At 43.9% G+C, this 55,577-nt stretch overlaps 1 protein-coding gene across 1 annotated transcript; it reads left to right on the forward strand.

The window, feature by feature from the left end:
- The first annotated feature begins 690 nt into the window (after window positions 1-690).
- On the forward strand, window positions 691-46,211 carry ppp1r37 (protein phosphatase 1, regulatory subunit 37). The gene is made up of 13 exons (XM_010872635.5): window positions 691-2,617; window positions 24,871-24,968; window positions 32,467-32,512; window positions 33,091-33,191; window positions 36,214-36,333; window positions 37,209-37,359; window positions 37,442-37,597; window positions 37,903-38,015; window positions 40,095-40,236; window positions 40,372-40,538; window positions 40,725-42,618; window positions 43,210-43,302; window positions 43,653-46,211. The coding sequence occupies exons 1-12, from the start codon at window positions 1,930-1,932 to the stop codon at window positions 43,290-43,292; spliced, it is 3,759 nt and encodes a 1,252-aa protein (XP_010870937.2). The 5' UTR covers window positions 691-1,929; the 3' UTR covers window positions 43,293-43,302; window positions 43,653-46,211.
- Window positions 46,212-55,577: the final 9,366 nt, after the last annotated feature.

The following is a 55,577-nucleotide window of genomic DNA, read 5'->3' on the forward strand; positions in this document are numbered from 1 at the left end:
GCCTAAGTACTGAATTAGCAGCGCGGCCAATATGTCAGAAACAGATTAGTTGATGCATGCGACGTCTGAGCAAGGGAACGCGACCTCAGGTCTGTTTTGTTTGCAACGAGTTGGGATTTGAGGGATGACTGTAGTTATCACTGTTATCCCCTTGATAGTTAATAATGTCAATGATGGAAAGATGACACTATTTGAATAAAGTGAACAACTTATTAAGTAATGACAGTATACTCTGTCATATATTTTTAAGGATTTCTGTTGTCCACATGTCACTATAGGGCAACGTTAATTAAGCATTGGTATTGTCAAGAAGCTATAATTCGTCAATGTGCATAACATTTTCTTATCAGATAAGTATATATAAAATATATTATGCGACGCAAGAACCGTATTTCAGCTTACTGTATTTTCTAAATAAATCTAAGTAGAATAATGTAACATATGTATTTGTTTTTAATTTGTAAGTTGTATTTTAGGCGAAACTACGTACACCAAATGTTTGTGTAGAAATATAATCATTTCCCGCAACATCACAAAACGCTGCAAGTAGAACTAGTATTTATGAAATAGATGTTATATGTCTCAATTTTATAAGAATTACATTATGGTTCTATATAACACATTTCTATCTGCAGTGTTCTGACACGTTGTGTCCACTCAACATGCCCCATTTGCGATGACGTATGGAGGTGTGGACATTAGCTTCAACAAACAGTTGTTGGACTTGAGTAAGCTGACGTTAGGAGAGACAACATAATCTTTACGTTTGAGATACTTGAGGAACATATTATAAGAAGCGGTATTTCTTTGTTTTTAAATAATCAAGCAAGAGATTGTTGCTCGACAATGAAAATATTTGATCACGAATGAAACAAGGTCCGGATGACGCCTGTTTTTTTCCTTGGCTAGTCGGATGGTTGTGATGCGAAGTGTTCACCGCAAACGACAGATTCGGAAACTACTTTTCTTAAAATAGAATGATTGACTCCGGAAAACACATACTTTGGGTAAACAGAAAGGTGCATGCAATAACAGTGGCCTAGATGTCATTGTTGAGCAACTATTTTAGCTAGCTAGCTTGTTTCATGCAAATGAAATGGTATCGGCTTGTGCTAGCTAGTTCACTTTTGCTAACGTAATGGAGGCACCGTAAACGACTTGTACAGTTTTAGCTAGCTATCAAGGTAGCTGGTCCCCTTAACTAGCTATATTTTCACATCCACCTTTAAGTGGTGTTGATCTGACAAAGAAACGTTATTAGACTTTAATTAAACACATGCATCTATGCACTTTATCGATAGCTATCTTGGTAAGCTAGTGTTACGTTAACTAGCTAGCCCAACAAGTAGCTAGCCGATAGTATTATTGGATTGAGAGACCTAGCCATCGTTAGCTGGAGACTAACATAACACAACACATTGTTTATTGGTTAGGATAATGTGTTTGTCAAAATCATTGAGGGGACTATTGCCTTCATATACAGTTCTGATCATTTGACATATATTTAGCTACCATTCAAGTTCTCGAACAGGTGATTGCTGTTACATTTGTTTGAGTGTTTTTTTGTCCATCTCAGGCTATACATATTCCAAAATGCAGGCATAGTTTATCATCAAACCAACTTGCTTGGACGTTTTCAGTAACATGCGAAATTATATCTTGAAATAGTTGTTTGTCTCTGTCTGAGCACATCAGCATTTTTGTCAGGAATCAGGTTAATACTCAATTTTGCACATTATCAAAACAAAGTTCTAAGCATTTAAAACATTTATATTCGGATTTGAAAAATGAAAGACGCCCATCGCATTCAACGGCTAGACTGAACTCAAGGAAAAAATCGGAACATATTTAGGGTTAGTTCTTGAATCCCGGGAAATTGATAGATTTTTAATACAGTAAACTGACCACCATCTTCCTTGAAATGAAAATATGAATATCGAGGATCAAGTTCTAGATTTGTGCAATGTTAAAACTAAGAATAATGTCGTTGACAATGTCACCAATAACTCGGACGAGATTATTCCCCGCATCTCGGAATTGATGGATGGAGACTTGGGTAAACAAGTCATTGGCACGGAGGCCGCGGACACTTCTCTTGGCAGGCTCACTGACAACCCGCGGGGAGGAGAGGACAACCACCGGTCAATCGAGACTTTTGAAATCGACGAAGTAAATGGAAATAAGAACAACAGTGTCCCAGATAGCCGTGCAATAGTCAGTTCGGTTTTGGATATTTCCACTGACGACCAACCGTCGGTCCCCGCGTTTGCTTTTGGGGAAGGGGACTATGGTGGGGATATGGACATTGGTGTAGACCTAAGCCTGGATGAAAGTGGCATGTTAGAATCGGAACCTGTAGTCCAGAGGCTGTCCCTAGCAGAGGAACCACCTTTCAGCAGTACCAATTCAGATTCATCAACCCCTGGAGTTGTGACGGACAAGCAACCGGAGAAACCCTCTGAGCAGGACTCCTCACCTGTCTCTGCCGGAGAAGAGTCCCTTACTCCAGCTCCAGATGAGGAGGATGATAAACACAAGCATGGCAAGCGGGTGACTTTCCCATCTGATGAGGATATTGTCTCTGGAGCAGTGGAGCCCAAGGACCCTTGGAGACATGGTAATTTATCACACAATTATCATGGCTATATCTGCTTTGTATGACTTGTGTATTTATAGGCCTTGTTTGTGTAATAGCCTAGGTTTTGTGATCAACCTGGGCATGACATATAGAACAGTAACTCGTCCTCTTGAACATCCTAATTGGTTTGGAGAAACATCTAATTTATATTTTTTCCCCCAAGGGTTTTACTCTCAGTAGACTTGTCTTTGGGTTTTCGGGTATCCTTATGCCTTACTTGGCAGTTCCCAGCTTCAGCTCTGGCTTCCATAGGACCTCCGGGCTCCAGTGTAGCCACAGCAGTATCACTTTAATCCCTATGCAGTACATGAATCTGTCAGACCCCCTTGTCCAGATGAAGAATGTCAACACCAATCTTTTTCACTAATGTCTTCAGGCCTTAAAATAAGCCTACTCTACACCTCATCACTTTTTGGTTTTTGAATAAATATATATGTCTATTTTTGTGAGTATGTGTACGTACATACCTTTAAACCCATTAAGTCTATATTAGCCTAAGCTTTGTGGTCTTCAGCTTGTGTAGCCGAAATCCAATGTTAAAAAGACATTGTAGAGTATTCAGTTAAACTAGAGCGGTAATTCCGAACCCTTTTCAATAACTTTACCACCCAGTTAATTTTCACTTACACTGAGCACCACTGAAGCACCCCCTTGTGTGAACTTCACCAGTAAGCCTATGGTCTACTGGTCTTCTCAGGTACCCCCTCATGGATAGACCAAGTTCCCCAGGGCTCTTGCCACCCTTGGTTGGGAACCACTGAACGAGAGGGGATGTGGTAATCAAAACACTCTTTGTGTCAGGCTCATGAGCCAGCCCCTGCTTAAAGGCGTGCTGTTTTTGTAGTTTGTTCATTTAGGGATCTCACTTCAGTATAAGCGTGTGTCCAGTAGTCCCAAGACAAAACACTCCAGACTGCAGCCTCCAATGAAGCTTAATGGGATGACATTTATTATGTAATGTAATTTAGTAACTACTCAACCCAGCTAGGCCTAGATATTTTGTTTACATATTTGTTTTCCGGTAAGGTATTACTATTTAAGTTCTCTTTATTTGTGCAATTTAATATAGTGGTTCAAACTGGAATTTTCTTTAACTTTTCTCACATCATGGGTTAGAACAGTTGTGGAAGGGATATGTAAAATGTCACCATGGGATTGGGTAGAATGACCGCAAAAAAGATTTGTAGTCTGTTTTGGTATCCTCACAGATCTCAGGATTTGATTCAATTTCGATCCCATGTGATCAGAAGGCCAACAATCACTGCAGGGTGCATCCACCTTTAAAGTTTGCAGTGGCCAAAAACACTATTATTTTGCTCCCTTCTTTCGTTCTCTTAAGTGTGTCTGTGTTCTTATTTATACTTGTTATCGTGTTTCAACAAAGACAAATCTCTGAAGGACATCTTTTAAGTTTCAAAGGTTGTACTTTCAGCCAGAGTGGGAGAGATTACATTAGTCAAGATAACGTTCTGCTGTTTGGGTCAGATATGACTGATCTCTTCACAATTGGCTGCATTACTGTAATTATGTAGGCACTGTCAGTCATGTTGATCCTCTGCTCAGTAAATAGGACTAAATGGTAGATAAACCTCAGGTCACTGGTAAATTGGCTTATTTAATGATAATGAGGATCCATCATCTATGGTAAACGAATCAAAGTTACACTCCAGTCTGAGGTTGTGTAGTGATGTTGTCACATGATTTTTATTTCACCATTGGAAACATCCAATTCTAGACAACCAAGAAAGTTTGTGGCTTATGTCTGGTATTTCTAACAAGTATGCAGTGTTCTTCACTTTTCGTCCAGTTCAGTATTATACATAGCTATGGTATAGTTTAAATCTCACAATTGTTTATGTATTTGGATTCGAAATTAGGATTTTGTCTTGATTCAGTTCTCCAGACCTATTGCTGAATGTGTCTGCTACAGAGAGTTGGGGACCGTTATGGAATTTAGTCCATAAACAAGGTGCCGATTTTAGATAAAGTGTCTCTACACCCCTAAATCCATGTTTCCCGGATCTTTCCTAGACCTGAAAAGTGGTCTTCTGACATGTTTTAAGGATTGTTATGGACTTGAAACAATGATTATGAGCCTAAGTGTATTTTAAATCTTTTGCCGGGGGGGGTGTAATGACAAAAAGCAAAGTAATGTCATACTGGTGTAATATGGGGTGTCTGAATTGCAGGTTGTTATTTTCATAATGGTTCAAGACTATAATTGTTGCATGAAATTATATAATCTAGTATGTCCTCGCTTTTGACATGCTCTCCTCACTGACTAAGAAAGTTGGAGAAGCATGCTGGCATATCGTATTTCCTGTTTCTTTCCCATGCAGAAATGTTCAGTGGTTCCCAGCCTTTTTTGGTTACTGTACCACCAGCTGAATTTTACTCTTTCTGGACTGCCCCCTCATGTTACTTTTACCAGTAGGCCTATGGATTAATGAATCTGAAGTTCCACCTGGTTCCTTAGCACCCCTGGTTGGGAACCACTGGCCTAGCTCATTCTGATTACGCATTGGTAGTAACAACTCCAAGCGTATTTGAACAGTAAAATATTTAGACTTTTTTGGCAACATTTTTCAGCTCTGTGGATGGTGCTATAATATGCAAGTTTTTTCAGTCATATTGGATGAAGCATTTAGAAATTACAACATGGGGTTGCACATTTTTGGGAGTATTCAGAGGTGGATACACTGTGGGAATGTATGGGAATTTATGGAAATTGATTAAAAAAAAACACACAAACCATTTAGTATGCAGTGGGCATATTTGTAAATAATGAAATTCTTCCAATATAAATAACAAACTATTTAGTTCCAAGTTGTACTTTATTTAAAATTAGTTGGCTCATCACATGGGATGATTTCTCTGAACAACAAAAGAAAGGAAATATTGAATGATGTGTTCATCTTCACTGTCACTTTCCAACTTTGTTGAGGATGGCTCATTGTCAGGCTCAAAAAGCCTCAAATCTGCCCGGGTGGTCTCCAGTTTCTTTAACCCTTCTATTGGTCAGCCGGTTGTGTACTTTGGTGTCTGTGTTCCAACACAGGGACCAGTTTGGCTCTGAGGTGGCTGATATTGGAGGTATATGGAGGCAACAGGGGAAAGAGCCTAAGTCCCTTCCACCAGGTGGCTGATGAGATATGTTGGCACGACTGCCATATTGCATCTCCATCGCAAAGCCCGTGCTTGGAAGTGTACTCCACCAGACTGCCAAGAGCCTTACCTTCATCCAGGCCAGGGTGGTGCGACACGGTAGTGAAGACACCACAGGCCTAATTGATCTCTCCAGCAGACCGGATGCTCTTGCCAGCATACTTGGGGTATGCTAGCAAAAAAAGTAATGACGTTATAAGCTATATTGTTTTTTGAGGAATTTTAGCAAAAGTCCCCAAATTCCCGGGCTTAACCTCCCATTTAAATTAGTGAACATTTTCCGGAAAGGTTTCGACCATTTGCAACCCCCTTTGTACATAGTCCCCCAATTTTAGGGTACCTAAACTATTTGGACAGGTTAACATTATTATAGTGATGTCACGAGAAACAATAGCTTGGTGCCACGTTGATGCCAAAATTCTGAAAACATGACGGTCCTCGTTTTTGTACAGTACCGGTACCAGGGATCCAACATGTGACACATGGCAGCAAGAGCAGTTGCAGCTCCGCCTCAAAAAGGAAAACAATAAGAGGCGTGAAGTTTGCGTTCGAAGCGGATGTTCAGGGAGTAACTCATTCGCAAAAAACACCTTGCAAACAGTGCCTTCAAACTTTTCGAGACTGAAGGAGGGAACGCGTCCAACTTAGCGAAGTGCCTGAAAAACAGATATGCAGATTTATTCAAAGAATTCAAGGTCAGTGAGTTTCAATTCATGTTACACTAAGAGCGTATCGAAAATATACATGTCATTATCCTGAAATTCAAGGTACCATTATTTTTGTTTGAGACAGCTGGCATTGCTGTGTAGCCTGGCCAACTATGTTCCATACGAAGTTTCCAACAGCTTAACCTCTTAAACCAGGCCTAGAATGTTGCTAGGAGGCCAGACAAGATTGGAGGTGTGGCCTTGCGAGACTAGCAATGGCTAAAGGCTACCGCGATGTAACCATAGCTCGTAGTATGAGGCCACGGTCCTTACCGTTCAGTCTGTCATCAAAATATAAACGTTAGCGGTTTAAATATTTCCGGACTCATGGTCTGTCACCATGTCAGTAAATCTGAACTTCTGTTGTCCTCTGAGTAGAGGTGTGTGTGTTAGCATCTGCTGTTTTCTTAAGTGCATGGGATTTATTGTTATTGAGTTTTTTTTTTTTACAGTTGTATTGAATTGGGTGTTGAGAATCTAGGAATTTTGCTGGTTTTGGTATTGACTACTACATTTCTGGTATCATGACATCCTTAATTTACAATGTAGTGGTCATATTTTAAACTAGGTTGCATATCTGTGTCATGCTATAATTTCCTGAAGTCTGAGACCCATAGATATCACCATATGCTGGGTATCTTTCCTGCTGTTTCTCTGCCAGGCCTGTACTGCCGCTATCTTCAGTTCTTGCTTGTTTCCAGGCCTTTTTTTACTTCAGTCCTGTCTTCAGCATATAAATGTTGTGCAGAGTTAGATTCAAAATCGGTGGCATTGGCTTGACCAGTCAAGATGTTTACGTTTGTTTCGCTTGAAACAGCATCCATGTCTACTGATCTGATTAAATAAATCGCTTATTATTCTTGTCAATCCATAGCTTTCTTGAACTATTTAAACTGTGATTACTGTGGCCGTCCACCCCTAGACTTAGAGCACAAACACCTTTTGACTGTAATTCTTCAAAACTCGTTTCCTCAGTCAAGTTCATGATTTTGTATGCGGCCTTGTAAAAAGCAGGACATGGTGGGCCAAACTCCTGTTTGTTGAGCCTAAGCAGACACTTACTTGGCTGGTGTTTTCAGTTTGAGTGTGTGTGTGTGTGTGTGCGTGCGTGCATCGTGTTTGTGTGCTCTGCTCTTGAATTGTGTCGTGACCTCTGCCCTGCCCTTGAACTGCGCCGCCGGTCGGAATTTCACTCGTGACCTGGGAACTGCAGTCCGAGCCGCCATGTGGACCACAGTGTTTACAGGAGGAAGGGACCATGCCGTCTTAGGATGCAGATGAAAACACCCGGATTTGATCCATGTTTAGTTTAGGATGCCCACGTCCAGAATTTTTTTAATTCTTCTCCCACCTCCATTGTTTTGACCTTTTGGGAACGGTAAACATTCAGTGGTCAGTCGCTGCTCAGTATTGTCTTCTGTCAGCAAGCCGCCCACATACAACCCTTATCTCGCCTCGTAACGATGCAGGCTGACACTCGTAGCGACAAGCCCGCCGACCTATAAATAGGCCCGACCCTCTGGAGACCCCGTTAGGTCGTGCTGCCCCACTGCGACTGTGCCTGACGCGGTTTTGCAGCATCACTCTTACGATGAGGTTTTCTTGGATATTTAACCGTTGCTTGCCGTCGTCACAGTTCATGACTGATTAACACATCACTGATTAACATGTCACTGACATCACATCGCTGAGATGGAAGAGCTTGGGCTTCTCCTGCTTCCTCCCCTCTTCTGGGGCCTTGTTTGGTGACACTCCTGCCCCAGGTGACGGACCCAACACAAATCACAGCGTACCTTTTCCAGCACTTCTGACCCGTAGGGGTCATCTAAAGGTACGTGTCCCCGATACGGGAACCGTCTTGCTCTAGCAATGTGCGAGACACCGAAGTGATTCAATTTCCGCAGTGTTTTTCTCTGCTGAGTGCCCAGTGTTAATTATTGACCAGCGGACTAGCTGTAAATTTGCTTTGAATCGTTTCATAATCACATTCCACTCTGTCTCTGGAGCACTTGATTCCCTGCGGTTGGCTCAGTCCACATCAACAGATCCAACTTTTGATAGCAGCAGTGCTGCTGACTTAAGCCTCTGCTGCAGAGCAACAGGCTTATGAGGAGGAGAGGGGAAGGTCATGGGCCTTTGTGGTTCTATTGGTTTCTTCTAGACAGCCCAGTCAGGACATGGTGTGTTTGCCTCTAACAGTCGTGTACTCTGACTGGCTGACTCTGTGGCTGGCCGGCTTGCTGACTCTCTGGCCGGCTGACTCTGACTGGCCAGCTTTCTGACTGATTGACTCTGTGGCTGGCCGGCTGAGGCTAGAGAGGATCCAAGGGGGGAAAGACGTGCACAGTCAGTCTCACCTAGTCAGCTGCAAGGCCTGTCCTTGTCCCTGGGGCTTTGCGGCAGGTCACAGTGCCGTCTTCCTGCTGTGTGAAATTCAGGGCTGCCTCCGCAGAGGTTTCAGGTGTCTCCCTGACTCCTCCACTAGGCACCATGCCTGGCCCCTGTCAGGAGAGCGCTGACCCAAAAGCGGAGGCCAGTATCTGGCATGGGCCACTTGTTCCTCGGCCCTCTGTGACCAGCGTCATAAGTAATGTGTGAATGACGCTGCTGTCACCCTGCGCAGCGTGGTGGTGTGAAATGGCAGGAACTAGGACAGGGGGAGGGGGCCTGGGCCTATTTCAGACTCTCACACTCCGTTGTTAAGTAAGCGGATACCGGCCGGTGCAGTGCCCCCCCCCCCCTTGAAGTCTGGTGTCCGGGGCTCCCCTCCTCATTCCACATACTCAGTAGCCTGTGACTGTTGGCGGACAGCGCCACCAAGCCCATTCCAGTCCCTTTGCCCAGAACCCTCAGCTTAGTTCTGGTTCTTAGTTCTGGTTCCAGTGTTTTCTCAACCCTACAAAATGGCTGCCTTGCCTTTTCTCCCCGCGTCCACTCAGTGTGGGTGACTCAGAATGGACTTAAGGATCAAAATATAGTTACAATTTAGCCCAGTATCTGAGAACCTGTGATGTTCCAAGCCGATAGTGTTGCAACACTCCGCCCTCCTCTTTCAGTGTTTTTACGACCCTGGTCAGAAAAGGCCACTGTGGTGGTCGGAACCCATGGTTCAGTGGTGAGTAAGTCTTTTTCCAAACAAATCTTGTTCTGGAGGAAGATCTGCCCCCGAAGGCAGAAACTGTGATTTGTTTACTCTGTGGTTGAGAGCAGGACTGGCGAACTAACTGAAGTCACCAGTCTGTGTTGAAAATGAAAGTGGTGGTTATGGAACGGTTTGAAGTTTGGTTAAGGCAGGGGTTGATCTTAGGGTTAATGGTTAGGGAGGGGACAAGCACTGACCCTTGGGAAATATCTTCTTTGAGCATACGGCTGATTTGAAATGGAGACTTGTGCCTTGGACGGTGACTCAGTCCATCAGGTCATTTCTGCCTCAGGCGAGCTGCCTCAAGATAGACATTCATGACAGCCTACTGCCACTCCGTTTCACCCTGTCATCAACACCTTTAGTCACAGTCAGCCGTGTTCATCTGTCACCCACACACAGCATGTAATCAGGTTTGAATTTTCAACTAGTTATTCAAGCCTTTATTCTTTATCCCTGCTAGAGCTCTAATCTTGTGTTGCAAGATTCAATCATGCCTCTTTCGGTCCTCATTCTCCCTTCCTCTTTTAACCCCACCCCACCCCCCCCCCCCAACCGATGACTGCAGGCTCTGGCTACTGCAGACAGGCTATTTATCTGTAACAGCTTGGCCAAGTCGGGGGTCCCTGGAGCTGCTCCCAGCCTCTTCACAGACACTGTGCCCTGCCCTCAATAGAAGAAGGCCGTGTAGAATAGTCGTTGCTGTGAAACGTACTGGCTCTTTCACCGTTCACCCAGCTGAGCGGCACATAAGAAAGGCTTTGCCCCAGGCTTAGAACTCTTGAGATTCATCCCATAATTTACTCTCTTGATTTAATTTCTCTCCTTCACTCTCTGCCCAAGAGGCCCCTGCTTCTCGGCACTGGTAAGTGTCCGCGCACTCTGCTCGACGCTCTTTCCCAAGCGCTGTGATGTGGGCAGAAGGCACAGCGCTGATGGCTGGGTTGTTTGCACTTTGATCCCTGCCAGTGAGAGCATGAAACTCGGAGAGGAGTAGAAAGATGTGGAGGGATTGACACAGTGAGATATTGGGTTAGTCATGAGATATTGGGCTAGTCTGCATTTTATTGGCTATAAATGGTGCACCTTTTAAACAAACATCTGGGTTTATAAACCATTTGTAAACGGAAGATCTAAAATTACACAGCTTACCGTTTAGTTAGTCACAAAAACCGGGGTGTTCGGTCTTCAGTCTGTTATCCTGTAGAGAATCCGAGTCTGTTGATCGAAAGCCCTGCTTTAATGAAGTCAGAGTCATTACAGGCCAATAAACCGTGAGATGCAGCATTCCATTGCAAGTTCAGATTTTGATTACTGACCGGTAGGCCTGTGGAGCACAATGTTGACTCAGTCTACCTCGTGGGTGTCTACTGAAGCCCGATATCTACCTAAAACCCCAGAGTTTCCTTTATTACTATCATGAACTGGTTACAATCACAGTTACAACAGTAAAGAAATCGTACCTTTTTTCTTTGCTATTGGTGTACCTTCTTGGGTTTGAGCTGATCAGCCTTCAGGTTTGGAACTGTCCGTTCTTTAATTAATGGTGAATAACGCCCACGTAGACCGTCTCCTTCCCTGTTGCCCTGCCCGATCAGTAAAACAACAGGGCCTGTTCCTCTACAGCCTGGCGCCAGGAGCATCAAGCGGGTTCTGCCTGTTTCACCAGAGCTCACTTTAACGGCCTGCAATTGTTTTGCGTCCTCTTTCTATTTCCAGTGTAAACCATTGCAGTGGGGGTTGTGTGTGTGTCTGTTTGAGAGCTGGCTGGCTCGTTGGGTAGCCCTTAGTGTGAAATGGTGGTGAGGTGAAGGCTGATGTTTGTTGATTGGATTTTACACTGTGTCCCGTAGGAGAGATTTCAAACCAGTGCAATGATTTGGGGGGGACTTCAGAGTCTTATCCATAGAACGGACCTTTTGGCGAAAAACTGTTGTATCTGAAAGCATAATTTGGAATACATTTCTTAACGGTGCCATGTGTTTGACATTTTGGGCTGATACAATAATGTTCCATGTAGACAAGCAATGCATAGCAATAGTTGGCGCATCTGCCTAGTGTCCAAGGGCTTGTGTGCATTATGAGAGAGAATAAAATGCTATATAGAATTATTTTAGTTTGCATTATCATCCATTGCGTTGGAATTAAAACCGGCTTGTTCGAGGCCTGCCGCCGCGCAGGACTGTGAGCGTCAGTCCAGGGAAAGTCGAGCGATGTGTGTGTGCACTGCACCCACATGTTGTTTTACACCTGCAAATCTCTGTGGTGGCTCAATCGAAAATGTGGAGCATGCTACCTTGGGTGGTGGCATCTCGAGCTATCAGTATCTGCAAGTGTACGAAAACAAAATAAAATAGTGTCTCAAGTCTCCAGCTAGTTAGTAAACCTGATTTTAAATTGCCGTCTGCTGATAAAACCGTAATCAAATTAAATATTTCGGAGGAAGGGAACATGTCAGTCTCATTATCTTCATAAATCACAGTGTAGACAGTTGCAAAAGAAATCTGCAAGAACGGGTTCTTTAGTCAAACACCAATTGCTGCAAATCAATCCAGTGAATGCAGGAGATATTGGATGGGTGTTATCTACATTTAGAGAAAGTTTATAAATTGTCTGTTGGGCTTTAAAGCATCAGAATTGCATTGATAAATGAAACTGGAGCTTAGGAGGCATTAGCTTGGGTTTTGTGGGGATTGTGGTGAATAACACCCCGTTATTATTCAATCTGAATCCAGGATTTGTCTTATTCTCTTTGTTGTTATTTGTTGATTGTTTTTATAATTAGCAAATTATAACATTGTTTTATATTGCTGAAGAGTTTTTTATTAAGTGAGTGTTAGTGTCATAAACATGATCACAGACTGGTGCCCAATAACAACAGAACAGGTTTCAGATGATGGCGGTGTGTTTTTATATGGAGGATAAAATGTTTTTGTTCCTAAACGTATGTCAACGGTTTTAAGATGCAAAGGGGCATAACCCACATTGCATCTTTGCCGGACCGTGTAAGCGGAGCCGGCCAAGAAGTGCAAATGTCACTGACTGAGCGAGAGACTGAGCGCAGTACAAGAGGGGTTCCCTCGATTCTCTCGTCTTTTCACTTGACGAAAAAGTAATTAATCGTCTCCTATATTGATTGATTGTTATTGTACAAACCCGATTCCAAAAAAGTTGGGACACTGTACAATTGTGAATAAAAACAGAATGCAATCATGTGGAAGTTTTCAAATTTCAGTATTTTATTCAGCATACATCATAGATGACATATCAAATGTTTAAACTGAGAAACTGTATCACTTCAAGGGAATAATAAGTTGTTTTTAAATTTCATAGCATCAACACATCTCAAAAAAGTTGTGACAAGGCCATGTTTACCACTGTTTGGCATCCCCTCTTCTTTTTTATAACAGACTGCAAACGTCTGGGGACTGAGGAGACAAGTTGCTCAAGTTTATGAATAAACTTGCTCAAGTTTATGAATCCTCTTTATGATGCGCCAAATGTTTTCTGTGGGTGAAAGATCTGGACTGCAGGCTGGCCATTTCCGTACCCGGATACTTCTTCTATGCAGCCATGACATTGTAATTGATGCAGTATGTGGTCTGGCATTGTCATGTTGGAAAATGCAAGGTCTTTCCTGAAAGAGACGACGTCTGGATGGGAGCATGTGTTGTTCTAGAACTTGGATATAACTGTCAGCATTGATGGTGCCTTTCCAGATGTGTAGGCTGCCCATGCCACACGCACTCATGCATCCCCATACCATCAGAGATGCAGGCTTCTGAACTGAGCGCTGATAACAACTTGGGTTGTCCTTGTCCTCTTTAGTCCGGATGACATGGCGTCCCAGTTTTTCAAAATGAACTTCAAATTTTGATTCGTCTGACCACAGAACACTTTTCCACTTTGCCACAGTCCATTTTAAATTATCCTTGGCCCAGAGAAAACGCCTGCGCTTCTGGATCCTGTTTAGATACGACTTATTTTTTGACCTATAGTGTTTTAGCCGGCAACGGCGAATGGCACGGTGGATTGTGTTCACGACAATGTTTTCTGGAAGTATTCCTGAGCCCATGTTGTGATTTCCATTACAGTATCATTCCTGTATGTGAAGCAGTGCCGTCTGAGGGCCCGAAGATCACGGGCATCCAGTATGGTTTTCCGGCCTTGACCCTTACGCACAGAGATTGTTCCAGATTCTCTGAATCTTTGGATGATATTATGCACTGTAGATGATGATGATAACTTCAAACTCTTTGTAATTTTTATCTGAGAAACTCCTTCCTGATATTGCTCCGCTATTTTTCGCCGCAGCATTGGGGGAATTGGTGATCCTCTGCCCATCTTGACTTCTGAGAGACACTGCCACTCTGAGAGGCTCTTTTTATACCCAATCATGTTGCCATTTGACATGATAAGTTGCAAATTGGTCCTCCAGCTGTTCGTTATCTGTACATTTAACTTTTCCGGCCTCTTATTGCTACCTGTCCCAACTTTTTTGGAATGTTGAGCTCTCATGAAATCCAAAATGAGGCAATATTTGGCATGACATTACAAAATGTCTCACTTTCAACATTCGATATGTTATCTATATTCTATTGTGAATTAAATATAAGTTTGAGATTTGTTAATTATTCCATTCCTTTTTTATTCACAATTTGTACAGTGTCCCAACTTTTTTGGAATCGGGTTTGTATAATTTGTATGTCATTCATGAATGAAAGAAAACCAAACGTTTTATGTGCCATGAAATGAAATAACTTTGGCAGTGTAAATTTCATCTTCAGTCTTGCTAGCAATTGCTCAATTTCTATGACAATTCCAAGTAGGAAGTTAGTGGATATGCCTACTAGTGAGCCTATTACTGGTTAATAAGTTGTTAAAACGGCCAGTTTCAAATGCAATCAATTCATGCGTGTTATTTGTAAGTGGAAGTAAACCTAATAAGAAATGTTAGTCAGTTTAACACAATGCTTAATGGTGTCTAGCGAAACATTCAAACTTGACACTCCGCATGCATCCTAGTGGCGTAGTAGTTAAAGACACCGTCTCTCACGTGGGAGACCCCGGTTTGAATCCAGTCAGGGCAACAACATTCATCCCTTCTAATCGTGGGCCTGCTGAACTAGACTTGCCTGGTTCCTTTTTCTTGTTTTAAAAGCAGGGTTTTTGCAAGTTTTTGTTTTTCGTCAAATTACTCGATAAATCACCAGAATTATCAATAGAATATTCAATTACCAAAATAGTCATTGTTGACTGCTCTAATAGTGAATGTTAATGAAAAGTTAAGTAGTAATGCAGTAAGAGTCATCTGTGCCCGTTATTAATTGCTTTTGTTGTCTTCAAAAGTTATGTTTTGAAAGCATTATCTGCTCTTGTTGAAGCCTGATCCTTTACTTTGCTCGTAATCTTCTGAGTTATCACGTGAAGTCTCCTTGGCACGCCGCCCTTTGGATTTTTCCCGAAGTTGTATAATCCTGTCTATCCAGTGCAAAGACGGCAGGACCAGGTGTCTAATCTTTACATGGGTAAATCTGGGCAGCACCCTCAGGGCCACTGCTCTCCATCTTTCCCATTGGTGTTCTTTCTTCCAGAGTCATGTTCTGTGCATGGACACTTTGGTCTGTCTATATGAAGTTCAGTGAGCATCACGTTGCACTTGATAGCCATTGTTGTGTGATTATTCAAGCTTCTGGCCCTGTGCTGTTTATTTCACATTATTCTCTTAAAAACCCCAATTTCCAGCGAATGCACTGCGGCAGGTGGCAGTGGTGAAACAATCTTACTTATTAGGATATTAGGTTCAAAAGCAGCAGTGAGATTAGCTATCCTTATAATCACGCAAGGTGGCAGCAACAAAATGCGCGCACTGCAGCTTACCATAGTAAAGTGTTGTTTGATTCCTCCTCTGTCTAAGACATTTTTTTTTTTTACTGGACATCATCTTGCAGTGTTTCTTGTATGTTTTTTTTTTTTTTGGTTGTTTGGTTCACATGCTTGGTACTTTAAACTACATCTTCTGAACTAGGCATGTGATTACATCACACCTCAGTCATTTGTTTGCGTTGTTGCCATGGGTCACTAAAATTGTCAAGACGCAGCCATATTGTAGAGTAAAATTTAACCGGGCTAATGACTTTAAACATGGAGTGAAGGCCAATGGAAGGTTTAGCTGTTAATTTCTTGCATTCTTTAGAGATGGTATCTGTTTTGAGCCTTAGTGATGCACTTTAAAGAAAGTCTTAATCAGCTCCCATTGAGGAAGCATAAAGTGGAATTGTTAAATGGAACATTAAAAACAGTATTGTGGAAGCACATGAGATCTTTGAACAGTCAGATTCATGTTAGCAAGTGTGCCCCTTAAAGGGTCAGGTGGAACATTTGTTTCATCTGTCATATTTTTGGATTGAACTCAACATTTATTTTTAAAGGAATAAGTCTTATTATTTAATTTTTTTTAATTACACTGCATCTTCATTTGTTATTGGTGTTTCATGGTGTAATTATTGGAAAAGATTTCTTGGGTGACTGGGCAACTAAAATGTTAATTTGTATCTAACTACAATGTGGTGTATAACTAAAAAGCAACAGTTCTTAAGGCAACAGTTTATTACTGTAAAAACCACGACATGAAGAAGAGAAATACATTTTCCTCTTTGTCGGCCTAGGCGCCCCCCGCTGGTAATATAGAATTCTGTAAGAAATACCGTTAGATAAACACTTACTCTAATTACTAACGCTGCTGCTGGCAGCTCAGTTGTCCTTGTTTACCGTGGGTCATATGGAATGGCCCGAGGCACTCTTGTGTTCTTATATATTTCCGGATTAATTGCGCGAACTGGGTGGCCGTTTTAAACTCTTAATGTAAGTCTCTGCTCAAATCGAGAAGGATCTACGAAAGCCCTCTTTGCGACTAAGTATGTCACAAAATACTTATGTAGCCACCCTGTCTAAAACCCCAAAAATCATGGAGCGACGCTTGTCAACAGGGTGTGGGAAAAACTCCCCGACAGGGTCGGACCCAGGAGGAGACGTTGATCTATTCCTCCTCACTTGCACACATCTGCCTGTCCTCTCTGTTCTTCTTTCATCTCTCTTTTTATTTTCCTGCACTGTCAATGCCAGTTATTTAATAGCTTTGGTTTTGTCCCTGGTAGGTTGTTAGACCCAGTGGAACAGCCACGCTCAGTCTGTGTGTTTCATGTATTAGCATGTGTCCTGTCGCACTGGACATGCCCTTATCTGTTTCACTGTTCTTGTGAAACTGAAGTAGGTTGCATCATGACGCGGTCTAGCTAATCAGCCTTGCCACTGGTCAGCATAAAAGTTATGGACTGGAAGCAGAACAGACATACAATCGCAAACGTGGATGTTCTGATTAGGTGGGAGCAATGGCAAAAAAAAACTTTTAGACGTAATCCCCATTTTATCAGTCGACCCATTTAACGGCGCTTGCCCACAGCTGTCAACACGCAGCAATAAACGGTTAAACAATGAGAAAGGGCATTGTAGGAGAGTAGTCGCTCACTAATGTGATTAGACTCTCATTCCATTAACGAATCAATTCTTGAAAAGGTCTTATTCTTGGGTTATATACTCTGCCCTTTGCATGCAGGTGGGCAAAGAATATAAATCTTGGTATCAGACAGATCACAGCTTGGCAGTGCTGGACGGGCCTCAGACTGCAGGGGAAACTCATTGTTCTGGACTGGCCTCAGACTGCAGGGGAAACTCATTGTTCTGGACTGGCCTCAGACTGCAGGGGAAACTCATTGTTCTGGACTGGCCTCAGACTGCAGGGGAAACAGCTGACTGCTGTTTTACCACTGCATGTATCAGAAAGTATGAGATTAGCAAGGAATTTTTACCTTTAGTGGCAAAGTAACCGTTTCTGCCAACAAAGTATGATCCAGTGCTCTGGTACTCCCCTAATCATCATGACATGTGCACACAGACCTGTAAAGAGCTAGGCAAGACTGGCATGCCACTCTGATACCCAGTGATCGAAGACCGGTAGTCTCGTTGACAGCACACATCCATAAATATTCTTGTGTGTAAGAAAGCTGGATTGGGGTTGATGACTTGGTCTCTGGTGTCCAAAATACGCCTCATGGTGTTTTTCTTTGGAGAGGCCAGGGGGGAGTTGTTAAATATTTGAAGCGGGGTGGTCGTTTCCATACTGCATGTAGGTGGCCTACGCTGACAAGCTGCTGAATTCTCGGCCCCCCATTTCATAACCAATCTTACTTGGTGCAATCATCTCAGTGCAATCGCTTGCAGTCTGTGTCCAGATATCTCTGGCCTTAAATGTGTGTGCTTTGCACTGGACAGTGTATTGATTTGTACCTCCTTCCCTTTGGCGATGTATCACAGTGAGTTGTGGCCAGTGCTGAGCCACAGTAAGAAAGTAGGTTAATCGATGCAGGGCAGAGTCCATTTGGGCCAGAGCCAGGGCCTTGAGCATCTGTCCATACCTAGCTTAGTATTGAAAGCTCCAGTAAGGCTATGGTGGGTCCCTGGCGGCCCTTTGAAGCTCTGATACCAAAGGGCTCTTAATATGTCACAGTAGTCTCTCCAGTTCCTTATTCCTGTTCTGGCATTGGTGTATGTGGTGTTGCAGGGTCCAACGCTAACTTTCTCGCTGGCACTATCGGGCCAGTTGGTCTGAAATCTACTGGCCGGGACTGTATTTCTACTGGGCCAAATTGAATAAAAAAAATATCTAAGTGTGTGTGTGTGTGTGTGTGTAAATATCATATCATTTGAATATTGGTTTATACCACAGTTTTGCATGTGATATAAGCTGATATCATTGATTGTGGTTTACATAAATATGATGCAACGCACGTCATTACTTTTTAATAAATGTTATCAAAATATTATGGAGGAAGCCGTGTATGGAGGAAACCGTGTGGTTGACATGCAAAACTACAGAACTAGAAGACAGTATTAATCAACACACAACATTGAGATTATTGGACGGAAGAGTCTAGAGAAGCCAGTTAGCTAGGCTAGCCAGCCATATGCTACAGTGGATATAAAAACTTTTTCCACCTTTAATGTGACCTATAACGTGAACAATTCAATTGAAAAACAAACTGAAATCTTTGAGGGGGAAAAACAAATCAGTATTGGTACGACCTATGTCATGGGTGTAGTCGTGAATGGTTTATCCCTCTTCACAACATGATAGACGGCCATAATTAGTTTTTCAACCTCTTTCATTCGGAGCAGGCAGACGTTCAATGGTGCAGCCGCGGAGTTGTCTTACCGCCCGTTTGGACGCAGTACATGCGACATGCTGAAGCTTAAGAGCAGGTTTTCGGTCGTTGTTCGTTACCATAATAAATGGCCCTGCCATATCGAACTCGCAACACAAACGGCAGTACGTGTGTCCCTTGCCATTACCGTTTTCGAACTATGGAACCTGTTCTTTCCACGAGAACAAAAATGATCGCATTTTCTTTGCCTCGTTCGATATATCTGGGTCCTGCTCTAGAATGCACTATGAACTATGACTGGTCAAAAAGACATACTGTACCACACCGAGGGGGGGAGAAGTGCCACGGACGCATTTATTGCGAGAACAAGCCAGAAACGGGAAGCGGGGCAAAGATGAAAAGCAAACGTTTTAATACGATACTATGAATTTAAATGGGTAAATTTAGTGCTGGCCATATGGGTCAGTTACTGTTTTTGTCCAGTGCCCCGGCGTTAGGCCTTACTGGCCCCAGGCCAGCGGGCCATCGTTAATGTGGAACCCTGGTTGTTGAACCGGAGTGGAGGAGCTGGTTCAACATGTGGCTCCACGCCGGCTGGTAGGGAGGTGGGACAGTTACTACAGTAGTGTTGTCATAGCAGCCTCTGAGTCAGGCTACTGGTTCTCTCAGGTGATTTGTTAACGCCTCACCTGGCCAACGCCCTGTCGCTGAGGCGAGGGCCATCCCTGTGTCTGACGTGGAGCCTGTTCCGGAAGCCTCCGCTGTAGGATGTTTGCTTGAGTTCGCGCAGCGTGGTTCAGTCCACAAAGAAGGCGAGGGGAGATCCTTGTTTACGTGGCAGTTGTAGCCAGTTGCCTGTAGGTAAAATGTAATCCTACTCATATCACATTCTGGTTGTGTCTGCTGCCTGCTAATTGTTTGACTGTGAGCGGGAGTGAAATGTGCTTGGCTTCTCCTCCAAGCCCACATTTAGAGCTTCTCCCCTTCAAACTGTCCAGTTTAGATCCATGGATTAAGAAATCCGCAACCCCGCCCCTCCCACTCCAGACCAGGATCTGGTGTTTACCTCACTCTACTGCAGGCCAGGGAGGGTTATGACACTGTGTACTTCTGGCTTCTCAATAGAACACACACTCCATTTACTTGTCTGCTGAGATCTAGGTCTGAATACTGTTTTGTCTACTAACTAATGATGAACTCTTTAGACTGCTCCTATGTACAGTGTTATCCATATTATTACTTTATCTTCTTGCTATATTTTCGCTGTGTGTAAAGTTTTATTCTTAAATTCTCACTACATAGTTGTAGTGTGCTATGCCACCATTCATAAACACTCATGTATCTATAATATTCTTTAATGCTACCAATTTGCTGCTAGTTCACACTGATATGTACAGTGGGGAGAACACGCATTTGATACACTGCCGATATTGCAGATTTTCCCACTTACAAAGCATGTAGAAGTCTGTCATTTTTATCATAGGTGACGGAATCTAAAATAAAAATCACATTGTATGATTTTTAAATGATTAATTTCCATTTTCTTGCATGACATAAGTATTTGATACGGCAAAAAAGCAGAACTTAATATTTGGTAACGGAACCTTTGTTTGCAATTACAGAGATCATACGTTTCCTTTAGTTCTTGACCAGGTTTGCACACATTGCAGCAGGGATTTTGGCCCACTAGTCCATACAGACCTCTAGATCCTTCAGGTTTCGGGGCTGTCGCTGGGCAATACGGACTTTCAGCTCCCTCCAAAGATTTTCTATTGGGTTCAGGTCACTCCAGGCCACTCCAGGACCTTGAGATGCTTCTTACGGAGCCACTCCATAGTTGCCCTGGCTGTGGGTTTCGGGTCGTTGTCATGCTGGAAGACCCAGCCACGACCCATCTTCAATGCTTTTATTGAGGGATGGAGGTTGTTGGCCAAGATCTCACAATACATGGCCCCATCCATCCTCCCCTCAATACGGTGCAGTCATCCTGTCTCCTTTGCAGAAAAGCATCCCCAAAGAATGATGTTTCCACCTCCATGCTTCACGGTTGTGATGGTGTTCTTGGGGTTGTACCCATCCTTCTTCTTCCTCCAAACACGGCGAGTGGAGTTTAGACCAAAAAGTTCTATTTCTGTCTCATCAGACCACATGACCTTCTCCCATTCCTCCTCTGGATCATCCAGATGGTCATTGGCAAACTTCAGACGGGCCTGGACATGCGCTGGCTTGAGCAGGGGGACCTTGCGTGCGCTGCAGGATTTTAATCCATGACGGCGTAGTGTGTTACTAATGGTTTTCTTTGAGACTGTGGTCCCAGCTCTCTTCAGGTCATTGACCAGGTCCTGCCGTGTAGTTCTGGGCTGATCCCTCACTTTTCTCATGATCATTGATGCCCCACGAGGTGAGATCTTGCATGGAGCCCCAGACCGAGGGAGATTGAGTGCCATCTTGGACAGCATGTCCATTTTCTAATAACTGCGCCAACAGTAGTTGCCTTCTCACCAAGCTGCTTGCCTATTGTCCTGTAGCCCATCCCAGCCTTGTGCAGGTCTACAATTTTATCCCTGATGTCCTTACACAGCTGTCTCGTCTTGGCCATGGTGGAGAGGTTGGAGTCTGTTTGATTGAGTGTGTGGACTCAAAGTGTCTTTTATATAGGTAACAAGTTCAAACATGGTGCAGTAATGAGTGGAATTCCTACTGGTTGGTAGGTGATCAAATACTTATGTCATGCAATAAAATGCAAATTAATTATTTAAAAATCATACAATGTGATTTTCTGGATTTTTGTTATAGATTCCGTCTCTCACAGTTGAAGAGTATCTATGATAAAAATTACAGACCTCTACATGGTTTGTAAGTAGGAAAACCTGCAAAGTCGGCAGTGTATGAAATACTTGTTCTCCCCACTGTATATTACAGCCACACTTGTCATATCATAATGTTCAGTAATACTTCCCAGATTGCTGCTAGTTTACAGTACTATTTGAACTGCTGCTAGTGTACAGTATTATGTATATTGTTGCTTTATTATAATTTTTTGTCTGGCTATATTTTTGCTTGTATTTTCTTAACTCTGGTGCCATGTCACAAGAATTTCATTGTGGATGATGACGCTTTGTTGTTCGGTGCATTTGACAAATAAACCTTGAAACTTGAAACCTTCTGAATACCATGTTGTGTAATAAGAGATGATGGTCTTTCTGAATACCATGTTGTGTAATAAGAGATGATGGTCTTTCTGAATACCGTGTTGTGTAATAAGAGATGATGGTCTTTCTGAATACCGTGTTGTGTAATAAGAGATGATGGTCTTTCTGAATACCGTGTTGTGTAATAAGAGATGATGGTCTTTCTGAATACCGTGTTGTGTAATAAGAGATGATGGTCTTTCTGAATACCGTGTTGTGTAATAAGAGATGGTCTTTCTGAATACCGTGTTGTGTAATAAGAGATGATGGTCTTTCTGAATACCGTGTTGTGTAATAAGAGATGGTCTTTCTGAATACCGTGTTGTGTAATAAGACATGATGGTCTTTCTGAATACCGTGTTGTGTACCTGCGTGCTCTCGAGAACCTCTCCCTGGCTGCTTCTCCTCTGGGAGTGTTTGCATTCTGTCTTGCGCTACAACAACACTGTCTCAAACTCATTCCATGGATAAGCATGTGTGAGGATGTAGTTGCACAACGTTAACAGGAGCCCACGTACAGACATCAGTTCCCAGGCCTGTTGCTACGGGAGTGATAGGTTGAAGTGTCCAGAGAGTTTAATGTGCCGACCGGGGAGTGATATGGATGGATGACCTGAATAATATAAACCATATGCAGTAGCAGTACTTATCGTGTAATGAGGTCACCCACAGAGCTACACATACCTGGACTGAATGCATTTGATTTTGGGTGTGTTCTGTTTATTGGTGGAGCAGGAACGTTCTGAATATGAGGGGTAGGGAGGAGTCGGGGAGATTACTTCACAGTCCGATTCGATACTAGAAGAGATGCCCAGGCTCTGTTTTTTGTATTTTGGTTGGCAAAGTAACATGGACTGTGTTATACGTGGAGGAACATGAGGATTTAAAGTGCCGGATCATTGGGATCTTCAGTCTCTCATACTCACCCTCTTCAGACTGTGGTTGAGGGCCCGTCTGGCTGCTGTGTGCTCTGCCATGTTCCCAACCGGGCTGTTCCCCAGAACTGTGTGTGTTGGTACGTGGACATGAGCTGCCCTGCTATGGTTCTGTTGGTGGAGCCCCCTGCCTTCCCAGGCTCTTTCAGTCTGGGTCCGGAGGCAGAACGCTACTTTAGAGCTTCAGTTCTGCTGCCAGGACTTAGTTTCCCTATATTCCGAGGTAATTGGAAGTGACTCTGGAAGAGCAGGACTCTGCGGGATATGTTTAAAGATGTACCTTATCTGAATTGATTATGTGCGTTAGAGGGATGACTTAGCACCCACCTACTACTAGATAGAGGACAAACACACACACACACAGTTTCCACAATGTCTCTGGGCAAAGTCATGCAGTAACAGTCTCACTCCCACCATTATAATAACCATATCCACCATATCCTTGTTACAAAAAATACTTGTGGAATTATGCTAATGAAGGTACCACTCAGCCAATTAATTAAATCCATTAATTAATAAGTAATATCCAATTGTTAATGTTTCTAATTTACCAACTGTCCAATTACCGTTGAAAAAAATAGGTCAACTTGGCACAGTCATGCTTGATGTGTTATTCAATGTATGTAATGCATAAAGTCATCGTAACATTTGACAGGATCCAATTACAAACTGGGAAGTCGCAGAAAAGTGGTTTCACACTGTACAGTTAAATTTTCTGATGTAGGGGATAAACATGGTGTGGCTCCGCTCCTCTGTCTTTCAGCGTTGTTACCTGAGGGTGCTCCCTGGTTGAGCGTTACATTCAGGCCGGGATTGGAATGGGTGGTCTCACATTGCTGTGTGTGTTGCGGACAACTGGCCGCAGTCTGTAACTCCCGCAAGCGCGCACACACTAAACACGTGTTCTTACACCTCCGTGTTCTCTTTGATTATGGGATGTCCCACGGCAACTCCTTGCTGTCATTCAGTCATCACTTGGCCGTGAATTGAATTGGAAAGGTTTCTTTCCCCGTGGCTTCTAAGGACACAGTGCTGTCTGCGTTGTAGGCCCACATCAAAGGGCTGGATAATCATGAGATTCCTCCGCTGTGACAGATGACCCCCGCCGGCGCTGGAACGTCTGCGGCTGAACCAGACGGTGTGGGGTGAGACCACTCACAGGCTCCCCATTGGCCGGTGTCATTGTCAGGGTTCGCGCTGCATAGGTGCCGCTGACAGCCAGGTCACAGAGACGCTCAGGGCCGGACGGGAGAGGTGGACGTTAGACGGTTGTTAGGGAAGAGGGAATGAGAGAGGGAAGGGAAGGTCATCTTTTTCCTCTCCTTGGTATCAGTAGCCAAACCGCCCATGGTAAAGTAGAATATCCGACATTTACACATTGTGTACACACACACACACAGAGTACATGCATACACTCGAGACAGAACGTGTACTAACACCCCTGAAGTAACTGGCCTCCCCGTCATACGAGCAGTTAGTCCTGAGGGAGGAGGTCTGGGACGGCCATGAGACAAGGGTCTCTTAGAAAGCTGAAGTATGGACGCCTGGGGGAGGGGGGGGGGCTGTGTTGTTCCCCTCTCTGACTGGCCATTTGTAGGCAGGGATTCGGTTAGTTCCATTCCTGTCCGTTGGTTAGGGAGATCGTTAAAAAAAAAACTATTTTGTTTCTCAAAATACTGAATGCCCCTCCTTCAGCCGCCAAGGATGTTTTTAATTTGTTAAAGCAGTGCATGTGTAGTGGCTGTTCACGTTTGGCGTGGTCTTAAAGATGTGGTAACATAGCCAGGTAATGTGAGAATGTCACTGTGTCAGTGCGCCGTGTGTGGATTTCCCGTGTTTGGCTTACCTTGTGGCTCTCTCTCGTTTTCCAGCCCAGAATGTGACTGTGGATGAGATCATAACGGCATACCGACAGGCCTGCGTGAAGCTCAACTGTAAACCCATCCCCAAGGTTCTCAAACAGATGCAGGTAAGTTGTGGTTTTATGCTATCCACACAAGTTGAACGTTATCCAAGGAACTCTGAAGAAACTGGTGAACCACACATTTGACACCCATTTGAATAGTTCATGTGGATTCACACACCCATTCTCCTCTCAGCTTCTTCTTCTCGTTGCCTAACAGCAGACCTGAAACACAGAACTCATTCAGGCCTCATTGAGTCTTGTGGTAGAGCTGGATTAGGCCTCCGTCGCCACCATCTTATCATAATCTGGTACCAGGGGAACTCTCATCTCCCCTGGCAACACATGAAACACCTCCTGGCATCACGCCAACCTGCTTGGGCTGTTCACTCTCAGCCAGCATGGGGATAATCATGTGACTAAATGGGCTTTGCTGACTGCATTAGAGGGGCTTCACGTGTCTAGGTAGGTTTACTGACTGTTTTAGAGGGGCTTCACGTGTCTAGGTAGGTTTACTGACTGTTTTAGAGGGGCTTCACTTGTCTAGGTGGGTTTACTGAGTGCAGTAGAGGGGGTTCATGTATCTAGGTAGGTATACTGAGTGCAGTAGAGGGGGTTCATGTATCTAGGTAGGTATACTGAGTGCAGTAGAGGGGCTTCATGTATCTAGGTAGGGATACTGAGTGCAGTAGAGGGGCTTCATGTATCTAGGTAGGGATACTGAGTGCAGTAGAGGGGCTTCATGTATCTAGGTAGGTTTACTGAGTGCAGTAGAGTGGCTTCATGTATCTAGGTAGGTTTACTGAGTGCAGTAGAGGGGCTTCATGTATCTAGGTAGGTTTACTGAGTGCAGTAGAGGGGCTTCATGTATCTAGGTAGGTTTACTGAGTGCAGTAGAGTGGCTTCATGTATCTAGGTAGGTTTACTGAGTGCAGTAGAGTGGCTTCATGTATCTAGGTAGGTTTACTGAGTGCAGTAGAGTGGCTTCATGTATCTAGGTAGGTTTACTGAGTGCAGTAGAGTGGCTTCATGTATCTAGCTGGGCTTTGCTGACTGCATTGGGGGTGTGGGGGCGTCATGCTATGTCTGCCTTATTAGTTGTTGTTTTCCGTATGTTTTTGTCATGTTCTCTAATCCCTAAGAAAACAAATCTCCTCACATCTGATAGACAATGCATCTAGAAAACTAATCAGTAATATCGGGTACCGTCAGCTACAGTTAGCTAGTGCTAGCTAGCTACATGAGATTAGGTGCTGCTGTCACTACTCATTAATGTGACCAGGCTTACGGTACTTGCTAGTAACGTAAGAGCAGAGCCAATCAATACCCTTCCCATAGTTGTTAGTGCTCTTTAGCCTAGCCGGACGGTACGACGACCTGTTAGCACTGCGCATTTAACCTAGGTCACCTGGCAACCCCAAATGTCTTTAAACTCATACCGGACATTCGCACTTCAGACAAAAAATATATTTGTGCCATGGCACTGTGGATTCTGCTGCGGCATATACCCCCTGCAGTAAACCGGTGTTAGAAATACTGGTGTGTGTGTTCATTTTATATTTTATATTACCATTATACAGGGAATCACACTAGTCCTGGGTCTCTTTTGCAATTTAACTCTACCAAAAAACATCTTTGCTTATATTTAGCCAGTATTGATAAAAGTCACCTTGTCCTGTAGATATTTGCACAGTTATTAACACACCTAGGTGGTATAAGCCTGCACCTCTTTTCTGTAAGTTTGTTTTTGTAACTTAAAAATTGTCAATTTGATTTCATATCTAGGGCTACATGGTGGTTAAAAGGCTTTCACTTCCATTTTATTCTACTCCTACTTTGTAGCCAGTAGTAAACAATCTGTCATTTCAAACTTTACATTTTTGTGATATAGGATAGGCAGGAATTGCAGGAATAATTGGTTAATGGTCAGTGGCAATCCTTTTCAATTCATCATCGCGGCTTTAAAACCATGGCTGATTATTCTCGGCTGAAGGTGTCCTTCAGTAGCTTTTTTCCCCTAATTTCTTTCTGTATTTTAATTTCAGAAGTCCAGTATTGATCCCATCATATTAATGAAGGGAGCGACGGTTGTTGGTGTGTCATTGGAAAATTTTGTATTTACAGAAATGCTTGCTCTATACCCCCCCGCCAACCCCCCCTCCCCCCCCACCCGAACACTGGCCGCCCACCCTACATCAACACAATCGCGTGTACATTCAAACCCAAATGCACACAGACAAACTGAAACCCACTCAACAAACAGATACGCTAAAGCAGCCTTCTGTAAAAAAAATTAAAATAATGTGGGTCACCAACATTGATTGTAAGGACACACCCCCTGGCCTGTGTATAGACCACGAAAGGGTAAGGTCTTCATAACATCCGGAGCATTCTTAAATCTCCTAAGTTGTTTTGTCTTTCTCTGTTGTCTAATCTTAGCAATACAATGGGCTGTAGGGTTGGGCAGATGGCGTTATTTAGTTATTGCATCAGAAAAGAATACTATCCCATTTATCTCCAGACCTTGAGATTAGTGATCTCATCCGTAGACACTTCAACCTATATTGCCCGAGAACTGGCTGAAACAGCCCCTCTAACTTGGCTTTCATCAGCCACCAAGAAAGTTTTGAGAAATTCCTGGCGCGATAGTCATTGGCCTAATCGGTTTGTTATACCCACCAATCATCGCTGACACCTTCCCTTATGCGTCTCGTGCACCTAAGCATCTATCACTCCATTGTCTCATTGTTGTGGAACAGCTGAGAATACAGAGCTGCTGAGCTGTTTTGTTAGATGCTGCACTGACTCGGGCTGAAAAAGACATGTATTGTAGACTAGTTTCGCCTGTTTGTGCAGTGGGCTGAATAAGTGTTTCTGTACCCTGGTGTGATTATTCAGAAATACCCTATAGTCCCCTATAGAGATTGTCCAATCAATCAATCAAATGTATTTATAAAGCCCATTTTACAACAGCAGTTGTCACAAAGTGCTTTACAGAGACACCCGGCCTTAAACCCCAAGGAGCAAACAACAGTAGTGTTGGATTTCAGTGGCTAGGAAAAACTCCAACATCTTGTCAACGTGTAAACAAATAAAGACGCAGATCTCTTACGCCAATCTGCCTTTAGACAAATTCACATTAAACACAATTGTTTTTACTTTCTGAATAGTTACACCAGGGTACTGGGAAAACTCTCTTTGACAGCCCACGGCAGTGACATGTTGAAACTGGTACATTGTGACAAAACGGTTACCACTGTAGCTAGCTATGTAACTGAAGGTACATTGCATTCACTGTTGTACGCTTTTAGCTGGTTAGCTTTTCTTTTGTATTATGAATTGACTGGGTAAAACTACTGTAATGAACAACTGTTAGTTTACGTGATCAAATATTAAAAATGCCTTTCCCTTTGGAGCCACGCTTTCAAGTATTGGAGCCAACACTCAGTAAGGTCACTCACATTGGAAAAACATGGCGGCTCTCTGAAGGCTTAGAAATGGGGCTCTTTTAGAAGAGCGGCCTGTAAAATATGAGCAGCTTATAAGCTTTTAGGGACGTGTGTGTGTGTGTGTGTGTGAGATGGCGATATGAATCTGCTATGTCATGGAGAGTGTGAGGGACAGTGGGGCTGGCAGCCTAGCAGCAGGACAGACCGTGCCGGAACAGTGTCACTGTCGGGTGTTTGCATTTTACACACCCTGTACTGTGAATATGCACACATTCTTAGTGGACGGGAAACTCGTCCCCACCCCCCATCTTTCTCATCTCTTGTTCGCTACTGTCCATCCCTCTCTGCATCTCTTTCTACGTCGTGCTTGAGACGGGAGTTACTTCTCTGCCACATGAGTTCTCCGGAAATCTCCACATCACCCCACCCTGATGGTGTTCATCCATTGGGGGCGAGGGGCTGACATCACAAACTCTCATGGAAAGACACATCCCTGCGTTGAGCTGGCCGTCTGCTCGGGGGCCTAAAATAAAGCCTGGGTAACTTTCCACTGCAAGTGAATACACCCTCGTCAGTGTGTGTTGGCGGCCGGTCAGGTCTCGTCCACTACTGACCTTTTTTCTGCTTAGTCATTCCTGGAGAAACTGCATAAACAAGCCTGTCAAAACAGAATTGCTGCCCAAAAAAGGTGTTTTTTAAAAAACACATTCCTCCTTACCTGTAATTGCTCTAGTTTTCTGTACTGTACACGTGGCTTCCACTGGCTCAACGTTTATATAGATTAAGTCTGTGTGTGTGTGTGTCAGAGTTTCCATTTATTCCTGGCTTTTGGCCGTAACAATTATTAAATTGCATGCGCCCGCCGCTGAGAAAAGAGTATGAGAGTGGAGCTGCTGATTGCAAAATTAGAAAAACGTTGTAGTGAAAAGCCTACAGGCAGAATAGGAAATCATTTTTTTTAACCCTTTGTGGAATTTGCCTGAAATGGCAACAACAATTCAAACCACCTTTCCCCTGCTAGTACACCGGTGATGGGAAGTTTTACTTTCACTTTTGGTCGACAGGCTTAGAAAAGCTGTAAAACCATTATTTTGTAATTTTTTAAAAAATGTTTCCTTAATGCAGTGTTTGTTTTATGTCATGAACAGAAAAACGCTAGGTTATTTTGTTACGTGGACTTGCAGACATGGACAGCTCAAGCCTCCACCTTCCACAGTTTAAACCGTGCCCACCACGCAGTTTTCAAGGTTAGACAATTACAAGTAAAATTCCTTGCGGCCACTGGGACAATTTTTCAAAGACTATAAATATATAGTCTTTGAAAAATCATAACCCTTCAAGTCATTAGAAATTGTTGTTCACCCTTAAGTGGTTGGAGTTCCTGCAGTAAAGCCCGCTGAAGAGAGAACGCACACCTGTTGTCTTGAAGAAGAAGAAACATGATAACTGAAGAGGCGTTACTAAAGAGTCTGGGTGAAAACATTGTTCTGATTTATTTTACATTTATTCTATATTATAAATTGACAGACAAATTCCCATATTCTAAATGTGATGACCGAATACATTTCTCAAATTTCCGGTGAATTAAAACGCTACCTGTCGAATGTCTGGCGCCACGTTTTCTTAACGGAAACCCTGGTGTGTGTGTGAGTGTTTTCAAGGGGCTGCCGCTTATTCGGCAGCTGTGTGTGGAATGGCTGAGCCTCGGTGGCCCCAGATGAAGCCCCAGGGCCTGGGTGGACTCTTGACAGCCCCGTGGCACATTTCTGGCCAAGCTGCGCCCTATCTGCACAGGGACACTGAGTTTCCCCTCTCTCTTACACAATCTCTCACACGCACTCACGACTGAAGACAGTGCCTGGGGATCTTTTGAAAAGCATTATTCTGACTCTTGGGCTTTATAATGCTGTTTACAGATGTTGTTGTTTAGGGGTGTTGTTACCGCTGCAAAAAATAATGTCATACATACTGGAAATGTGCTTAAGGTCATCAAGATAACCAGTCCACGTGATTTATAAATCCTTTTTTATTAGAACGAAGGGTTCATGACAATGTCCGTCACTGTTTGTTAATGTCCCATGGACAGTCAAATGCAAATGTTAATACCACATTTCCCAACTACAAGTTACTCATTGCAATGAATGAGTTTACCGTCACACAGAACTGGCTACATAATCAAACTATGTCATCTTCTAATTATTTCCAGTATGCTACATAGGGCTGTTTTGAAATACTTTTCACACCAGCGTTGAGGACTACTCGGAGCCACCAGATTATGTTGTGTGAATGTTTGTAAATCACTAGTTCAAGCCACCGTGGCCTTCTGAGTTAGTGGACAGTCTTAGGTCAACGATGCCCTCTGGGTTGAGGAGGAAATCACAAATAGCAGGGGCTGCGGTCACTCGAACAAGCAATCAAACTTATGGAAAAAATGTAAGCTTGAATCGTGAACGTCAGTTTAATTTGTTGAACTTTTTCTGCTGGACAGGACTGGTCTTGCTGGTAAATGATAGATAATATGTGCATCTCAGATTTGATGGGCAAACTGTAGGAAGGTTGTTGCAATCTTATGCTTAGCCTGAATGAGATGGATTTAAGCTCGAGGGCCATGTTTTTCCTGTTACGTTATGCAACGCATCATTAAACGCTGCCATGAAAGACAAGTCTATCTATAGTTTTCTTCTCTCGTTTCTAGTGTAAGAAGGCCCTTACACAATAATTAACACCTTTGCATTTTTTTTTTATTTGCTACTTATTTTTTTGAACAGTATCGCCTGAATGTCTATTAAGTGAAGCGTCTGGGAAGGTATGTGTGTCACACAAACACGTACTCCTATACATACAAACGCATACGAAGACACTACCTGGAATACGTTGTTCTTTCCTCCCACTCTCCAGCCTCACTGTTGGCATCTGCTGTAATGTATTGCACATGAGACTCAACCGGCTGTGTTAATACTGTTACTTTAAGTGGGTCCAGAAAACTGTGCAGGCAGTCAGCCCTACCTGCCGCCTATGTTCCAAAATAAACCGGTAGGAAATAGAAAGGTCATTGTTTTTCTGCCGTCGTCCGCGGTTTCTGACAAAAATGGCTGTTTGGCTGGGCTGTGTTCAACATCCAGTGAAAAGGCACAGCTTCAGGGCCTTAGCTCGCCTGTCCGTTACTGCTGAACTCTTTTTGAATGGATTTTTTTATTCATTTTAAACGCGGGTCAATAGCCCTGGTGGCTGGTATGCATCACATTCTGTAAAACACACCTCACTGCATTTTGTCCTGGATATGAGAACGGTGGGCTGAGTAGCTAATGTCATTAGAAGCAGCTATCTGTCTGTAGCCAGTGGGTGGCGGCATGGCCGGTCACCGAGGGCATATTGCCTCTGTCATAGTGCATCGCCGTGGGATTGGCTGAGGCGATAGCCGGGTGGACGACGGGGACGAATGGAAATACCCCCCACGCGCACCCTCCGTGTATCGGGGTGTTATGATAGTCGCTGTGGAGAGTAGAATGGGTTGCTGTGAACCGAGGACCTGTGTGTGTGATGTACAGAGAGGTGACTGAGGCCATGGCCTGCCACAGGCCTCTCCGACCCACCCTGATCACGGTGCGTATAGGACAGGTGGTGTGGCCCCGCTACAAATCCCATGCTTCTTATTGGGACAGAATGACTAGGCGTGTGTAACGCTGCCGAGTGTGAATGGAAATAATCACCCCTTACCTATGTAGAGATCAGGTCTGGGCATTCAGCAGATAAAGACTCTGTGCACGGCCATGTTGGCACCGCTTCATATTATTCCACTGGCACTGATAACTGAGGACGTTATATGTTGTCTGCCGTTGGTGTTAATCACCTGTCTTCTGTTGATTCGGGGAGGTCTTTGCTTGACTTTGTACTCTGAATGCAAGACTGCACTCGCCACTCATTTCTATTGAGCAATCGTCCTGCCGACTGGTTGTTTCATCCACTGTTTAAGTCTGTGTACACGGGCAAGTTATATGTTTGTTCTCCTTCGCTGTGTCTTCTCGCTTTGGCTTTATTGTCCCTCTGTGTTGTTGTCACTCTGGGATTGTCTTGCCTGACTGACAGGCCTTTTCTGTTTCACTGTATTTTTTTAGGAGTTGAAAGACCTGACTCAACGAAATGAATGCCTGGACCTTAAGGGTAAGCACACACACTGCACTGGGACACACACTGCACCGACACACACACACTGCACCGACACACACACTGCACCGACACACACACTGCACCGACACACACACACCGCACGTAGGGCCGTTAACACTTTAATTACACATTATCACAGATCATCCAAAATGCCATATGTTCCTCTAATGCTGCTAATCGCACCTCTGTCACATCTCTTCACTGCATGGAACATGTGGATATATTCTTTTGTAAATACATGCCCCTGGATATGTCTTTGAGTTACAGCAAAAAACACAAGTAGTCAACTAACCAAAATAATGTTTTTAACACCATGCCTGAACGGGTTCAATGGAAAGTGTTGGGATGAAGTATAAAAATGTATGCACTGGTTATACAATAAGAGCGGCTGTTAATGAAGTACTGAGCCGTGAGTGGGTGTCGTATATGGGGAACAGCTGAGGCCTGTTTTTAGACACCACACTTTGGGGAGGCCTGGATGAAGTATTGTTACCAACACGGTTAGAACAGTAGCATGGAGGTATGAAAGAAATAACCCAGGTATTGAGCTATGATTGTGTGTCTCTCTCCAGGTGAGAAACTGGACTACAAAGCGTGTGAGTCTCTGGAGGAGGTGTTCAAGAGGGTCCAGTTTAAAGTCGTGGACCTGGAGCAGACTAACCTGGATGAAGATGTAGGTCTACCCCTCCCAGCAATAATTATATATTTTGAGAATATTCATATTTGTTTTTTTATATTAAATAAATTGCCACAAACCTTCTCTCATAGGTTATATATATATATGTGTATATGTATGTGTGTGTGTATATATATATGTGTGTGTGTGTGTATATGTATATATATATATATATATATATATATATATATATATATATATATATATATATATATATATATATATATATATATATATATATATATATATATATATATATACACATATATATATATATACACATATATATATATATACACATATATATATATATACACATATATATATATACACATATATATATATATATACACATATATATATACACATATATATATATATATATATATATATATATACACACACATATATATAAACACACACATATATATATACACAAATATATGTGTGTGTGTCTGCGTGCATATATGTGTGTATATATATATACATACACATTTTCTTATGCTCTTGTCACTCCTGTCATTCCCCGGCAACGCTTCCTCGGTCCTCTGACAGGATGTTTCCCATGGCAGTCTGATGACTCTGGAGTCCAGAGAGTGTAAACACCATTAGATAGATTTAGGCTGGGCCAGTCCAGACAGTGTTGTAAACCCAGGGGGACGACCCAGACTGTAGTCTGACCACTTCTTATTCCCTTTAACGCATGCAGGCTTACTTGATGAGCTTCTCATCCATGTTTAGTCAAAACATTTACAAAAGTATTCCTCACTTGGATTCACCACCAACTTCTAGACTTTGGCGTTGTATGAATGCAGGCAGAATGCAGTGCCTGCCCTTCGGTTAGAACATGAACCCATTTTTAGAGAGACAGTACAAAACACATACTTTGGGGTATATGTTCAGATATGAAAAAGAGGCAGATATTGAGAGAGGGAGAGAGGGGCAGATATTGAGAGAGGGAGAGAGGAGCAGATATTGAGAGAGGGAGAGAGGGGCAGATATGGAGAGAGGGGCAGATATTGAGAAGAGGGAGAGAGGGGCAGATATTGAGAGAGGGGGAAAGGTTGCCTGTGCAGATTGTCCAGTCAACCAGACACCTTGTCTCAGGACTTGACATCCCCTTGCTACTTCCGTGTAATGCTACTTCCGTGTAATGCTACTTCCGTGTAATGGTCCCAGGTCTTTGGAGGTTTTTTTTTGGAGTAATAGTCAGTTTCTTCCAAATATAACTACTTTGTTTATTTTGTTGGTTTCTAACACACACACACCAGTGGTATGTTCTGAGGCTGATTCCATGGTAACAGAAGTTGCGCACTTTACTGTCAGTCCTTCCTTCCAGAACCTCCCGCTCTTTTTCTTTCTCACACTACATGTTACCAGGTCTGTTACAATGATGAGCTGATCCAGATAGGGCAGTGACACTCAGCAACATTTCCCATGACAGTAGTGGGGAATATACACTCACCTAAAGGATTATTAGGAACACCTGTTCAATTTCTCATTAATGCAATTATCTGATCAACCAATCACATGGCAGTTGCTTCAATGCATTTAGGGGTGTGGTCCTGGTCAAGACAATCTCCTGAACTCCAAACTGAATGTCAGAATGGGAAAGAAAGGGGATTTAAGCAATTTTGAGCGTGGCATGGTTGTTGGTGCCAGACGGGCCGGTCTGAGTGTTTCACAATCTGCTCTGTTACTGGGATTTTCACGCACAACCATTTCTAGGGTTTACAAAGAATGGTGTGAAAAGGGAAAAACATCCAGTATGTGGCAGTCCTGTGGGCGAAAATACCTTGTTGATGCTAGAGGTCAGAGGAGAATGGGCCGACTGATTGAAGCTGATAGAAGAGCAACTTTGACTGAAATAACCACTCATTACAACCGAGGTATGCTGCAAAGCATTTGTGAAGCCACAACACGCACAACCTTGAGGCGGATGGGCTACAATAGCAGAAGACCCCACCGGGTACCACTCATCTCCACTACAAATAGGAAAAAGTGGCTACAATTTGCACAAGCTCACCAAAATTGGACAGTTGAAGACTGGAAGAATGTTGCCTGGTCTGATGAGTCTCGATTTCTGTTGAGACATTCAGATGGTAGAGTCAGAATTTGACGTAAACAGAATGAGAACATGGATCCATCATGCCTTGTTACCACTGTGCAGGCTGGTGGTGGTGGTTTAATGGTGTGGGGGATGTTTTCTTGGCTCACTTTAGGCCCCTTAGTGCCAATTGGGCATCGTTTAAATGCCACGGCCTACCTGAGCATTGTTTCTGACCATGTCCATCCCTTTATGACCACCATGTACCCATCCTCTGATGGCTACTTTCAGCAGGATAATGCACCATGTCACAAAGCTTGAATCATTTCAAATTGGTTTCTTAAACATGACAATGAGTTCACTGTACTGAAATGGCCCCCACAATCACCAGATCTCAACCCAATAGAGCATCTTTGGGATGTGGTGGAACGGGAGCTTCGTGCCCTTAATGTGCATCCCACAAATCTCCATCAACTGCAAGATGCTATCCTATCAATATGGGCCAACATTTCTAAAGAATGCTTTCAGCACCTTGTTGAATCAATGCCACGTAGAATTAAGGCAGTTCTGAATGTGAAAGGTGGTCCAACACAGTATTAGTATGGTGTTCCTAATAAACCTTTAGGTGAGTGTATATCTGGCATGGTAAACCAAATGATTCAAAACCTGAGTGCTGATTGGCTGAAAGCTATATTAGACCATATGACAATTAAAACTGTTTTCATTGGGTTGGTAGCCGGTTTGTAATCGGTTAATTTCCAATAACAGATTTAGGCAATAAAGCACAAAGGCTACGGGCTGTCTTTTGTACTCGGCGTTGCGTCATGCCTAATGAGCCCTTAGGTGTGGTGTTTTGGTCATATACCACACCCCCTTGTTTTTGCCGTGAGGATGGACTTCCAGAGTAATTCAGAATGTGGCCTAAAGGTTGGTCCTTGCGAGTCACGTTTCTCTCTCTCTCTCTCCTGCCAGGGCGCGTCGGCTCTCTTCGACATGATTGAGTACTATGAATCTGCCACACACCTCAACATCTCCTTCAACAAGCACATCGGCACCCGAGGCTGGCAATCCGCGGCCCACATGATGCGGAAGGTAAGAGGGTTGGGGGATGGGCGGGTCAGGAAGGGCTCACTGGAGGCCTGTCAATTAATCCATGGCAAAACAGGGGAGTCGCTATGGCTTTAGTGTAGGTGTGAGCCTGTGGTTGTGATCTAAAAAGGGAAGAGTAGAATCCAACTGCATGTTTAGGTTATTGAATAAATTAAGGTACTGGATTTGCAAATTATGCCCAGAGTTCGTTAAACCGTATTTAATTAACACTTCATTTAAAGTGGGTAGGAAGACGTTGCCCTGGATAATGGATGTGGCTGGGACTTGCCTGCAGACCCCAGAAAGGCTTCCTACTGGGACATGCGTGTTCTGGCAGGCCGGATTTGGAATCATTCGGTTGTTTGGCGTACACATTTCCTCATCTCTTTTTGGCCGTGTGTTTGCAAACGCAACTCAACATGCCGGCCTGTGTTGACAGGTGTGTGAGAATAGGGCCAAGGATGTGTGTCGTCCCCTCTGATGAGTGGAGCAGGTAGTTGTTCGAAAATAATGATATTGGTTTCCAGTAGAGGCCAGGAATAATGCTCTTAACTGTCGTTGTGACGTGACTCATCACTTCAGAGCTCCGATTACAGATTACGGAGGTTCCTGGATTATGGAAGAGGGGTCAGGCCACAGTTAAGCCACTGTGTGTGTGTGTGTGTGTGTGTACTGTGTGTGTACTGTGTGTGTGTGTGTGTTGGGAGGGTTCTGAGCGGATAACCCGGACCCTTCTCCACAGACTTCCTCTTTCACAGGGGGGTTTGGTAACACGTGGGGTGGAGACGCCAGTCCAGGCTTTTCCGCTCACGGCCTGTAGATGGCACTGCGTCCCGCAGAGTTTTGAAATGTCCCCTGTGTGTTTGGTCTGTCCCCAGACGAGCTCTCTGCAGTACCTGGATGCCCGCCACACACCCCTGCTGGACCACTCTGCCCCGTTCGTGGCGCGGGCGCTCCGCATCAGCGGCAGCCTGGCGGTGCTGCACCTGGAGAACGCAGGGTTGTCCGGACGGCCACTGATGCTGCTGGGTAACGGGGCGAGGCGCAGGGAGACAACTTGGGGTTGGGGGTGGTGGGGGTACCGTGACACTCATCTCTGCCTCTTCCTCAGCTACGGCCCTGAAGATGAACATGAACCTGCGGGAGCTGTACTTGGCTGACAACAAGCTGAACGGCCTGCAGGACTCGGCGCAGCTGGGAAACCTGCTCAAGTTCAACTACAACATCCAGATCCTGGACCTCCGCAACAATCACATCATGGACTCCGGTGAGTGTACAGCTGTCTCTTCTCGTCAGCGTCTGATCTGTGGGGCTCTGTCTCTGGCTGTCTTGAACCTCTGCCTCGCTCCCTCTCATACTCTGTTTACTCTTCTTTCTCTTATCTTTTCTACCACATTCATTAGAAACAGCAGACCATGTTTTCAGTCTGGCAGTCCAAAAATGGAAATAGTTGCGCGCTCTGTCTCTCTCTCATTCTGTACTTTCCTGGTAATGTTTTAACCAATGTTGTGTCGTCTACTGGCCACCAACTCAACCCTGACCCCATTGTGTCCCCTGACTGTGTCTCTGCAGGTCTGGCCTACGTCTGTGAAGGTCTGAAGGAGCAGAGGAAAGGCCTGGTCACTCTGGTGCTCTGGAACAACCAGCTGTCTCACAACGGCATGGGCTACCTGGCGGCAGCTCTGGTAAACACAGACGCACGCACGCACACACATGCGCACAGCGTTTAGGAGGAAACCTCGGTCTGCATGTGCTCTGCTGATTAAGCGCTCCTGTGTCCAACCATGGAGCCTGTCTCACGTCGCCGCTGCGGGCGTGATCGCCGTTTTCCAATGAATTCCTCTGGGCTCCCCGTAGAACCGTGGACCCAGAGGGAAACCCGTTGGCATATCGATCAGGACACCAGTCCAGACATGGAGTACATGTCACCTTTGTGGCGGGTTACCCCGATTGTGTTCCGGTGCTGCCCCGGGCAGTGTCAGCCGGTCACCGTGGCGTTCCCTCTCTTTTCTGTGTGTTCCTTGGAGCGCTGTGGTATTTCCTTTCTGGTCATTATATTTCTATGTCTGCGAGTCTGTGGTTTGACCCTGCTCTCCTCTCCCCCTGCCCAGCCTGTCTCCGCTCTCCTTGTATGGGAAGCCGGGGATGGAGGCCATCTTAATCACGGTTCCTGTTGTCAGAAGCTGGGTCTAGCGATGTGTGTATTTGAGCCTGTCTCATTACATGCACACACACACACACAACAAAACAGTGTCAGGGTGGCTCATGCACTCAATGGTTGTCCTCACAAAAGTGAGTTTATCGTCTGCAGTGAAAAATGCTTTGCCAGTTGACTTCCCAGAGGGATCGCGTTCCGAGTGGATCATGTTGTAGATATTTGACGTGAAGGGCTTTCACTAATCATTATTGTGGTAATCAGGTATTCTTTTGATTGTTCTGTCAATTAACCAAGTTATTCGGATTAAATTGGAACAAAAACACAGCTTTTTATAGATTCAACGTGGGCTTCAGCCGTCACAACGTAAGCCCGTGTAGACACGTAATAATACCGTGAACATTCCTTTATTTCTTTCAGTATAAAATACACAGGCCTCTTCTGAAACCTCTCATCCTCCACCATTATCATTGGGTGCAGGTGTGATGATCATGGTTATAACACTATCTGAGGTAAACATGGACTAGCTCTGTTCAGGAACCTGTCAATAATTCTGTGGTTTTCGGAAAAAAACACAATTTTATTTGCTGTGTTTTAATGAAAGACTATTTTATAAATACATAAATACACATTTAGTTCGTATTTCTTTTTGTTAGAATCATTTCCCTTTAAGGATAATGAAATTCATTACACTACATTATACTAATCTCATTATACTAAAACCGCTATCTTAATAACATTTAAATAAAGGCTTCTAATGCAATATAAAACTATTTATTTGTAACATTTTATTTTCTTAATTAAAACTGAGTTGACCCCATATTTAGCTAAGGCTATTGCTCTTAATTTAATCCTATTTGGAAATAGGATTCTCAGTGCTGGAGTGTGGCAATCTACTGCAGATGAGTATGTGAGCAAGTCGCCTGTCCAGGTCAATAGAGCCCCATTGTTGTAAAACTTTATTGCTTCTTTTATATGAAAAAGATCCAGATTCACTAAATGTAATATACATGATATACTTTTCTAGTACTTTAGTTAGTCAGCTACATGAGCTAACGTTTCTGACTGGAGACGGAAATATCAATGCTGCCATCAGTTACTTGACTAGCATCAACAGATACCTCACCCTGATAGCTAATCAGCTCCACTAGTTTACATTACATCCATTCCCTTTCTGACAGGATGAGGCTGTGAACTGTTACGGGTTACGTAAACCCGAAAACTTACCGTGCCGTGCCTGAGTGAATGGGTGATTCACTTTCAAATGTTTCAGCATCGAAGAATGCTAGCAGTTTTGAGGTAGTGGCAGACAGCCAAGTTAGCGCTTTTTGAGTGACGCACTTCCAAACTTTAGATTTTTTTTTTTTCTGTTTTATCATCCTTCACAGTTTCTGGCTTGACTACGATATTGAATAGAAGCCTTGAGGCAGTACATTGTAATCGATGTAAACAGCCCAAGCCCAGGCAACAATTTCGAAGACTTTTGAGTGCCATTTTAAATCCAAAGTGCTTGAGTACAGAGTGAAAACGGAAATGTGTCACTGTAAAAATACATAGCAACCTTACTCGTGCTATGATTGAATACGCTTGTTTCTCTGTCGCTCTCTAGCCCTGCACCCAGAGTCTGGAGACCCTGAATCTGGGCCATAACTCTGTGGGGAATGAGGGGGTCCATAAACTGAAGGATGGTCTGATCACCAACCGCTCAGTGCTTAGGCTGGGCTTGGCCTCAACCAAACTCTCATGCGAGGGTAAGTCTGTGGGTGTGTGTGTGTGTGTGTTTTCGTTGACATTTGACAGTTGAAACAGATGCATTTGGTGTTTGGTATGCCCGTGTTGAAAGGAGCGGGTGGTTTGTGAGCCTGCATCTCCTCTCTGTGCGCCAGGTGCCGTGGCTGTGGCGGAGTTCATCGCTGAGAGCCCTAGGCTACTGCGTCTGGACCTGAGGGAGAACGAGATCAAGACGGGGGGCCTCATGGCCCTCTCCCTGGCCCTTAAAGTCAACACGTCCCTCCTCCGCCTGGACCTGGACCGAGAGCCCAAGAAAGAGACCGTGAGAGCGGGGGTGTTTTAAGGAAATGTGGAATCTGTAATCAAGTGGTCCTTTGTAGTACATTGAATTGTGTTAGAAATGAGTAGAAAACCCAGTCCTTCAGTGGACACGGTGGCCGAGTGGCGCTACTGTGGACAGGGAACCACCGGTTAGCCTAGGTCTCATCACCCCCGTTGTGTCTCCCAGGTGAAGAGCTTCATCGACACACAACGCGCCCTGCTGGCGGAGATCCAGAACGGCTGCAAGCAGAACTTCATCCTGGCCAAGGAGAAGGAGGAGACGGAGCAGATGATGCGCCAGTCGGCGTCCATGGCCGAGATCGCCACCGAGGACGAGGCCGCGGAGGAGGAGGAGGAGGAGGAGGGAGCGGCTTCTGGAAAGCAGGTTGAAAAAGTGCGGAAAGACAGTGATTGTGACCAAGAGGGAGGAGTGAAAGGCACCGAGGGCCAGACTGACAGCCAATCATCCGCGAGCTGTGTTGGAGGGGCATCGTCTTTACCCTTGGAGTCGGACTCCGACACGGAGGATGAGGAGGATCGGGTGGATCTCCCTGTAGCTCCCTCCACCTCCTCTGCCCCCAAACTCACTGGTCCTTCAGTCCGGGCTGTGACTACCCAGCATCCTCTCAGTGCCTCACACATACCCCCCTCTCCCTCGGCCCCGCCCTCTCCGGGGGCTGTCATTTCAGGGATCACCGTCTCCACAGGGGCGCCCGGTACCCCCCCCCTGCCGGGCCGCTGTATCTCGGTGTCGAGCCCTGGGCGGGGCCACAAGATCTTCATGGTCACCAGGGTGGAGAGTCCCCCTGACCAGCAGCAGATCCTTGGGAACACTGGCACGGCGCTGTCCCACGCCCCCCAGGTGCCGGTGGTGTCACTGTTGAGGGAGACCCCCCAGCCTCCCTCACACCCCCTGCAGGAGGAGGTACGAATAGCGCCGACCACGCCCGCAACTCGTGACGAACCCCGGACAACAGACCGCAACGGGACGGGGCGGAGTCCCGCTCCACCTTCTCAACTCCTCTCACAGCCCCACCCGGAGAGTCCCAGTAGCCCGCCCGAGACCCTGGCCCCCCTCCCAAACCCGCCCACGGTGGAGCTAGTGCACAGTGCCCCAGAGACTAAACAGTCTGTGCTAACAGAGCAGAGCCCGGTCACTGCAGCCCTGTCCCCAAACGCACCAATAGGAGTAGGGCCGACACAACCCCTAGCACCCCCCTGCCAGATGGAGGAGGTGACTGCCGAAGCACAGTGCCTACAGTCTCCTGGGGAGCAACAGTCCACCAAAGACGTGGCGGAAAGGGAGGAGTCGGGAAAGGGTTTGGAAACAGAGGAGTGTCCGGGTCCACCGGCAGAATCTCCAACCACCACAGAGGAAGATGGAACACAGTCAGAACAGCTTCCACAGCAGCAACCAAGTCAGAAACGGGCTAGCGGGGTCGCGCCGCAGCCGCTAATGCCTCCGCTAGCTACGCAAATTAGCACCACGCTCCCGGCAGCAGTGCTCCCGTCACAGCCTGACTCTGAGCTTCTGTCCCCACACCAGGAGCTGTCAGACCCCCAGACACAGCAGCAGGTGGCGCCAGTGAGTCAGTCAGATCAGGGAGTCCTGGAGAGTGTAGCAGTGGGACAGGACGGCGAGCGGGGTCGCGAGGACCAAACAGCACCTATGTCAGCTTGCTTGGAGCAGCGACCAGAACAGGAACTATATCTGTCTGAGGAGAATCAGCAGAATCCAGCAGAGCAGGCTCTTCCTGTGATATTGGAACAGCAGCCAGAAAAGAGGCCACACAATCTGGTTCCAGGCGACCGGCAACAAGGGGGCCAATCGCAGACCGCCCGCCCCACAGAGCCTTCACCGGTTACTGACCAAACAGACATTTTCCTGGAGGAGGAGGGCCAGAACTCCCCTTCCGAGACCAAGGAGTCCCCGGACGAGAGCTCCACGGATGAGGGGGACAGCGTAGAGGATGAGGTGGAGGTGGTGGGATCGGCCCTGCCCAACGGCTTGAAGCCAGAGTTTGCCCTTCACTTGCTGGAACCCCAGGGCCCCAAGTCAGGGAGCTGTGTGATGGAGCATGGTGAGTCCCACCCTCTGAGGGAGGTTCTGTCTGTACCAGAACTGGAAGACTGAGGGCAACACCTATAGAAAACTCACACACACGGTATACTAGATTGTTCGGTTTCATATTATCATCCTGTCTTTCAGTATTCTAGTATTTACCAGCAGAAGACGAAGGGTTGGACAGGATATTCCTATATTCATTGACCATGTTAGCTTTACATGTTAACAACCATATAGACAAACAAACGAATTGCAAGTGCAGGCTGATATCCAGCTGAGGTTGGTCACATCACCTGACCAGGTGTCAACCAGCTTCTAACTATCATTTCAGTCAGGTTTGAATGTTTAGAAGCAAAGACAACAATGGGAGATGCACACTGCTTTTGATTTTATTTCTCAAACACGTCACAAACCTAACACTCTGATGCCCCATCTCTGAATGTAGTAACTTAAGTGACTAACTAGTTCCTGTTTGATTTTCAGATGAATAGAACATAGGTAACGTGACCAGCCTAAGCTGTTCCTGATCACAAACACGAGCGTGCAAACACACGCGTAAGCATCCAGTCTGACTGTGTGTGTGTGTGTGTGTGTGTGTATTTTCCAGTGACTGCAGAGCTGAGCTGTGAGCAGGACCTGGAAGAGCTGTTGCTGGAGGCCAGCCTAGAGACGGGGAGAGATGCCCCATAAAGCTGTTATGGTACAGCTGTCTTTTGGGACTCTTTACACACTACACACGTTTGTGTTAAAAACACACATTTTCCAATGTCTTCAAGCAGTAAGGCCAGAGGGAATGGGGTAAATTCCCAATACATTGTGACTAATGAGTTGTATTTAGGGGTAGAGCCCTTAGCTGGGATGTTTTGGCACCTCGCCAGAAACCTCCAATGTGCCTTTTTGCCAAATAAACTAGTTACCAATGCAACTACAACAGTAAAAAATTGTCTCTCATCTCATATACCACAGCTTTTAGCATTCTGGGTTGGAACCAGTGTGTAATGTCGTTAACCAGTGTGTGCTCTAACGCTGTCTTCTCGGTTTCTTCTGTAGTGGCTCTGTGGGGAACACAGGATTCCTAATGTCTGTGTCTTGGTGACTCGACTTGTTGCTCCTACAATCTTTTGTTGTTGTCGCTCCCACGAACTCGCCACCACCGCCTCTCCAGGAAGAATGAAGACCTGTTAGAATCGAAACACCTAGAAATCAAGAAAAATCAACAAAAAAAGACCAAGACATTTTAGAAAAAGACAGAAAGCTATTGTCATTGAACTTCATCAGAGCATATATGGAATTCACTACTACTTCAAACAAAACATCCACACAACACACACAACACTATATTGTAAACAGCGTTAAACACAGATGAATGGAAATTCACTCTATCCTTTTGCCTATCACTACATTCCATCAATCAGGAAACCACTCTCACACAGGCACCAAGAAGTTATAGAAGGGGGGCGGAGACAAACTAGAGAGGAGGAGGAGGGGTTAATTACTTATCCAACCAAAGACACAGGACAAGCCCCACCCCTGGCTCCTCCCCCCATGTGTTCTTGTTAGTGTCTTGTGCGTGCATACATGGGCACACAACCTTACTACTGCCCCCTGGTGGAGGAAAGAATGAACAGCTTTGTGTGACTGTTGGACCCGGAAAAGTGGACCCTCTGCTTGCATTTACTGTGTGCAGAACACTTCTTTGGCAACGACAGTTGGTCACAGAGGGTTTTATAACCAAGGAATGTGTCCCAGGGGAAGGCATTTGTTTTGTGTGTATTTTGTGTGTTGCAGTTCTATCTGTCCCCCCCACCTCTTAAGGCATCTCTGCCAAAGTGACCGCTTTCTTTTCTGTTCTGTTCACTTTGGCTCCCTCAGGAATCTCCAGCGACGCTCTGGGACACCCACCACCATCTGTTATCTGCCAAAAAAACACTCTGTCCCAAATCATTTTGGGTTTCCTTTGAGAATCAGATAGCGGAGTTACTCTAATCTCAAGCCTTCTGGAAACCTTGGTGAATGTTGGCTATCAAAAAGTCTGCCTTGGCGGAATAATGCCGTTCATTTCAGAGAAAGTCAACCCATTTTCTTTTCTTAATTTTTTTGCCACCGGACAGTTTTATCACAGACATATTCCAGATGGAATTACCCGTTTGTCCTATCAGTGATTAAATGTAGTGTGAAACTCAATAGGAGTATAAAGAAAAAGCGGTTCTGTTTTTGTCTTTTTCCTCTTTCAGGTCCTTCCTCTTTCTTTCACTCTTCCACTGGTACAATACTGTGCCATGTTTCTTTCCAGCTTTATGCCTTTGACTAGGTAGAATTTCATTCTCTGTTTTGCTGCTTTGAGAAATCACTTGTTTGTATTTATTTTATAGTTATATGAGCCTTACTTTGTGTGATTTATTTCCCCCTTCCCCTCTTTTTGTTTTCCTTCATGGGGTTTGCTTTTAAAGATTTCCCCCCTTTGGTGTATATTTCTGATTCAAATTAGAGCAATTATTAAGTTTAAGTTTTTTTTTTTTTTTTTTTTGTGGGGTCGGGATATGGGGTTAATAAAACTGACGGGTGAAGGGGTGGACCTTTACGGCGAATGGGAGGGGTAGAGTGCAGTTCTAAGAAATAAAAGGATGTTTTCCTTAGGAGAGGCAATGTGAGTGGTGGTTTACACACTGACTGAAAGAATGTCCAGTGTGGACCTCCGATTTAAAACACTACACTGCTATGTTAGGCTATGGCCACCTGGGGGCGCTGTGGGCAGTAGGTGTTTTCATTTCTACATAAGGTGGGTGTTGTGAAAATGGGACAATTAGCAAAATGGGACATTTAAGCTTTTTAACAGAGATCTTTGCACATGTCCCATTTTAACAATAGTTTAAAAATCCTATTTGTGCCCTACTCATCCTCGTTATGTTATTCAACAACAGCTACCGCTAATAACTCTCTTCAGCCAGGCCGGACATTGATGTGAACACACATCAGTGTGTCAAAGTTTTGGGTGGACAGCGGTTCCCTCGGTGGTTCCATCTGGTTCCACACCAACACACAAGGTTTCATGTGGGGCTGAATGCTATGAACCACTGGGCCAGCTTCCTGTGGTCCAAGTCAACCAGAACTGGTACCTAGATTTCTGAATGAGGCTAAATAAAGGTGCTTTCTTACAGTCCAAGATGAGTACAGGTTTGTCTCACCCCAGGATCACCTGGGGGATGGTTTTCAAAACGTTATACACCTGGATTTTGCCTATCTAATGGTATTAAATGTATAGAAAAATGATTAATAGAACAGACTAATCATTGATATTAATGCGGACTCCTGTTCTATTCATTCATATATCCCTATCTGATCGGTATGACCCGGGTGTTCAAGTTTTGAAAGAATTCAATAGGCATTGGTTGAATTGAGCTTCTTTGTCTAAATCCCTGTATTGGGTCTCCAAGGTCAACCAATTGTTTTTCAGTCCAAATCAACATTGCTGTGCTGCACCCCGCTATTTGTAATGCTTTAATTTTTAGTCTTTTTAATTTTTGTGTTAAATTAATCAAAATGTGCTGGTAATCACAGATGTATGGCAATTTTTTTGTTCCTTTCTCTCAAATAAATGCATGTAATGACTATGAAGTGGCTGGGAATATTTCACTGAAAAAATACCTGCTTTTGGGACTGTGAGTTATTGAATATTCTGCATGTCAGTGGGAAAATGAATTTCAGGGACCACCATATTATTCAGGACCGAGGTCTGATAATTTATTCTTTAGGGACCGTCCCATCGCCAAGATGATTTTATGTTTTAGCACGATTTGGTATTCCATTTATTCAGACCAACTGATAGAGAAGTGTACTGGTCAAAGATTACATTCAGTTTTATTTTTGTGAAGAGGAAGAGAAATATGGCAGTAAGTGCCTTCTCTTCAGGAGTCTAGAGGCCGTTGGAGGAGTCCTTTGGCTTTGACTGGGACGGTGTGTCTTCACCAGGTCACCAGGTTACAGGGGATGGGACAGCATCACATCCCTAGCTGACCACACTTTCACATATGAGAATGTGGTAAGGCAATTGCTGGGCAAGAATTTCTCTAAATTTGAGATTTCTTAAAATATTTCATTTATTTAAAGTTTGAAATCATCCTCCTGTGACCCAAATAATCCACCAACAACCCAAGTTGAGAATACATATTTTTTCTACGTGGTTTTGTTTCATAGTTCCTACCAAAATGGTTAAAGTATACCTTTCGCTAAACTACTGTAATAACATGAAAATATTCATTAAAAAAATGACAGCCAGAAACCTGGCAGGACTGTAGTGAGTTTTATTTTCTTATGGGTAAAATCAAAATAGGTTAAATCTGAGATTGCCTGTTCCATATGCACAATAGGCTTACCATAGAGTTTGGGTGGTTGAGGTAGAAAATGAGCCCCCCATAACCTTCTAGACCAGGGGTACTCAACTCTTAACCTATGAGGGCTGGAGTTTGCTGGTTTTCTGTTTTACTTCATCATTAATTGCACTCACCTGGTATCCCAGGTCAAAATAAGTCCTTGCCTAGAGGGTTGCAATGAAAAAATGTGGAACTGGCTTTGAGGTCTAGAGTTGAACTCTGGGATTTGTCAACATTTTAAGGCTTAAAGCACTTTAATGTAGTCAACTGAGTGGGACCTCCAGTGTAATTGTACTTCATTGGCTATCGTATAATTACCAGTTGCAAGCGGGTGTCAGGCAATTATTTTCAGTGTCCAGACATCCAGTTGGGTACTTGAAAATAGTTTTTTTTTGTAATTTCCACCATTTTTAAAGTAGTGCTTACAAGTCAAAGCAGGTCCTCATTTTATGTATAACGTGTCATCCTATTGTTTACCGTCATTCATTGCACACCATACAGTGGGGAGAACAAGTATTTGATACACTGCCGAAAGCACTTACAAAGCATGTAGAGGTCTGTCATTTTATCTTAGGTACACTTCAACTGTGAGAGACGGAATCTAAAACAAAAATCCAGAAAATCACATTGTATGATTTTTTTATCATTAATTTGCATTTTATTGCACGACATAAGTATTTGATCACCTACCAACCAGTAAGAATTCTGGCTCTCACAGACCTGTTAGTTTTTCTTTAAGAAAGCCCTCCTGTTCTCCACTCATTACCTGTATTAACTGCACCTGTTTGAACTCTTTACCTATATAAAAGACACCTGTCCACACACTCAATGAAACAGACTCCAACCTCTCCACAACGGCCAAGACCGGAGAGCTGTTGTGGGCTTCAGGGATAAAATTGTAGACCTGCACAAGGCTGGGATGGGCTACAGGACAATAGGCAAGCAGCTTGGTGAGAAGGCAACAACTGTTGGCGCAATTATTAGTAAATGGACGAAGTTCAAGGTGACGGTCAATCTCCCTCGGTCTGGGGCTCCATGCAAGATCTCACCTTGTGGGGCATCAATGATAATGAGGAAGGTGAGGGATCAGCCCAGAACTACACGGCAGGACCTGGTCAATGACCTGAAGAGAGCTGGGGCCACAGTCTCAAAGAAACCCATTAGTAACACACTGCGCCGTCATGGATTGAAATCCTGCAGCGCACCCAAGGTCCCCCTGCACATGTCCAGGCCTGTCCCGAAGTTTGCCAATGACCATCTGGATGATCCAGAGGAGGAATGGGAGACGGTCATGTGGTCTGATGAGACAAAAATAGAGCTTTTTGGTCTATCCTCCACTCGCCATGTTTGGAGGAAGAAGAAGGATGAGTACAACCCCAAGAACACCATCCCAACCGTGAAGCATGGAGGTGGAAACCTCATTCTTTGGGGATGCTTTTCTGCAAAGGGGACAGGACGACTGCACCGTATTGAAGGGAGGATGGATGGGGCCATGTATCACCAGATCTTGGCCAACAACCTCCTTCCCTCAATAAAAGCATTGAAGATGGTTGGGTCTTCCAGCATGACAACGACTCGAAACACACAGCCAGGGCAACTAGGGAGTGGCTCCGTAAGAAGCATCTCAATGTCCTGGAGTGGCCTAGCCAGTCTCCAGACCTGAACCCAATAGAAAATCTTTGGAGGGAGCTGAAAGTCTGTAATGCCCAGTGATAGCCCCGAAACCTGAAGGATCTGGAGCAGGTCTATATGGAGGAGTGGGCCAAAATCCCTGCTGCCGTGTGTGCAAACCTGGTCAGGAAACGTATGATCTCTGTAATTGCAAACAAATATTTCTATACCAAATATTAAGTTCTGCTTTTCTGATGTATCAAATACCTATGTCATGCAATAGAATGCTAATTAATTACTTAAAAATCATACAGTGTGATTTTCTGGATTTTTCTTTTAGATTCCGTCACTCACAGTTGAAGAGTACCTATGATAAAAATTACAGACTTCTACATGCTTTGTATGTGGGAAAAATCTGCAGTGAATCAAATACTTGTTCTCCCCACTGTATATTACGTCCTTCTAATAAAGGGTTACATTTGGGTTGATGGGTGAAATGAATTACACACAAAATTATGTAAAGGATCTGAATAATTCCAAATGAACTGTGTATGTACACATATACATGTATATGTAAGCAATAAGGCACAAAGGGGTGGGGGTATATGGCCAATATAACATGGCCAAGAGCCTTTCTTAGACACGAAGCGACGCAGAGTTGATCAATGGGATTCAAAATCAGGCTTTGGCTGGGCCATTCAAGGAAATTCACAGACATGTCCCGAAGCTAGTGTGTGCTCCATGTTATTATGCCAAAAGGTCAATCTTTTGTGTTCTGGATCAGGATGTCTTCAAGAACCTCACTGTATTTTTCATCCTTACCTAAATACTGATCAGCCTTGTAGTCCCTCTAACTGAGAAGTATCCCCATAGCATGATGCTCCCTTAGGGAGGATATTAGCCAGGTGATTACTAGTGATACCTTGTTTTCGCCCAACGTAGAGCTTCACATTCGGGCCTATTAGTTTGATTTCGGTCTCAGAGATGTTGGGCTTTTTCCAGTCCTTCAGCCATGCCTTTTTCCTTAGGAGTGGCTTATGTCTAGTTTACAGTAAAGACCTGGTTGATGGAGTACTGTAGAGTTGGTTGTCCTTCTGAAAGATTCTCCCGTCTCTGCAGTGATCATTGGTCACCACCCTGAATTATTTTATAACCTTCCCCAGATAATGCCTCCACACATTCTCACAAATCTACTGAGAGTTTGTTGGTTTTCATGGCTTGGTTTTTGCTCTGACGTGCTCTATGAAGTGTGGGAGCTTATGGAGATGGGTATGTGCCTTTCTAAATTATTATATTAAAGTTTTTCATTTTCAAGAAATTGCCACAAATTTCTAAAAGCGTGTTTTCGCTGTGTCATTATGTGGAATTGTGTGTAGATTGATGGCAATAAATGTTTTTTCAGTCAGTTATGAATTAAGTCTATTACACAACAAAATGTGAAGAAATGTAAGCAGTCTGAATCCTTTCCAAAGGCTTTGTATATACTATAAAAATAAATTGCAGAACATTACATGATTTTTTGGGGCTTGTGACACTTTTCTAAAAAATATTTAAAAAATAAAAATAGGGGCTAAAATTCAACAAAAGCTTCATAGGGTCCCCTAAATTAAATGTAAATTGAGAGACTTCAGACTGAAAGGCTAAACTGGTTGTTACACATGTCCTGAAAGCTAAACTGTTGAGGAAGGATGTTCAGTAATGATATTCAATAATTTATGTTTTAAGTTTATAAATGGAAAAAAGAGAGCAATAAAGAATATGATCTAGCATAATTAAGTACATAAGATGGGGACATATGCAGGGCAATGTCCCCTTCACTGACCTGGGGGGCAAAGTACTGTGATCTTTAGACCAAGAGGGAACAATCTTCCCTACTGGCCCTTCAACAGCAGATCCAACGGCACCCAATCTGCCATGCAGGGGTCAACCAGGACCACCCAGCCCTAGTTAGAATGAAGGGTGTTATGACCGCAGGTAGGAGGAGACCCTCTGCTCTTGGCTTATTGTTTCTTATAAATGGTGCCCTCCTCTCATATGCCAAGGGCCCAAGAAACCATGCTCCAGTTATTTCTGTAATTCTTAAGGAATTCCAGATAGCTCTAATCCCACCCCACTGCCCCCCAACCCCAGCCACTCATATGAGAAGAGATCATGAGCTACAGAGTGTGAGTGGGTGTAGAAAGAGAGGGGGCCTGGAGAAATCCTTAGCAGATGTAAGCAATGTTCAGAACCTCGCTGCCTGTGCTCTGTACTGTAGACACGTGATCCAACTGATAGAGGGACTAATCAGGACCGAATCTTGAAGTAATGTAACTTAACTGTCGTGCTACGATGTGTTGGTCATTATGATCTACTAGTCATTTTTCCTTCATGTTTCTTTCCCTTCCGTCGATGCTAATTCTTATCCATTTTTCTTTACCCTGCCCAAACCACCAGCCATGCAACGGCTTAAATCCGCAATGAAAGCAAAACTGAAAAGTAATTAAAAGTGACCTTCAGTTCTATTGGATTTTCTCAGCTTCCCCCTTTACCTTTCACTTCAGAAAACCGAAGTAGTAAGTAGTGCAATGGGTTTATGCACCCACTCCACCTTTCCTGGAACACATTAGTAGTGGCTTTAAAGCACAGTCTCATTTCTGATGTCCGTTAAATCAAATTAGCAAGTACAATGTGCAACTTTGTGGTTCAGCTACGTAGATCTCAGAATGCATTCTCCTAAACTAACTATAAAGATGCACTGTTTCTTGTTGTTTTCTCATTAAATCTGCTGTTAATATACAGTCTGGAGCTACTGTCTGTACTGTAATGTAAATTACTTTTCTCTGTTCAATCTGCCTTCATTGTATTCTGATTTGCTGTGCCCTGCACAGCCATAATATCTAATGTACTTTAGCAGTGACAATAAAGTTTTAAAAGGGACTGAAGTGACACTGAAGAGTTACGTTTACCACATCCCACTGTTGATGGTGAAACTGATCTACTGAACCAGTGACTACCTGTAAAAAAATTTTTGTTGGTGTCCATGTGTTTTATTTATGGGTTTCTTGTAAAATCTTGGTTGAAATAAAGGGTTTCCTAATTCCCTGCGTCTCTTTTATTAAGGCTTTGATTGTTTGCTTAGCAATATGCTGGTGAAATACACTGCCGACTTGAATAGTGTCAAGCATTTCATTCCATTTAGTCTGAAAATGTAAATCAGACTTCTGCTCAAACATACTTTTTGTAATGTCTGACTGTAAACAGAACCCTGCAAGGATCTATTCTATGTCTAGCTATTTCTAAAGTTTCTATTATTGATGCATTTAAATGCCACGTTATTTTGTCTGTCTATCTTCTAGAAAGATAATTAGTTAGAGCGTTAGTGTCTAGTAATGATTCTAGATTCACTGTTGTATATACGTACAGCTACACTCTTTTCTGACTGAAAATGTACATCAGTCAGGTTTATCTATATCAGTCAGGTTTATGTGCATCAGTCAGGTTTATGTACATCAGTCAGGTTTAGATCAAGGAACAGCGCAGTGACTGCAATCAGACTAGTTGTAATGACAAAAAGGTGATAAGATTAATTGTGCTGCCTTGTTCATAGATCTCTTGAAGACCTTTGACCTAGTTGATTATTCCTTTTTGATTAGCAAGTTAATGTCATTTAAACCAAAAAGTCCTGATATTTGTTTGTGGTTTCAGGACTAGCTTTGTCAGGGTTTTGTGACTGAAGGGGTCAAAGCTGAATAGTTTAAAGGTGCAGCAAGAGCTCAATTGGGGATCCTCTGTTATTCACACTGTGTATAAATAATATTGGAAATACTTATTATATTAAAATTTTTATGATGTTGGTCCTGTGTTGTATTTCAATGCAACCTTCTATGGACTGACAATTTGCCTACTTTTAGTCTGACTTCCAACACTTCTGAACTGAAGTGGAATAAGCTGCAAGATATGTTCAGGCTTGAATGCCTTGTAGTCCTAAATGAATTTAGGGGATTCCTGGAGTATCCACTTGAAGGACAATGTGTCTGCTTGAGATGATTGATTGTGTTCGTTTGCTTTATGACATTTTTATATGTACAGTACCAGTCCAACGACTGGACACAATTGTGTCCACAATTTTGACTGTTTTTTTTTTTTAATTACTTTTTTAATTCAAAATCATGTGTTTTTATGGTGTATTATATGTACAGGCCAATGTTGTAATTTGCTCTTTATGACTATTGCCTGAATAAAGAGAAAAAAGTACTAGTGTCATGGTTCACCCTGCCACAGTTTGATGTCTCAGCAGACTGAGTGAAACCGGAGGTTAAATTGGGAGACGATGCGCCATAAACATTAACAAGTCAATGGCGAGGCGTCTTGTTGACAAACCAATTTGGTAATCTTGGAAAGTTAAGGGTCAGCAGTGTTAGCTATTAAACTACGCTAGTGTCAGTGAGCCAATCAAACTGATTCATTCTGGTGTGTCTGATCTGGTTAATAATTACTTTTGACGTCCGAAACAACATTCCCAAACATTGTTGTAAATAACTTAGAGTCAACAGCTACTAGGGAGACCTTGAATAGCATTTAAGCCCGGTGGTTCAAACTCTGAATGTTGATTTGTGGAAATATGTGGTACATGAGAGTGTATATTACAGGTGCTAATAAAAGCATTGTGTTATGCCGGTAACCAGTTTATAATAGAATGGTTTAACTATACAGTTATAAATGCAAAAGCATATATTGTTCGGGAATCATTTGTGTTTTTCAATTCCCACATTTTAGGAATGGTTTCTGAACCATCTTCTTTCTTGACTGAAGTCCACCACCTTGAATCGAATAATTCTTTAGTGAGACTCAAGCATTATGTGATTGGATGGCAGACTGAATCATATAGCACCAAGTTCGAAAAGGTGTGCAGAGATTTTTATATTTGATTCCTTCATGGGATGGATCACCTAAATAGCAACAATGTATACAAATATTTTGTGTTTTTTTTTTACAAACATGATTAAAGGAACCATCTGCCTCCGAGGTCCTGTATTCTGACTGACATATTTTCTTTTTCATCTCTTTCATTAAGCTGTTCAGCCTTCAAAGACAGTGGCAAGCGATCAATGGTTTCCTCGCTAGGCCTTTCCTTGGGATAAGCAGGGCCTGAGGAATGCACAGACGTGTTGGTTTAAGACTGAAAAGGCCTCTTCCATGGTGTCAACCCTCATTTGAGCTGTTGGCTCACTGTCCACTGGACTGTACCAAACCCAGTGCACGTAGACGAGGAGGAGCTGTCTGAGGTGGCACTCCGGCACCACCACACAAAATCCGGCACCGCCACACAAAATCCGGCGCTGCCACACAAAACTGGAGGTTCAAAATATAACCATGGGGATCCTGAAACAGTTGGGGACACACTAGAATCATTCAAGCAGTATGTTAAAATAACTTATTTCGGGCCCCCATGTTATTAGAGTGTCTACAGGTGGAGAGTAGTCTGAGTTTGAATCCTGGTCTGGGTGGAGTTACAGAGATATTGCTGGTGTGTTTAAGATGGTGCTCCAGTGGGTTGGTTGTAGCATTGTGTCCTCTTGGGATGGTTAGTTGGTCTTCTCCATCTAAAGGAACTTCTTTGTATACAAACTTGTAATATCTGCAGGCCACTAAAATGCCTCAGTTTTAAGTTGTGTGGAGTTTTGTATGACCATCACAAGACAAACCGAGACAATCCTGCACTTGTTCTATTGTATGAGAAGTCTGTGTGGAAAACAGGTCAGCAGCGAAGGAAGAGGTGAAGTTGAGGCTGAAATTTCAGAAATATCCACTTTGTAAACTTTATATCCTGGGCCTACTGTTATTAGTATGGCCTATGGTGAGTCTGCATGACAAGGACTCTAAACAGTCTGCATGACCAGGACTCTAAACAGTCTGCATGACCAGGACTCTAAACAGTCTGTATGACCAGGACTCTAAAGAGTCTGTATGACCAGGACTCTGACTAGCCTGCATGACCAGGACTCTGACCAGTCTGCATGACCAGGACTCTGACCAGTCTACATGATCAGGACTCTGACTAGTCTGTATGACCAGCACTCTGACCAGTCTGCATGACCTGGACTCTGACCAGTCTACATGATCAGAACTCTGACTAGACTGTATGACCAGCACTCTGACCGGTCTGCATGACCAGGACTCTGACCAGTCTGCATGACCTGGACTCTGACCAGTCTGTATGACCAGGACTCGGACCAGTCTTTATGACCTGAACAGCAGCCACCACGCAGAAGGACAATCAAAGTGGACCTAGAGTGGATTAGCCCAGGGCTCCCACAGAGGCCAAAGCAAGTAGGGGGGTTAGTAATATAATGTGGTCCCCTTGCCTCACCTCGCTCTAGTGACTCCTTATGTGGGCATTAGTGCCGTTAATATAGGTAGTAGGTGAGAGAATGCATTCCATTCAGTGCATAAGTATTTGATAAAGACTTCCTGGTTGAGCAAGCAGCATGATTAAAACACATCAGAATGGCACATCTTGACATCAGCTGTCCAAGGTCTGTGTGAGGCAGTTACTGTAATTAATCAGTTCCTTAAACACAAATTGGATACTAAGAATTGGGGGAATCCAAGAAAAACATTCCCTCTCAGGAAAAGTAAAGTTCCTCTAATTGAATCTAATAGGCTTAACATGAATCTAAGACACATTTTGAAGATCATTGCTGACCCCTCTCACCCTGGTCACCCACTGTTCCAGAAATCCCCCTTTGGCAAACATACAGTAGGCCAGCATTACAGGACAATCATGACCAAAAGATCCTGACAACTCAACAGTTGCTTTCCCTGTGCTCTGGCCCCTGGAAATGTCCCACAGTGACTGATAACATGACATTAAGCCAACTTCAACTCTCTAACTGTTAACTACATAGCTGCTCTATGCTCCCCACAAAGATGTACTTAACTCCCTGCATCTAAGGTACATAGCATTGCCGACAGTATGCTGGAATTTTCAGTTGTTCACATCAACTGTAAT

Source organism: Esox lucius, chromosome 1 (assembly GCF_011004845.1).
Source record: "Esox lucius isolate fEsoLuc1 chromosome 1, fEsoLuc1.pri, whole genome shotgun sequence".
NCBI classification, from domain to species: Eukaryota; Metazoa; Chordata; class Actinopteri; order Esociformes; family Esocidae; genus Esox; species Esox lucius.

Excerpts from the sequence above, each read along its gene's own strand:
- ppp1r37 (XM_010872635.5), top strand. The coding sequence starts at position 1,930 with ATGAATATCGAGGATCAAGTTCTAGATTTGTGCAATGTTAAAACTAAG. Across the intron at positions 37,360-37,441 it reads ACGGCCACTGATGCTGCTGG|CTACGGCCCTGAAGATGAAC; the intron begins GTAACGGGGCGA and ends CCTCTTCCTCAG. Across the intron at positions 38,016-40,094 it reads GCTACCTGGCGGCAGCTCTG|CCCTGCACCCAGAGTCTGGA; the intron begins GTAAACACAGAC and ends GTCGCTCTCTAG.